This window comes from Arachis ipaensis, chromosome B02 (assembly GCF_000816755.2).
Source record: "Arachis ipaensis cultivar K30076 chromosome B02, Araip1.1, whole genome shotgun sequence".
Lineage (NCBI taxonomy): Eukaryota > Viridiplantae > Streptophyta > Magnoliopsida > Fabales > Fabaceae > Arachis > Arachis ipaensis.
The window spans coordinates 43,444,108-43,507,896 of NC_029786.2; the positions used below are offsets into that span (position 1 = coordinate 43,444,108).

Consider the following 63,789-nt stretch of genomic DNA (forward strand, 5'->3'; position numbering starts at 1 on the left):
ATTCCAGGTTCAATGAAGTAAAATAAAACTCAAAAACAAACAAAACTAAATAAAATTATAATTGGAAAAGGAGCCATCATACCATGGTGGGTTGTCTCCCACCTAGCACTTTTAGTTAAAGTCCTTAAGTTGGACATTTGATGAGCTTTCTGTTATGGTGGCTTGTGCTTGTACTGATCCTTGAATCCCCACCAATGTTTGTAATTCCAATGGCCTCTGGGATCCCAAACTAGGCGTAGAAAGCCTTCAAGCAGATTAAAGCAAGTGACAAGGCCCCAAGAGTGTTGATTGCTAGGCTGAATTCCGGGGTCCCAAACCTTGCTTTTGTACCCGTCTTCTTGTTGATCATGATGATTCCATCTGGGTGGCAGGTAATCGAAATTCTCACTAAGACATCCAAACAGCTTCCTAGACCCATTCAGTTTAGCTTTACACCAACCCTTGCATTTAAACGTTGAGCACACAACCATGTTGAACTTTGCTTAACAACTCCTACCACTAGCCATCTTCCTCTTACGCTTAATGCCACAAAGAGCTCTAAGCTGACCATCTGTTTCAAGTAAAGCATATTCAAGTGAGCTAATTAAGCTTAGAGATGAAAGATTTACCGACTTGAATGAAGGAATGGATGGTGATGGCTTCGGGGAAGAGGTCTCCAATAACTTGGGCAAGGTGATTTCCAGCTCAATTCCCCTGAGCTCTTCTTTGACAACTTCCGCCTCTTTGTAAGCTTCTTTAATATCAACCTCTTCCTCTTGGTAGCTTTCTTCCAATTCAATCTCTTCTTCATTGTTCACCAAGGGCATGGGAGGTTGTGCTTCTTCTTCTTTAATCTCCATGTCAAGTTCAATGGGAGAGGATTCAATTGTAGATAAAAATTCATCAATGATTGTATCCATCTCTTGATCATCCCCTTCAAATTCTTCCATCATGATATGCCTTGGAGGTTGTACACCCTCCTCAACATCAAATTTAAACTCCTTAGAAGGGGGTTTTATGACTGGGCTTTCCCATGGACGTTCTGCATCTCCTAAGTCTTCGACCACTTCTTCCTCTTTAACGATTACGGATTCCTCCAATTGTTCCAATACAAAGTCATACTGCTCACTGTCCACCGGAGTTTCTAGTGTCTCCTTCATGCTACATTCTTCATTAGATTCTCCACATGAAGCCATGGGGGTTCCTTGAGTGTCTGAACGTCGGGAAGCTAATTGATTTATTGCTTATTCCAGTTAATGAAGGGTTGCATGAAATTGATCAACTGTTTCCTTGAGGTGAGCCTGTGGTTCTTGGGTCGATGGAAATGGACATGGTGCATATGGAAGTGGTGGTTCTTGGGGGTAATTGGGTTGGAATTGGGGTGGATAAGGTTTAAGGTTATATGGAGGTGAATGGTTGTGGGTGGCTTGTGAGTATGGTGGTTCAAAGCTATGTTGAAGAGGTGGTTCATTGGCATATGATGGAGCTTGTTGGTAATTACAAAGGGGTCCACCATATCTATCATCTTGGTATGCACCTCGGAATGATTTCTGACTATAGTTTCCCCGGCAACGGCGCCATTTTGAAGAACTGAAGATTGATGGTTTAGAAGTTATAGTAAACTCTCGTTGCAAGTATAGTTACTAAACCAAGCAATCAACCTTTCTTACAAAAGTTTTGGTTGTCACGGAAGGGTCCACCATAACTGTTGTTTTGGCATGCATTCTGGAATGGTCTTTGTCTGTGGTACTGTGGAAGGTGTTGTTGCCGGAAGGGTTGATCAGATCCTCGTGGCTCCTTCCATCTCTGATTGTTTTGACCTTGATGCATGTTCCTATTATAATTTCCATTCCTTGCAACAACATTAGAACCAAACTCAAAGCGAGAGGGGTGAGAACTCATAAAAGTAATTAAAAACGAAAATAAAAACAAATTTTAAATTAAAAGGTTATTTAAATTTTTTAATTTGAAAATTAAATTTTGAAATTTGAAATTTATATTTTGAAATTTGAATTTTGAAATTTTGAATTTTAAATTTTTGAAATTTGAATTTTGAAATTTGAAATTTCAAATCTGAAATTTGAATTTTGAATATTAAATTTTGAAATTTTATTTTTTCGAAATAAGATAAGATAAGATTTTGAAAAAGATATGAATTTTGAAAAAAAGATTTGAATTTTGAAATTTCAGATTTTGAAATTTGAATTTAAAATTTTTTTTTTAATTTGAATTTTGGGAAATTGAAATTTGAAATTTGAAATTTTGAGTTTTAAATTTTGAATTTTTGAATTTAGTGAGGAATGAGAAAAACAATAAAATGACACAAAACTTAAAATTTTTAGATCAAAATGAAGAAAACAACTAAGAACAACTTGAAGATCAAGATAAACACGAAGAACAAATATTTGAAAAAAAAAATTTAATAACTAAATAAAAACCAATAACCTCTTAATTTATGAAAAAGCAAAAATAAAAACAAAAATAAAAACAAATAAACAAGCAAAAAGCAAATATTTACAATAACCAATAATAAGGCACGCGTTTGCAATTCCCCGGCAACGGCGCCATTTTGAAGAGAGAACTTTTGCGTGGTCTAGAAATTCGCAGATAAAGCCTCGTTGCAGGTATAGCTTCTAAACCAACAAAAGTCCTTTCATACAAACGTTTTGGTTGTCACAAGTAACAAACCCCTTTGAAATTGATAACCGAAGTATTTAACCTCGGGTCGTCTTCTCAAGGAATTGCAAGGAGGTGTGCTTATTATTGGTTGTGAGTCTTGTAAATTGGGGGTTTTGAAAGTAAGGAACAGGTAATTTAAATGACAAGTAAAATAAATTAACAATAATAAAATCTCTTGGCAAGGTATAAGAACTGGAAATCCTATCCTAGTTATCCTTATCAATTGTGATGAGAATTGGATTTTTTTCCCACTTTTTTAACCTCTAACTATGAAGGTAAGTTAAGTGGATGAATTAATTTTGATTCCTCAGGTCCTAGTATTTCCTTGGGAAAGGCTAGAGTTATTGGAACTCGAATTAATTCTTGAAGAATTCCAATTTTCAATCAACAATGAGTTTGATAACTCAAGTGTCTCCAATGACTCAACCAAAGCCAAAAGGAAAATTCTAAATTAAATTAAAAGCATTCATAAATCTGAAACACATCAAATTACGTCTAAACATAAATTCAACTCTAACATGGAAAGGTTCATAAGTCAATTGGGCAACATAAATCAAATACAAATAAAAGTATTAGAGTAAATAAAAGTAGAAAATAAATATTGAAGGTACATAGAACCTGGAATGAAGAGATCATAGCTTAAACATAATAAAAATCCTAAATCTTAATCCTAAGAGAGAGGAGAGAACCTCTCTCTCTAAAAACTACATCTAAAAACTAAAAATTATGAATTATGAGCTGATGTTTATTAATGAATAGATTCTCCCACTTTATAGTCTCTAATCTATGTTTTCTGGGCCGAAAACTGGGTTGAAAACAACCCAAAAATCGCTGGAGAAGAAATCTGCCACGCTGATTTTCGTCATTGCGATGCGTCCGCGTGGAGCACACGTTCGCGTCGCCTAGCGTCAGAGAAGCTATAGTGGTTTATCACTCATATATTGCTTAGTTATTTGGATTAGTTTCTTGCAATTTAAGATTACTTGTTTGTTAAGATTCCTCGTTTACATTCTTGCTCATGACTCACAACCCCGGGATTCTAACCAATGTTGAAGCACATGTTTTCCCATTTCTTGTGAGACGACCCGAGGTTTGAATACTTCGGTTATTTCTATTGGGGTTGAACTTGTTACAACCAATTCCCTCTTCTAAATTTGATACTCGAGGCTTGTTGTTGGTAGAGCTATACTTGCAACGCAATTTCATTGAGAAAAATCTTTACCGAGCATCCTCGGGATTCCATCAATTATCAATTGCAGGAGTTCACAGAGTTACAGAAGGATTTAGAGCATAAAGTAGAGAAAAGGAGCCCACTGGCACGAAAATGCCAGTAAGGGGTACTTTGGGCATTAAACGCTAGAATGGGTACCATTTTGGGCGTTTAACGCCAGTAAAGATACCATTCTGAGCGTTTAACGCCAGAATTACAGCATCCTAGGCGTTCAGAAAAATGCCCAGTGACAAAGGATACCCTGGCTGGGCGTTAAACGGCCACAATGGCCAACATATGGGCGTTAAACGCCAGAATGGATAGCATTCTGGGCGTTTAACGCCAGAAAAGGCAGGGAGAGGAGATTTTGTTTTCACTTCAAATTTTTTTCAAACTTTCATGTTTTAATTCATAATTTTCTGCATAAACATGTTACAAATTTTCATCATTCACACTCAATTTTAAAAAATTCAATAATATTCTAATTCCCTTTTCAATTTTCTTTCAAATCATTTTCAGATCTTTTTCAAAAACTCATTTATCTTTTCAATTCCTTTCCAAATCTTTTTCAACTCATCATATCTTCTCTTAATTCTTAGATGCATCAACAAATTTTCAGATTTAACTTCTTTATATCTTTTTCATATCTTTTGAATTTTAAAATCTCATCTTTTTCGTATCATGATTCATTTTTTTACCAATCATATCTTTCTATCATATCTTTTTCAAAATTTTCGAAACCCCACCCCTCCACTTTTAAATACACGTTCGGCCATCCCCTCTCCTCCACAACTCGAATTTGACTCTCCTCCTATTCCTCTCCTTTCCTTTCTTTTTCTTGAGGACAAACAAACCTCTAAGTTTGGTGTGTTTTTCCGTGATCACCGAGCTAAGACTCATTAAGATCATGGCTCCTAAGAGAAAACAAACCACTTCAAGAGGCAAGAAAGAGAATATTCCAAAGCCACTTTGGAATAAAGAGAGGTTCTTAACCAAAGAACATGTAGACCATTACCACAAAATAATGGATCTGAGGTCAGTGATCCCGGAAGTTAAATTCGATCTGAAAGAAGACGAATATCCGGACAACCAAGAGCAGATTCGAAATAGAGGCTAGGAAATTCAAGCTAATCCTGAGACAAAGGTTGGAAGAAACATGGTTCAGGAATTATACTCAAATCTGTGGCTGACAAATAAGCAGAGAATGACTGGAACCGCCTACCATACCTTTCGAACTATGGTCAGAGGGAGGATTATTTACTTCCACCTTGACAAAATAAGAAGGGATTTGGTTCTCACAAGTTCAACTCCAATAGAAATAACCGAAGTATTCAAACCTTGGGTCGTCTCACAAGGAATGGGCAAACATGTGCTTCAACATTGGTTAGAATTCTGGGGTTGTAAGTCATGAGCAAGAAAATAAATGGGAATCTTAACAAGCAAGCAAACTTACAATGCAAGAAACTAATTCAAATAACTAAACAAGACATGAGCAATTCCAAACTAACAAAGTAACATCCAATATGATTCTATTCTAACTAACAAGTAATTATAACTAAGTCAAGTGATTAAGAATTTGGGTTTTCAAATAGGAATGATAAAAGTAACTTTTGGCTAGGCATGGAAATTGGGGTCACCATCCTTGTCTAATAACCATATCTTGACAATTATGAGGAACCAAACTCATTAAGTCTACTTCTATACTTGAAGTATGTCAAATGGTTTGGTCAACATCAACCCATAAGTTCTAACCTCACTACTAATTGACTTAATAGAAGGTTAGCGTCAATGGCTATCAAATTGACCACTAAGGGCTCCCAAATCATCAAATCCATTAGACCCAATGACTCAAGTTTACCCAATTCCCCTAGTCTAGGCCAAGAGTAAAGAGAACTACTCCATAATCAAGTTAAAGAATTCATCGAACACATGGTAAGCATTAACAAAAGACATGTTCCAAATTGCAATTAAATTGAAATTAACAAGTACCCACTAACAATTATCAACATACAATCATCCAAACAACACAATTAATCATAGAAATCATCAATGTAACATCAACAAGTCAAGATTCACAACATTCATGAAATGGCTATAAAGTGACAATTAACAAGAATTCATGAAACTAACACAAGATCTAAGCAAAATTATACTAAGGAATTCAAATTAAACAATCAAAACTAGTAATTAACAAGATCCAATTCAGAATTCAACAAGGGAAGATCAAATTAAAACTAGATCTAAAGAGGAACAACGGTTTCTCTCTCTAAAAAAATAAAAAACCAAAAACTAGCTAAAATTGTGTCTTAGTGTAAAATGATTGATCCCCCATTTTTCCCCTAGCATCCTTGGGTCTTTTCCATGCAGAAACAGCTTCAATTTGGGCCTGATAAGCCTCAGAAATCGCCAGGCACGATTTTATTTAATGAGGTCACGTGCAGCTTCCCGCGCGTGCGCGCCATGCGTGCGTGCGCGCCGATTGCTTTTGTGATCCACGCGTGTGCGCCAAGTGCTCGTGCGCATCGATAAGAATCCTCTGATCCGCGTGGATGTGTCCATCCTTGCACGCCGCTTCCAGCTATCCTCATCCGCGCGTGCGCGTGGAGTGCGCGTGCGCACCAATGATGAATTTCCCAAAATTCAAATCTTCATGTTCCTTCCTCTTGTGTATACTTTCTTCCTCTCTTCTAGGTCATTCCTACCCTATAATTTCTGAAATCGCTCAACAAACACATCACGGTATCGAATGGCAATAGAAGAGGATTAAAATATGGCAATTTTTAAGGTAAAATAAGGATGTTTTTCATCATGGAGCAATATTAGGAAGGAAACACAAAACCATGCAATTCTTGTGAATAAGTGCGGAAAATATTGACAAAAACCCCTGAATTTTACACAATAAAAACCACAAAATTGGGGTTTATCAAATCTCTCCACACTTAAACCAAGCATGTCCTCATGATTAGAATAAAAAGACCAAAGATCATGGTGAGAAAGGGTTTATGAAATGCAAACTACCTAAGTGAATGTATGCAAGTAATGTAAAATCATTTACCTACTTGGTCAAGGGTAAATCTGTCCTCCAAAATCACATGTAAGCATATAGGGTGAAAATAGTATGTAGCTCATGAATCCTACCAAATTGAACATCACTAAGTAGTGCATATAACTTGCTAGATGAACGCTTGTAAAAGCCGGGAACAAAGAATTGAGCATCGAACCTTCACCGGAAGTGTATCCGCTCTATTCGCTCAAGTGTATAGAGTTCGTCACTCAATCCTCTCCTAATCATGATTTCCAAGATTTGTCTTTCATCTAACAATCAACAATTACTTAATGCATACTTACAAGTATCATGAGGTCTTATTCATGGGTTGTAATGGGACTAGGGTGAAGGTAAGGATGTATATGGCCAAGTGAGCTTAAAATTTGAGTCCTTGATTAACCTATGATACACATCCTAACTTACCTAAACTAATCAAAGATCCAAATTTAGGGACATTCATGGTTTTTCACTTAGGGTTGTTGATGTGCTCTATTTAAGAACAAAAAGGGTTTATCATAGGCTCAAAATTGGTTAGCAATGGTAGATAAAAGGGTTAAGGCCATTTGGAAAAAGTGACTATTGAAATGATGGCCTCAATCATGTAAATGCATTCATACACAAAGTAATGGACATATAGAATCAGACAAAACAAGGATCACAATCATAGAGAGAGATATGCACACAAGAATGGGAATTAATGGTTAGAAGATGTAACCATGCAATAGGCTCAAAACTTACATGCTTGTGTTCTTAGCTCAATTACTATATTCCAAAATACATTCTTAAAGCAAGTTTACTGCAAAAAAAAATTTCCAAAATTTGGTAGGGTACCCCCAAAACACAGTTTCTTGGCGAAAAAGTTATTATTTTGACCAAGCAACAATATAGAAACTAACTATCGTGCAAGCAGTATTTACAAGCAAAACTAACTACACATGCAATGTACTAACAATGTACTAACTTCTAAGCAAAAGATAAATCCATGGGTATTGAAAGGAAGAGATTGTTACCCATGGAGATTGGTCGAATGACCTCCCCACGCTTACAATTTAGCACGGTCCTCCGTGCTACGAACATTGCGCAAAGGGCAGTCGGGACCAGAACCGTCACTATCCTCTCCTTCAGAGCTCCCATCACTTGGTTTTGAGGTGGATGTGAATATTTTGGGTTCCTCCATGCTAGGGGTAACACAACGCAAAAGCTTCTTGATGTAAGTGTATTGGCATTGATTGCGCCGCTCATATCTATCAAGCTTCTGGTGTAGATCTTCTATCCTTTGAAGTGTGGATCTTTGCCGTGGTGGTGATGATGAGGTGGAAGGAATAGTAGATGGAAGGGCTATGTCAAGGCTTGGGTTGTTCATGGGAAGATGTAAGTATTTTCCGCTTCGGACCACATCGCCCTTGGCCGGAACTATAATCTTCCTGTCCTTGGCTTCCCAAGGAACACCCGCAGCAGCAACTAAATCAGATACCAATGCTGGAAATGGCAAATTACTCCGGGCATGGACTTGACTCATTGCTTGCTTGACAAGAAATGGAATGTTCACCGGCCTCTCCGTGAGAACACACCAAAAAAGCAAGGCGAGATCTGCCGTGAAGGACGACTTGTGGGTGCTAGGTAGCACATAGTGGGATAGGATCTGGGCCCAAGCTCTAGCTTCCACAGTGAGGAAGCAAGCGTCAATGCTCTTGGGCCTCATACGGAGTTGACCATGGATCCAAAATGCCTCTAGTTTAGCAATGACTCGGAGGATCGAGTCCCAATCAAATCCAAACTTCTCTCGCTGACGTAAGACTTCTTGGTAGCCATCCATTCATTTGGTACTGGTAGGACATTAAGCACTTGCTGAATAGCCTCTTCTGAAACCGCGACTTACTTCCGGCGCATGTATACCAATTGAAGAGAGGAGACATGGTAGTTAGTGTAGAATTCTTCCACCCAAGAGAGGTTGATCTCCCTTGGTTTTCTCAAAAGAAACTCCCATCCTCGCCGTTCAATGCGGGGTAGAATACAAGGAGCAACCTTGTCCGGCAGAGCAAGTAGATGCTCAGGATGATAGTTCCGTACAGCTATGGAGGGGAACATAAGTTCACAGAAGCGGTTGGGGAACCTTGAAGAATCTTTTGCCGGTTTGCTCTTTTCATTCTCATCAATAGGAGCGGGTGTCTTCGCTTTCTTAGTTAGGGGTCTGGCTCCGAATGAAGAGTGCGCCTTAGAAGTTGATCTTTGGGGTGCCCTCTTTGCGGCCGGTTTCCTTGGAGCTTTCCCCTTGCCTCTCTTGGTGGCCATCCTGAGAAAGGAAGGGAAATAAGAAAACATTAAACCCAAAGAATCATTTTAACAAAAACATGAAAGTGAAAGGTAGTGCCCAAAAGGAACATTGCAATAATCTAATCATAAAGACATGGGTCATTGATAAACCACTATTTTATGGTTTATATTGTGTTTATTTATGTGGTTTTATCATGATCTTTACCCACTTATTCATTAAATAAGCATGCATTTATAATTTCTTCCTAAAGTTATTGCATGATTGAAAACTTACTTCCTAGAGACTTTTAATTATGTATTTTATTTCTCCTTTATTCCATTCGATGCCGTGATCTCTGTGTTAAGTGTTTCAGGCTTTATAGGGCATGAATGAGTTGGCGATTGGAGAGGAAGCTTGCAAAAATGGGAGGAACACAAGGAATTGAGGAGATGACCAGCGAGAAGTGACGCGGCTGCATGGATGACGCGACCGCGCGGCATGGAATAGCACGAGTGATGCGGCCGCATGGATGACGTGACCGTGTGACATGCGCGATCTGCATAATCTGCAGAATCGCTGGGGGCGATTTCGGGCCTTATTTTGACCCAGTTTTCGGCCCAGAAAAGCAGACTAGAGCCAGAGAACATGTAGAAACCAACAACAACATTCATTCCACATAGTTTTAGTTTTTAGATCTAGTTTTCCTCTCCTCTAGGTTTTCTCTCTACACATTCATAGTTTTTAGGATTTGTTATGTTCATTGTTTTTGCATTGGGATATTGAGAAGAGTTATTACCTCATCAAGACTTCGACATTCTAGTTCGTTCTCTTTACTTGTCTCTTACTCTTCCATGTTCCTTAATTTACTTAATTTTACCATTGGATTATTTTAACATTTATCAATACAAGAATTACTTTTATTTTTAATTAATCTTTTCATCATTATTTATCATGTCTTTCTTTAATTCCCTCTTTTATGTTATGGATTTTGCATTTACAATGAGCGAATAGTTCCCTAACTTGATGGGGAGTTGATTGAAAGAAACCCTTGAGTTGGGATGCTCAAGAGAAAGATTGTAATTGGGTTTATTGTTGGATTGCTCTCTAGTCACTAACACCAATCCTCCCAAGAGCAGATTGGAACTTGTGGATAGAACAGCATTCCAACTTGTTTAACTTTCCCTTACTTAGTAAGGGACAACTAAACAGAATAACCCCCAATTATCAATTAATCTTGAGAGTATTGCAACAAGAATAGGGCTTCCAGCTAATCAACTCCCAGTCAAGGCTTTTATTTAAATTTATATAAATTCTCTAATTTAATTTTCTACCATTCAACTCAAACCTTTTTGAAAACATCTGATTAATAAAATAGCACACTTTTCTGCAACTCGTTGGGAGACGACCTGGGATTCATACTCCCAGTATTTTCATTTTAATTTCTGTGACACCCTTCTAAATTGATAAGCGGATTTCTGGTTCGTTGAGACTATACTTGCAACGCATATTTTTATAATCATTCTTAACTCGCCAATTTTCGCTCGCATCAATTTTTGGCGTCGTTGCCGGGGAGTTGCAATAGAGTGCTAAAGTTATTAATTGGAATTTATTTATTTGTATTTTATTTTATTTTGCTACTATGAGCTGCTTGTTTCTTTCGTTAGATGACACGTTCACTTCCTGACCCAAGCTTGCTAATATTCGATCCTGAGATTGAAAGAACTATTTCACGAATAAGGCAAGCTCGGCGTCGGTTAGTCTTCTCTGAGGGCGGATCTGAAACGTCACTTGAGAAAGAAACCAGTCCCCGTTCTACTGATTTGGTTGTTTCATGCGCAGGTAACATGGCAGCAGCCAGGAGAGTTACTATCCAGGAGGCTGGAGCCCCTGATTTTACAATGCAACCATTTCAAGCGCATCACCCAATGGTAGCTACAGACTTTGAAATAAAGACCGCACTGCTCAATTTGATGCCCAAGTTTCATGGCTTACCTGCTCAAGAGCCTATCAAGCACCTGAGAGATTTTCAGGCAGCCTGTTCTACTATTAAGCGTGATGGTGCAGATGAAACTTCAATTTTGCTGAAAGCTTTCCCGTTTTCTCTTGAGGGAAAGGTAAGAGAGTGGTACTACACTCAACCCGCAGCAACTGTATCCTTGCTATTGAATCAACAACAAGTTTAGCAAGCTCAACCTTCTCCACCACAGCAAAACCAACAGTTAGTCCCACAGAAAGTTTGTGGAATCTGCGCTGATTATAGCCACTATACTGATGAATGTCCGCAGCTCCAGCAGGAAGACAACATTGTGGCAGCCACACATAACTTCTATGACCGCCCCAACCAAGGGTACAATCAAGGTGGCAACTACAGCCATGGATGGCAGGACAATTCTAACCAGAATTGGAGGGATAACAACAACAACAACAGAGGAGGCAGAGATAATCAGGGAAATCAGAGGTGGAATAACAACAACAACAGGCAGCAGAATCAGAATCAGCCTTACAGAGCACCTCACCTAAGGCAATCCCAAGGACCACAGAATACCCAATAGCAGATCTCTCAATTTACCTATCCTTCTGCATCTGCCAATGATGACTTACTACAATCTATTGATCGGAGACAGCAGACCATGGAAAATAACATTAATGCCACTCTGAATGGTCTGACCGCTACTTTGCAGGCTCTTGTCTCCCAGATAGGATCAATAAATAACTCCAATAACCAACCTTTGAGCTCCAGTGGGATTCCCTCTCAACCATTACCCAATCCCAAGGGTGGTATTAATGCCATCACCCTGAGGTCCGGAACCACACTGCAGGAGAGGAACCAGGAGGAGCCAAACCCACCAGAACACGCCTCAGCTGAAGAGGTAGTGGAAATAGAAGATGTTGAAGAAGAAGAGGACATACAGGACGTGGCTGAAGAAGAAGAAGTGCAACCACAGGAGAAAGCACTAAAAGGCGCAGACACTGCAGAAAACGCCACTCCCATCCCATTTTCACAACTTGCAAGGAAGTCCAGGAAGCAGTTAGAACCTGATCTAAAAATGGTAGAGATATTCAAAAAGGTTGAGGTAATTGTTCCCCTTTTTGATGTTATTCAACAGGTACCTAAATATGCAAAGTTTCTAAAAGATTTATGTATACATAAGGATAAAATTAATGAATTAGAAACTATTCCTTTAGGAAGTCCCATATCTGCTTTAATGGGAAGTTTATCTGAAAAGTGTAGTGACCCAGGTCCTTGTATAGTTAATTGTACTATTGGTGGTGTGATAATTTCTGAATGCATGTGTGATTTAGGGGCATGTGTAAGTATAATGCCTTTGTCTATATATGATGTTTTGAGGCTCCCTCCCTTAAAAAGGTCGGCAGCTCGTTTTGTGTTAGCAGATAAAACCATTATTACAGTGGTTGGAGTTGCTGAAGATGTACTAGTAGGCATTAAGGGACTCACGTTCCCCACTGATTTTTATATCCTGGAAATGCCCCAAAATGACTCAGACAAGCCATCATCAATCCTACTCGGAAGACCTTTCCTGAAGACCTCAAAGTTTAAATTAGATGCTTTTTCAAGAACATACTCTTTTGAAATAGATGGCAGAGTAGTAATCTTCAATTTGAATGGAGTTATGAAGCATCCTCCAGAGGATCACTCTATCCTCAAGTGTGACATTATAGATGAAACCGTGGCTGAAGTTCACCAGGAGGAATTTGAAGAGAAGCACACAGGACAAAGTCCAAGTGTGGGGACATTTTCAGAGGACAATGACAGTGCCTTACCACTGTTACCAGCTCCAGACAACCCAGAGCCTGAACATGATCAGAAGTTAGAATTAAAACCCCTTCCTCCACACCTCAAATATGCTTACTTTGAAGACGGGCAGAAGTTTCCGATTATCATTGCAAAGGAACTCACTTCTCAATAGGAAGAGCAGCTACTTGGTGTGCTGAGGAGGCACAAGAAGGCAATTGGTTGGAGTTTGGTAGACATGGTAGGCATCAGCCCTCAAGTTTGTGAGCATAGAATATTTTTAGAAGAGGGAGCAAAACCTGTCCGTCAACCCCAAAGAAGAATGAACCCCACTATCCTAGAGGTTATCAAAAAGGAAGTGACCAGACTACTAGAGGCAGATATCATCTATCCCATCTCAGACAGTGAATGGGTAAGCCCAGTACAAGTGGTGCCAAAGAAGTCTAGAGTCACTACAGTGAGGAATGAGCATGGAGAGCTCCTGACAACCAGAGTTCAGAATGCCTGGAGGGTCTGCATTGATTACAGACGCCTCAGCCAAGCAACCCGTAAGGATCACTGTCCTCTTCCATTCATTGATCAAATGCTGGATCGCCTGTCAGGTAAATCGCATTATTGTTTTCTATATGGTTACACAGGTTATTTCCAGATTCATATAGCTCCTGAGGATTAGGAAAAGACCACTTTTACATGTCCTTTTGGGACTTATGCTTACAAGAGAATGCCCTTTGGCTTGTGCAATGCGCCAGCTACCTTCCAGAGGTGCATGATGAGTCTTTTCTCTGATCTTATTGAGGACTGTATGGAGGTTTTTATGGATGATTTCAGTGTTTATGGCAATTCCTTTAGCCTTTTCTTAGATGGATTATCTAGAGTATTAGATAGATGTGTTAGTACAAACCTGGTATTAAATTTTGAAAAATGTCACTTTATAGTTAAACAAGGGATTGTACTAGGACATGTTGTGTCTAACACTGGCATTTCTGTAGATCCCGCAAAGGTGGATGTTATTTCTAGTTTACCTTACCCCTCTTCTGTGAGGGAGGTCCGTTCTTTCCTTGGCCATGCAGGTTTTTACAGGAGGTTCATTAAGGACTTCAGTAAGGTAGCACTTCCCTTATCCAGACTACTGCAGAAAGATATTGAGTTCGAGTTCAGTGAAAATTGCAAACAATCGTTTGATAAGCTGAAAACTGCACTGACTCAAACCCCAATTATAAGAGGACCAGACTGGAGCCAACCATTTGAAATAATGTGTGATACTTCCAACCATGCAGTAGGAGCAGCACTGGCTCAGCGTGAAGGTAAGGATCCTTTTATTATTGCTTACGCGTCTAAAACTTTAGATGCCGCTCAGTCGAATTACACTACTACTGAGAAAGAGCTTCTTGCTATTGTTTTTGCTCTGGATAAATTCCGAGCCTATTTACTTGGTACTAAAGTAGTAGTGTATTCAGACCACGCAGCTCTAAAGTATTTATTATCAAAAAAGGAGTCCAAACCAAGGCTTATACGTTGGATACTGCTATTACAAGAATTTGATTTAGAAATTAAGGACAGGAGTGGTAACCAGAATTTAGTGGCAGACCACTTGAGTCGCCTTGAACATATTACAAATGACTCCACTCCTATAGCTGATAATTTCCCATTTGATCACCTACAAGCGGTATCTGAGATAGTCCCTTGGTATGCATCTGTAGCTAATTATCTAGTTAGCCGCACTTTTCCTCCAAACTTTTCTAAGCATCAAAGAGACAAGCTGAAAAGCGAGTCTAAATATTATATATGGGATGACCCATATTTATGGAGATGTGGCGCTGACCAGATAATTAGATGGTGTGTGCCTCAATCAGAATTCCAGTCCATCTTAGAGGCCTGTCACTCATCTGAGAGTGGAGGACATTTTGGCCCTCAAAGAACTGCTAGGAAAATCTTAGACTGTGGATTATGGTGGCCTACTCTTTTTAAGGACGCTGCTGAATTTTGTAGATCTTGTTTCCCATGCCAGAAATTCGGTAATATATCCAGGAGGGATGAGATGCCTCAACAGATTATGCTTTTTTGTGAAATTTTTTATGTTTGGGGCATTGACTTCATGGGTCCATTTCCAAATTCTAATGGTTATTTTTATATTTTGTTAGCTGTGGATTATGTTTCCAAATGGGTGGAAGCAATTCCTACCCGCAATGATGATGCTAACACTGTTGTTTCCTTTGTGAAAAACCATATTATTTGTCGCTTTGGATCACCACGAGCAATCGTGAGCGATCAAGGCACCCATTTTTGTAACAGGAGACTAACAGGATTAATGAAGAAACATGGGATAATTCATAAAGTTGCAACAGCCTACCATCCTCAGACTAATGGGCAAGCCGAGGTGTCAAATAGAGAGATAAAGTGTATCTTGTAGAAGATAGTCAAACCTCATAGAAGAGACTGGAGCACCAGGCTACAAGATGCACTCTGGGCGTACAGAACAGCATACAAAAACACCCATTGGGATGAGTCCTTTCCGCTTAGTTTATGGAAAAACTTGTCATGTCCCTGTTGAAATAGAGCATAAAGCCTTTTGGGCAGTAAAGGAATGCAACATGGAAATTGAGAGAGCCGGAGCTGAAAAGAAGTTGCAACTGCAAGAACTGGAAAGCCTTCGCCTAGAAGCTTATGAGAACTCAAGACTATACAAGGAGAAGATGAAGGCTGTACATGATCAACACATCAAGAGGAAAGAGTTCCAACCTGGGGACTTAGTCCTCCTTTATAAATCTCGACTAAGGCTCATGCCAGGCAAGTTGAGATCAAGATGGGAAGGTCCATACAGAGTAGAGAAGGCCGAACCATACAGAGTCTATCACCTAAGTCATCCTTCAAGCTCTGAACCTATCAAAGTTAATGGACATCGTTTAAAGCTGTACCATGGCGAGAAGCTGAAGAAAAACAAGGAGCTTAAGATCTTTCTCTTGGAAGATCCCCATATAGCCGAAGACTGAGCTAGTGGAGCGTCCAACTTACGGATGTTAAAGTAAAGTGCTAGGTGGGAGACTGATGAGCAGATAATTTATACGCTTTTTGGCATTTTTTTTAGTATGTTTTTAGTAGGATCTAGTTACTTTTAGGGATGTTTTCATTAGTTTTTATGTTAAATTCACATTTCTAGACTTTACTATGAGTTTGTGTGTTTTTCTGTGATTTCAGGTATTTTCTGGCTGAAATTGAGGGACTTGAGCAAAAATCAGATTCAGAGGTTGAAGAAGGACTGCTGATGCTGTTGGATTCTGACCTCCCTGCACTCAAAGTAGATTTTCTGGAGCTACAGAACTCAAAATGGCGCGCTTTCAATTGCGTTGGAAAGTAGACATCCAGGGCTTTCCAGAAATATATAATAGTCTATACTTTGGCCGAGTTTAGACGATGAAAAAGGGCGTTGAACGCCAGTTCTATGCTGTTGTCTGGAGTTAAACGCCAGAAACACGTCACGAGCCAGAGTTGAACGCCAAAAACACGTTACAACCTGGCGTTCAACTCCAGAAAGAGCCTCTGCACGTGTGACATTCAAGCTCAGCCCAAGCACACACCAAGTGGGCCCCAGAAGTGGATTTATGCATCAATTACTTACTTCTGTAAACCCTAGTAACTAGTTTAGTATAAATAGGACTTTTTACTATTGTATTAGACATCTTTGGATGATCTTTGGAATGTTTTTCCTTAGACATGGGGGCTGGCCTCTCGGCCATGCCTGAACCTTTCACTTATGTATTTTCAACGGTAGAGTTTCTACACTCCATAGATTAAGGTGTGGAGCTCTGCTGTTCCTCATGATTTAATGCAAAGTACTACTGTTTTTCTATTCAATTCAACTTATTCCGCTTCTAAGATATCCATTCGCATCCAAGAACATGATGAATGTGATGATTATGTGACGCTCATCATCATTCTCACTTATGAACGCGTGCTTGACAAACACTTTCGTTCTACATGCAAACAAGGCAGAATGAGTATCTCTTAGATATCTAATACAGAAGACCGAGTCCGAGTTATTAGTGTCTTCGTGGTATAAGTTAGAACCCATGGATGGCCATTCCTGAGATCCGGAAAGTCTAAACCTTGTCTGTGGTATTCCGAGTAGGATCTGGGAAGGGATGGCTGTAACGAACTTCAAACTCGCGAGTGCTGGGCGTAGTGACAGACGCAAAAGGAGGGTGAATCCTATTCCAGTATGATCGAGAACCTCAGATGATTAGCCGTGCCATGACAGAGCATTTGGACCATTTTCACAAGAGGATGGGATGTAGCCATTGACAACGGTGATGCCCTTACATAAAGCTTGCCATGGAAAGGAGTAAGACTGATTGGATGAAGACAGCGGGAAAGCAGAGATTAAGAGGAACGAAAGCATCTCTACAAGCTTATCTGAAATTCTCACCAATGAATTACATAAGTATTTCTATCCTTATATTCTATTTATTTATTATTTATTTTCGAAAACTCCACCACTATTTGATATCCGCCTGACTGAGATTTACAAGGTGACCATAGCTTGCTTCATACCAACAATCTCCGTGGGATCGACCCTTACTCACGTAAGGTTTATTACTTGGACGACCCAGTGCACTTGCTGGTTAGTTGTGCGAAGTTGTGAAGTTATGTTTGGACCATGGTATTGTGCACCAGTTATTGGCGCCATGCCAGGGAGAGAATGAACAACAAATTTTACAACCTCAGAGTAACAATTTCACGCATACCAAGTTTTTGGCGCCGTTGCCGGGGATTGTTCGAGTTTGGACAACTGATAGTTCATCTTGTTGCTCAGATTAGGTAATTTTCTTTTTGTTTTATTTTCAAAAATTTTTCAAAAAAATATTTCAAAAATTTCTCATCTGTTTTCGAAAATTATTCTAAAATTTTTTTAAGAATGAGTTCTAGTGTTTCATGAAGCATGTTGAAGCCTGACTAGCTATAAAGCCATGTCCAAATTCATTTGGACTAGGGCTTCCAACCCAGCATTATCAAGAGCAAGCTAGTTGTTGCTAATCCACCTGCTGCTGTTCCTGATCCACCTGATTTACATGCTAAAGCTTGACTGGCTATTAAGCCATGTCTAACCCTCAGATTGGAGCTTTAGACTAAGAATGCAAGATTCCTGGAATTCATATTAAAAATTTTTTAAATCCTTATTTTTCTTTTTCACAAATAATTTTCGAAAAATACAAAAAAAATTATAAAATCATAAAAATCAAAAATATTTTGTGTTTCTTGTTTGAGTCTTGAGTCAATTTTTAAGTTTGGTGTCAATTGCATTTTTTCTAAAAATCTATGCATTTTTTTCGAAAATTCATGCATTCATAGTGTTCTTCATGATCTTCAAGTTGTTCTTGGCCAGTCTTCTTGTTTGATCTTCATATTTTCTTGTTTTGTGTCTTTTCTTGTTTTTCATATGCATTCTTGCATTCATAGTGTCTATACATGAAAAATTTCTAAGTTTGGTGTCTTGCATGTTTTCTTTTCTTGAAATTTTTTCAAAAATAAGTTCTTGATGTTCATCTTGACATTCAAAGTGTTCTTGGTGCTCATCTTGACATTCATAGCATTCTTGCATGCATTCATTGTTTTGATCCATAACTTTCATGCATTGAGTCTTTTTCATGTTTTTCTCTTTCATCATTGAAAATTCAAAAAAAAAATATATCTTTCCTTTTTTTTCTCTCATAAATTTCGAAAATTTGGATTGACTTTTTCAAAAATTTTTAAAATTCAATTGTTTCTTATAAGTCAAATCAAATTTTCAATTCAAAAATCTTATCTTTTTCAAAATCTTTTTTTTAAAAATCATATCTTTTTCATTTTTCTTATTTATTTTCGAAAATTTTTAAAATATTTTTTCAAAAATCTTTTTCTTATCTTTATTTCATAATTTTCGAAAATAATATCATCAATTAATGTTTTGATTCAAAAATTTCAATTTTGTTACTTGCTTGTTAAGAAAGATTCAAACTTTAAGTTCTAGAATCACATCTTGTGATTTCTTGTGAATCAAGTCATTAATTGTGATTTTAAAAATCAAATCTTTTTCAAAACTAATTTCAATCATATCTTTTCAAAAATATCTTTTTATCTTATCTTTTTCAAAATCATATCTTTTTAATCATATCTTTTTTAAAACATATCTTTTTCAAAAAAATTTTTATTTTAAAATATATTTTCTAACTTCTTATCTTCTTATCTTTTCAAAATTGATTTTCAAATTTGTTTCAACTAACTAACTAATTAACTTTTTGTTTGTTTCTTATCTTTTTCAAAACTACCTAACTAACTATCCCTCTCTAATTTTCGAAAATCCCTCCCTCTTTTTCAAAAATTCTTTTTAATTAACTAATTATTTCAAATTTTAATTTTAATTTATTTCTTCTTTTAATTTTCGAAAATCACTGACCATTTTTCAAAAATAATTTTCGAAATTTTTCTCTCTCTCTCCTCTCCTTCTATTTATTTATTCATCTACTAACACTTCATCTCACCCAAATTCGAACCCCCTCTTCCATCTGTGTTCGAATTTTCTCTTCTTCCCTTCTTTACATTACATTCTTTTCTTCTTCTACTCACACAGGGGAACCTCTATACCTGAGTAAAAAGGATCTCTATTATTATTACTTTTCTGTTCCCTTTTTTTCACATGAGCAGGAGCAAGGACAAGAACATTCTTGTTGAAGCAGACCCTGAACCCGAAAGGACTCTGAAGAGGAAACTAAGAGAAGCTAAAATACAACAATCCAGAGATAACCTTACAGAAATTTTCGAACAGGAAGAGGAGATGGCAGCCAAAAATAATAATAATACAAGGAGGATGCTTGGTGACTTTACTGCACCAAATTCCAATTTACATGGAAGAAGCATCTCCATCCCTACCATTGGAGCAAATAATTTTGAGCTGAAACCTCAATTAGTTTCTCTGATGCAACAAAACTGCAAGTTTCATGGACTTCCCATTAAACCTCCTTACGCCCTTCATGAGTTCTGATGAGTATCCTTCTTCTGAAGAGAATGAGGATGTCACTGAAGAACAAGTTGCCAAGTTCCTTGGTGCAATCATGAAGCTGAATGCCAATTTATTTGGTAATGAGACTTGGGGAGATGAACCTCCCCTGTTCACCAATGTACTAAATGCATTGGATCAACTGAGATTGCCTCAGAAGAAACAGGATCCTGGAAAGTTCCTAATACCTTGTACCATAGGCACCATGACCTTTGAGAAGGCTCTATGTGACCTTGGGTCAGGAATAAACCTCATGCCACTCTCTGTAATGGAGAAACTAGGAATCTTTGAGGTACAAGCTGCTAAAATCTCATTAGCGATGGCAGACAATTCCAGAAAACAGGCTTATGGACAAGTAGAGGACATGTCAGTAAAGGTTGAAGGCCTTTACATCCCTGCTGATTTCATAATCCTAGATACTGGAAAGGATGAGGATGAATCCATCATCCTTGGAAGACCCTTCCTAGCCACAGCAAGAGCTGTGATTGATGATAACAGAGGTGAACTAGTCCTTCAATTGAATGAGGACTCCCTTGAGTTTAAAACTCAAGGACATCCTTCTGTAAACATGGAAAAGAGGCACAGTAAGCTTCTCTCAAAACAGAGTCAACCAGAGCCCCCACAGTCAAACTCTAAGTTTGGTGTTGGGAGGCCACAACCAAACTCTAAGTTTGGTGTTGAACTCCCATATCCAAACTCTAAGTTTGGTGTTGGGGAGTCTCAACAATGCTCTAAACATCTGTGAGGCTCCATGAGAGCCCACTGTCAAGTTATTGACATTAAAGAAGCGCTTGTTGGGAGGCAACCCAATTTTTATTTAATTATATTTTTTATTAGTTATATGTCTTCATAGGTTCATGATCATGTGGAGTCACAAAAACAACTGAAAAATAGAAGAAAAATCACACCCTGGAGGAAGGACTTACTGGCGTTTAAACGCCAGTAAGGAGCATCTGGCTGGCGTTCAACGCCAGAACAGAGCATGGATCTGGCGTTAAACGCCAGAAACAAGCAGCATCCTGGCGTTCAGACGCCAGAATGCACACTGAGGAAGAGCTGGCGCTGAACACCAGAAACAAGCATCTGGCTGGCGTTCAACGCCAGAAATATGCTGCATCTGGGCGCTGAACACCCAGAACAAGCATTAATTCGGCGTTTAAACGCCAGAATTGCCTGCAAAGGCATTTTACATGCCTAATGGGTGCAAGGATGCAAATCCTTGACACCTCAGGATCTGTGGACCCCACAGGATTAACTCAGCATCTGTGGACCCCACAGGATCCCCACCTACCACCACTCACTCTCTTCCCTCTTCTCAATGTTCATCCTCTCTTCCCAATAAACACTCTTCCCCAAAACTCTTCACCAATCACCTCAATCTCTCTTTCCTATCACTACTTCACCACTCATATCCATCCACTCTTCCCCATAAACCTACCTCATAAAGCCCACCTACCTTCAAAATTCAAAATCAATTTCCCACCCAAAACCCACCCTTATGGCCGAACCTTACCCCCCTCCCTTCCCTATATAAAGCCCTCCATTCTTCCTCATTTTCACACAACACAACCCTCTTTTCTCTTCTTGGCCGAATACACCTCTCCCTCCTCTCCTCCATATTTTCTTCTTCTTCTTCATCTATTCTTTCTTCTCTTGCTCAAAGGCGAGCAATATTCTAAGTTTGGTGTGGTAAAAGCATAAGCTTTTTGTTTTTCCATTACCATTGATGGCACCTAAGACCAGAGAATCCTCTAGAAAAGGGAAAGGGAAGACAAAAGCTTCCACCTCCGAGTCATGGGAGATGGAAAGATTCATCTCCGAAGCTCATCAAGACCACTTCTATGATGTTGTGGCCAAGAAGAAGGTCATCCCTGAGGTCCCTTTCAAGCTCAAGAAAAATGAGTATCCGGAGATCCGACATGAAATCCAAAGAAGAGGTTGGGAAGTTCTAACAAGAAAGGATGGAGCAAGCAAGAGAGCCCATTCATGGATCTCAAAAGACGCATGAAGCTCATCACCATGAGATCCCAGATATGCCTCAAATGCATTTTCCTCCATAAAACTATTGGGAGCAAATCAACACCTCCCTAGGAGAATTAAGTTCCAACATGGGAAAAGCTTGCAGAAAAAAAAAATAAAAAAATAAGAAAAAAGAAAAAAGCAAGCAGAAAAAGCCAAAAGCTCTTAAAACCAAGAGGCAAGAGCAAAAAAGCCAGTAGCCCTTAAAACCAAAAGGCAAGGGTAAATAAAAAGGATCCCAAGGCTTTGAGCATCAGTGGATAGGAGGGCCTAAAGGATTAAAATCCTGGCCTAAGCGGACCAAGCTGTCCCTAACCATGTGCTTGTTGCGTGAAGGTGTCAAGTGAAACTTGAGACTGAGCGGTTAAAGTCAAGGTCCAAAGCAAAAACAGAGTGCGCTTAAGAACCCTGGACACCTCTAATTGGGGACTTTAGCAAAGCTGAGTCACAATCTGAAAAGGTTCACCCAGTTATGTGTCTGTGGCATTTATGTATCCGGTGGTAATACTGGAAAACAAAGTGCTTAGGGCCACGGCCAAGACTCATAAAGTAGCTGTGTTCAAGAATCAACATACTGAACTAGGAGAATCACTAACACTATCTGAACTCTGAGTTCCTATAGATGCCAATCATTCTGAACTTCAATGGATAAAGTGAGATGCCAAAACTATTCAAGAGGCAAAAAGCTACAAGTCCCGCTCATCTGATTGGAGCTATGTTTCATTGATAGTTTGCAATTTTTAGTATATTCTCTTCTTTTTATCCTATTTGATTTTCAGTTGCTTGGGGACAAGAAATAATTTAAGTTTGGTGTTGTGATGAGCGGATAATTTATACGCTTTTTGGCATTTTTTTTAGTATGTTTTTAGTAGGATCTAGTTACTTTTAGGGATGTTTTCATTAGTTTTTCTGTTAAATTCACATTTCTGGACTTTACTATGAGTTTGTGTGTTTTTCTGTGATTTTAGGTATTTTCTGGCTGAAATTGAGGGACTTGAGCAAAAATCAGATTCAGAGGTTGAAGAAGGACTGATGATGCTGTTGGATTCTGACCTCCCTGCACTCAAAGTGGCTTTTCTAGAGCTACAGAACTCAAAATGGCGCGATTTCAATTGCGTTGGAAAGTAGACATCCAGGGCTTTCCAGCAATATATAATAGTCCATACTTTGGCCGTGTTTAGATGACGCAAAAGGGCGTTGAACGCCAGTTCTACGCTACTCTCTGGAGTTAAACGCCAGAAACACGTCACGAACCAGAGTTGAACGCCAGAAACACGTTACAACCTGGCGTTCAACTCCAGAAAGAGCCTCTGCATGTGTGACATTCAAGCTCAGTGCAAGAACACACCAAGTGGGCCCCGGAAGTGGATTTATGCATCAATTACTTACTTCTGTAAACCCTAGTAACTAGTTTAGTATAAATAGGACTTTTTACTATTGTATTAGACATCTTTGGATGATCTTTGGAATGTTTTTCCTTAGACATGGGGGCTGGCCTCTCGGTCATGCCTGAACCTTTCACTTATGTATTTTCAACGGTAGAGTTTCTACACTCCATAGATTAAGGTGTGGAGCTCTGCTGTTCCTCATGATTTAATGCAAAGTGCTACTGTTTTTCTATTCAATTCAACTTATTCCGCTTCTAAGATATCCATTCGCACCCAAGAACATGATGAATGTGATGATTATGTGACGCTCATCATCATTCTCACTTATGAACGCATGCCTGACAAACACTTCCGTTCTACATGCAAACAAGGCAAAATGAGTATCTCTTAGATATCTAATACAGAGGACCGAGTCCGAGTTATTAGTGTCTTCGTGGTATAAGTTAGAACCCATGGATGGCCATTCCTAAGATCCGGAAAGTCTAAACCTTGTCTGTGGTATTCCGAGTAGGTTCTGGGAAGGGATGGCTGTGACAAACTTCAAACTCGCGAGTGCTGGGCGTAGTGACAGACGCAAAAGGAGGGTGAATCCTATTCCAGTATGATCGAGAACCTCAGATGATTAGCCGTGCCGTGATAGAGCATTTGGACCATTTTCACAAGAGGATGGGATGTAGCCATTGACAACGGTGATGCCCTTACATAAAGCTTGCCATGGAAAGGAGTAAGACTGATTGGATGAAGACAGCGGGAAGGCAGAGATTAAGAGGAACGAAAGCATCTCTACAAGCTTATCTGAAATTCTCACCAATGAATTACATAAGTATTTCTATCCTTATTTTCTATTTATTTATTATTTATTTTCGAAAACTCCACCACTATTTGATATCCTCCTGACTGAGATTTACAAGGTGACCATAGCTTGCTTCATACCAACAATCTCCGTGGGATTGACCTTTACTCACGTAAGGTTTATTACTTGGATGACCCAGTGCACTTGCTGGTTAGTTGTGCGAAGTTGTGAAGTTATGTTTGGACCATGGTATTGTGCACCAGTTATTGGCGCCATGCCAGGGAGAGAATGAACAACAAATTTTACAACCTCAGAGTAACAATTTTGCGCCTACCAGAGACAACCCACCATAGTATGATCGTTCTTCTCTTTACTTTTAGTTTTCTTATTCAATAAGTCTTCTCTTCATCAGTACATTTCGTGCATCTGCATTTACATACCTTTATTTAGAAAGAAAAATCACGCGACGCGACCGCCTTATTGACGCGTCTGCGTCGCAGGGAGCTGGGAGACAATAATAATATGAACAGAGAGTTACGCAGGAGCAGGGCTGGAGGCGTGCCAATGGCACAAATCGTCCCACGCGACCGCGTCGCTGATGCGGGCGTCATATGGGAATGATGGCCTTCCATGCGACCGCGTGCCCCACGCGGCCGCATGACCTGGATTTCGAAGTAACAAGGGTGCACAGCCAAAAGTTGTGCTAGAGTAGTGCTGGACTGGCGCTGGACGCGCAGTCCATCTCACGCGATCGCGTGCCCCACGTGATCGCGTCATATCCCAATAATTGACCACTCACGCGATCGCATACCCCATGCGATCGCGTCACCCAAAATTTGGAACTATTATGATTTTGAACAGAGAGTTGTGCGAGTGCGAGGCTACCCTCGCGCCATTAGCCCAAAACTGGTCACGCGACCGCGTGACCGACGCGATCGCGTCATTGAGTTTATGTGCAAGTCATGCGACCGCGTGCCCACGCGACCGCGTCACTTTCGCCACACAGTTTTCCTGATTTGCCAAATTATCTTATCTTTTTCTCCCCAAATCCTATTTTCTCTTATCCCTCCTTATTTCTTCTCCTTCCCTTCTTCCTTCTTTCTCACTTTTTACTCTCTCTCACCCCCATTAACAAGGTTCTTCTTATTCTCCTTCCCTCCTTACTTTTCTATTATTTTTATATGTTATCTTCTTTTCTTTTCTTTTTACCTTCATTATTCATATTTTCTTTTTCTTTCTTTTCCCTTTTTACTTGGTTCTATCAATTTATGTGAGTCATTTTTTATTATTATATTCTTGTGGAGTGTTGTAAATTTGTTTGACAATTATATATTGCTTTTTAAGGGATTACTTGCATGTTCAAATTCTTATTTTCAAGAGCTTCTTCTACATGCATGCTATGTGTTTGTGAAAAAGCCCATATGGCATTATGAACTTCTCTTCATTTTTCTACTCTACTATTCAATGCTTGCTTTTCACAAATTCCCTTTACTATTTTATTCATTGAATTTAATTGTCCATACAAACGTGATAGTTAGTTATGAGTGATGATATATTTAAATTGGACATTGAATGCCTGATATATGCTACTCATGCCTTTGCCTGCATGCCAATAAACCCCTTGCATTTCCTTGTCCTTACATGCACTTGCTATATCTCCATTGATGAACTTTTCACATGTAATCCGGACCATGTGTTAACGTCATTCTTCTTTATTGTGTATTGATTATCACTTACACCACCCTCTTCCTTGCTCTATCCCTTTAAATTTAATTTACTTTCTCTTCCCTTTTTCAGGATGGCCACCAAGAAAGGAAAAGAGAAAGCCACTCCCAAACAACCAGCAAGAAGAGGTACAAAGAGAGCATTAGTGGCAAAACCCTCTTCAACTGCGGTAAAGCCCTCAACAAAGAAAATTAAGAGGATCATAAAGGTTGATGATAAAGAAAGAGCCTTCTCAGCAAAGGACACTGCGCGATTCCCCAATCGCTACTGTGAGCAGATGTTCCCCATCCTGGCTTAAAGGAGTTACAACAACGAATACCTTCTTCTCCTCCCGCCCAATATTGCTACCTTTGTTGAGCCGCAAATTGCCCGAAGGCAATGGGGTTTCCTACAGAGACAGCCAAGGCAGGTCAATCTTTCTTGGGTAGTCGAGTTCTACTCCAACTTCCACCTGCCGACCCTGCAGTCTGTCTATGTCCGTCAGAAGTAAGTCCCTATTACAGAAGAGGCCATTCAAAAAGTTCTAAGTCTTCCTCCTATTCCAGAAGGATTGGATGCCTTTCAAAAAGCCGCACTCAAGCGCCAGCTGTATCAATTTGACTGGGACGCCGTTCTCAGAGTTATCGCACTACCTGGCAGCAGATGGATCTACGGATACCATCGTACCCTCCCTAAGGGAATTTCGGCTTCAGCACTTACCTTGGAGGCTCGCGTCTGGGCACAAATTATGTCCCATTACGTCTTTCCGAGCACTCACGAGTCCTCCTTCACTGCGGACATGGCCGTTCTACCATGGTGCATCCTTACAGACCAACCTCTGAATCTACCAAGACATATCCGGAATGCCATGGGACACGTACAAATCGCGGGCAACCTACCTTTTCCCGCCCTGGTCTCAGATCTTGTCTCAGCAGCCGAAGTCTCCTACAGAGCTGGGGACACCAAAGCCAGGCTTCCACGGGATGATATGAAAAAGTAGGGAATTAAATTAAATAAGTTATTTAAAAATTTGGGAAGCATGCTCATGTGAAATCAAAATAATTAAATTACCATGCTCATGTGAAATCAAAATAATCAAAATAATCAAAATAATTGAAATATATATATATATATTAAGTAATTAAATAAGGGGATACAAAAAAAAAGAAAAAAAAAAGAGAAAAATAATATTATCCCAAATGCAAAATAAATAGAATCAATGCACATGGGACAAAATTCAAAAATATAAGTTTGATACTTAAGCATGTAATACAAAAGTGGAAAAAATTTGGGTAGCTAGGTAAAGTATTTTAAAATTATATAAAGTATGTATATGTTAGGTGGGATCTTAAACTAATCAAGGATTCACTTTATAAAGCTCACTTGGCCATACATATATCCTTACCTTTACCTCAGCCCCATTACAACCCTAAAAAGACCTCATGATGTTTGCATTGATATGCTAAATATTTGTTGATTAGTTAGATGAAGAACAAAGTTTTAGAAAGCATGACTAGAGAAGAGTAGAGTGATTAAACCCTAGACACTTGAGAGATTAGAGTGATATACACTACCAGTAAGGGTTCAATGCTTGATTCTATGTTCCCTGCTTTCATGAGCTGTCTTCTTACAAGTTTACTTGTCTTTTATTGTATAATTTGAATTAGTGAAATATGATTTATGTATATTCTTGGAGAATTTGATTTACTTTTAACCAAGTAGGTAGAAACATTTTGCATGTAGTTGCATTCATATAGATAGGTTGTATTTCATACATTCTACCACTCCTCTTCATTCTCTATAGTTTCTCTTGAGCTTAGCATGAGGACATGCTAATGTTTAAGTGTGGGGAGGTTGATAAACCACTATTTTATGGTTTATCTTGTGCTCAATTGAGTGGTTTTTATCAAACTCTTTACCCACTTATTCATAATATTTGCATGGTTTTATATTTCCTTCCTAATTCTGAAGGAACTGCTAAAGCTGTCCAGCCTGACCTCTCTGCACTCAAACGGCTAGAACTTTAGCTACAGAGCTCCAAATGACGAGATTTCAGTTGCGTTGGAAAGCTATCATCCGGGGCTTCGATTTGATATATAATATGCCATAGTTTCCCTGACGCTAGGTGACGCGGTTGCGTGATCCACGCGGACGCGTTGCAGTGGTGAAAAAACCAGCGTGGCAGATTTCTTCTCCAGCGATTTCTGGGCTGCTTTTGACCCAGTTTTCAGCCCAGAACACACAGATTAGAGGCTATAAAGTAGGGGAAGGCATCCATATATGATCAAACTTTCATATTCACAATTATTATGATTTAGATTTAGTTTTGAGAGGGAGATTCTCTCCTCTCTCTTTAGGATTAGGATTTAGATTTAGGATTTTATGCGCTTTCAGGATTATCTCTTTTTATCAGGTTCAATATCCCTTTTTATTATTTTCCCAATTTTATTTATGAATTCTTCTATGTTACAGATTACTCTTTGAATTAATGTTATTTGAGGTATTTCAGTTTATTATTGCTTTCTTTTATTTACATTATTGTTATTCCCATCTGAAGATATTTTTATTCCAGTAGATTTACTTTTCTTCTTTTGGTCTTGGTTAAGAAATCAGTAACTCAGGAGTTATCAAACTCAAACATGATTGATAATTGTTATCTTTGTTAATTAAATTGAACTTCAATAATCCCAATCTTTTCTTAGGAAATAAATAGGATCCGAAGATCAAACCAATTAATCCCTTGACCTTCCTTTGCCTTAGTAAAGGTTAACAAAGTGGAATTAAGATTCAATTTTCATCATCATTGATAAGGATAGCTAGGATAGGACCTCTAATTTCTCATACCTTGCCAAAAGTTTATTTTACAGTTATTTATTTACTTTACAGTCTTTTATTTATTTCAATTGCAAATTAAATTACTTGTTCCTCATCTTTCAAAACTCCCAATTTACAAGACTCATAACCAATAATAAGAACATACTTCCCTGCAATTTCTTGAGAAGACGACCCGAGGTTTAAATACTCGGTTATCAATTTTAAAGGGGTTTGTTACTTGTGACAACCAAAACGTTTGTATGAAAGGACTTTTGTTGGTTTAGAAACTATACTTGCAACGAGGATTTATCTGCAAATTTCTAGACCACGCAAAAGTTCTCTCATCAGTCATAACACTTGGCATGGGATGCAAGAGGAAGTGAAGCATGCAAAATGGCATGAGAAGTATAGTCTGAAGCATCCATAACAAAGGGCAAGTCATGTTCAACGAGTATCTAATTAGTAAGCAAAGTGGACTCAATGCGTATAGAAGACAACAAGTGAATGAGGAGAAGCACCCAATTGAAAGTACATTATTAAAAGAAACCAAAATGGCATTCATGCATTTCTTCGAACACTTGGCATTCAATTATCAAGCAAAGAGCAATTATAAGATACCCAATCAATTTAAAGCCCAAAATGAAACATCAATCATCACATAAACATCACATATTGGCAAAGATAAGGAAAAATGACAAAAGATCTATTAAAGCAATTTAAACTCAAATTCAACATCCATGGAAAAATAAGGAATAGGAAAAGTAAGCAACCAAAGTAAGGAATATCATCATGTAACTGAAAGAGAAACTAAGTAAAGCAACAAGAATAATCTAACTAGAAGAAGAAATAATGCAAAGAAAATCATAGATGAGATATGGAGGAAGTAGAACCTTGAGAAGTATAAAAGAATAAGGTTGAATTTTCTTTTGTGAATATGAGAAAGAAATAGGAGAGGTGTAGTGCCACCGGAAGAGGTGGTTGTCGCCGGTGAGTGGCCGGAGTCGGTAGTGGTGGATTGTGGAAGAAGAAGAAGAAAGGAGAAGTGATGGAAAGGGAGGAGGGAGAAAGAAGATATGAAAAAAAGGTGAGAAAGGGGAACAGAACAAGGTGCGAGGCTTTAAAACTGATTCGCGCAACCGGCGCGCGCGTGCACAGTGCGCTGGCACGTCGGTGAGATGTTGGCAAGGGACGCGTGCGCGTCAGTGGTGCGCACGCGCGAGGTCAGTTGTGCCCCTGGCATAAGACTAGCATAAAGTTGGCATGAGTCTCTGGGTTTTGTACCAGAGTTTGTGAGTGGCGCAAGCGCGCAGACGCGCACAGTGCGCAAGCGCGTGCTTGAGTCAGTTGGCAATCCGCGCGGACGCGCGTAGTGTGCGGACTCGTCGGTGTGGACACAAGTGTGGCATAACTCTCTGGTTTTTGTACCAGGGAGTCCACATATCACCATCGGCGCGCGTGCGCACAATGCGCTTGTGCATCGATGGGAGATTTGCAAAGGTGCGCGCATGCGGCAAGTACGCGGACGCGTGAGTGCCTGGCGCGAGATGGGCATGAAGTGGGCATGACTCTCGGGTTTTTGGCCCAAGAGTAGGAAGTGCACCACCGGCGCGCACGCGCACAGTGCGCTGGCGCGTCGGTGCTCATTTTTCCTTTTTTTTTTTCAACATAACAAGACCTATTCTAACACATTCTTGGTAGGTGCTTAAGCTAGTAGTCAAAGAGAATACTTCACAATTTCATGTATTATCCAAAACATAGCATTCTCCCTACTTCAACAATCCATCCATACCAAAATGATGAAAACTATATGAACATCCTATCAATTCAAAAGAAGAACAAAACTAGCATTCCTATGCAATCAATCAATCATCAAGAAAACACAAAATTCACAAGAATTTAGGGTTACAAACTAGATGGTATACACAAGAAAGATCTTACCACGGTGGGGTGCCTCCCACCAAGCACTTTTCTTTAACGTCCTTAAGTTGGACGGTCCTTTTCTTAAGCTTCCTCTCTCCTTGGTGCATCCTCCAATAGGAACACCTCTAGCTCTTCTGGGGACTTGTAGCCATGATACTTCTTCACTCTATGTCTATTCACTTTGAAAGTTGCTTCACTCTTGGGATCAAACAACTCCACCACTCCATAGGGCTTTATCTCCTTCACCTTGAAAGGTCCTTCCCATCCAGAATGGAGTTTGCCAGGCATGAATCGAAGCCTCGAGTTGTAGAGGAGAACCTCATCACCTTCTTAAAAGTCCTTCTTCCGGATGTGATGGTCATGAAATGCTTTAGTCTTTTCTTTGTAGATCCGGGCATTCTCATATGATTTGTTTCTCAAACACTCGAGCTCCTCTAGTTGTAACTTCCTGGCTTTACCCACCTTGGCTAAATCCATGTTGCACTGCTTTACCGCCCAATAGGCTCGATGCTCAATCTCCACCGGAAGGTGGCATGCCTTACCATAGACGATTCGGAAGGGACTCATCCCTATCGGAGTCTTGTAGGCCGTTCTATACGCCCATAGTGCATCTCCTAACCGGAGGTTCCAATCCTTTCTTTGTGGGTTGACCACTTTCTCCAAAATTCTCTTAATTTCCCAGTTGGACACTTCCACTTGTCTATTTGTTTGCTGATGATAAGCAGTAGCAACCTTATGTGACACTCCATAGCACTTGAGCAATGCCTCTACCTTCCTGTTACAAAAGTGGGATCCTTGGTCGCTCACGATTGCTCGTGGCGACCCATAACGGCATACAATGTTATTCCTAATAAAAGAAACAACGGTATTGGCATCGTCAAGGCAGGTAGATATGACCTCTACCCACTTTGACACGTAGTCAACCGCTAACAGAATATACAGATACCCATTAGAGTTGGGAAACGGTCCCATAAAGTCAATGCTCCATATATCAAATATCTCACAGAACAACATAGGTTGCCGAGGCATTTCATCCCGTTGGGATGTGTTTCCTGACTTCTGACACTGATGGCAAGACACACATAACCGGTTTGCATCCTTGAATATGGTTGGCCATTAGAATCCACAATCCAACACCTTTTTAGCGGTCCTTTGTGGGCCAAAGTGGCTACCACATTCGGACGAATGGCAAGCTTTAAGAATGGGTTGGATTTCAGACTCTGGGACACATCTTCGAATTTCTTGGTCCACACCCCTCTTCCACAAGTGTGGGTCATCCCAAATATAGCATTTGGAATCACTCCTCAACTTGTCCCTTTGGTTTTTCGAAAAGTTGGGAGAGAAGATTTTCGCAACTAAGTAGTTCGCCATTGGGGCAAACCAATAAAAGCTATCCGACACAGCATGCAAACTATCCAATGGGAATGAGTCATTGATCAGAAATGGATCAAATTTCAAATTCTCTATGCGGCTTAAATGATCTGTAACCAGGTTTTGAGATCTACTCCGGTCCCTAATCTCAATGTCGAATTCTTGTAAAAGTAAGATCCAACGTATGAGTCTAGGCTTTGACTCATTCTTTGTCATTAAGTACTTTAAAGCTGCATGATCCGTGCATACCACTATCTTTGATCCTAGCAAATAAGATCTGAATTTATCTAAAGTATGAACAATAGCTAGAAGTTATTTTTCAGTAGTGGTATAGTTGGATTGTTCTACATCCAGTGTTTTAGAAGAGTAAGCAATGACATAAGGGAGTTTACTATCGTGCTGTGCAAGCGTGATGCCTACAACATGGTTTGACGCATCGCACATTATCTCAAATGGCAACGTCCAGTTGGGGCCTCACACAATCGGTGCCGTGGTAAGAACTCTCCTTAGCTCTTCAAAAGCTTTCACACATTCGCTGTCAAACTCAAAATCCACATCTTTTTGGAGTAGGCGCGACAATGGCAAAGCAATCTTACTGAAATCTTTGATAAAGCACCTATAGAATCCTGCATGTCCCAAAAACGAGCAGACCTCCCTCACAGACAAGGGGTGAGGTAAAGTGGTGATAACATCGACCTTGGCCGGGTCTACAGAAATGCCTTCATGAGATACTACATGTCCTAACACTATACATTGTTGTACCATGAAGTGACATTTTTCAAAATTTAAGACAAGGTTAGTGTCAACACATCTAGCTAAGACCTTGGCCAAGTTCTCTAAGCAACAATCAAATGAAGTACCATAAATGCTAAAGTCATCCATAAATACTTCCAGACAATTCTCCATTAGATCGGAAAAGACACTCGTCATGCACCACTGAAAAGTGGCAAGTGCATTACATAGTCCAAATGGCATCCTTTTATAGGCAAAGGTGCCAAACGGACAAGTAAACGTGGTCTTCTCCTGATTTTCAGGAGCAATATGAATCTGGAAGTAGCCAGTAAATCCATCAAGAAAGCATTAGTGAGATTTACCCACCAAACGGTCCAACATCTAATCGATGAAGGGTAAGGGGTAGTGGTCCTTCCGTGTAGCGGCGTTCAATCTTCTATAATCAATACACACTCACCACGTATTTTGTACTCTTTTAGTGACCATTTCACCGTCGTCCTTTTTGACTGTCGTGATGCCCGACTTCTTGGGGACAACCTGGACCGGGCTCACCCACTCACTGTCAAAAATTGGGTATATGATACCCGCATCCAGTAATCTGGTGACCTCTTTCTTCACTACATCAAGGATGGTCGGGTTGAGCCTCCTTTGGGGCTGCCTAACCTGCCTAGCTCCATCTTGGAGAAATATCCTATGCATGCACTTGCGGGGGTCAATTCCCACAATATCCGCTAGGCTCCATCCTATTGCTTTCTTGTACTTTCTTAGAACATCTAGGAGCTTTTCTTCTTCTTCACTTGAAAGCTTACTAGCAATAATGACCGGAAACCTTTGGTTGTCCTCTAAGAAAGCATACTTCAAATGAGATAGAAGGGGCTTCAGTTCACTCTTTGCCTTAAGCTGAGGTTCCTTTTCATCAAGTCCATGGAGTTCATTCTTGACAAATTTCTCATGTTCATCCTCTTGGTCATCCGTCTCCTCAACAATAGGGTAGCACAACTTGTTGTGGTCTTCTTCTTGCACTTCCGCTACCACTTCATCAATTACATCACATCGGAGCACGGAGTGTTCTTCAGGAGGATGTTTCATGGCTTCTTCCAAATTGAACTTGATAGTCTTGTCTCCAACCTCAAAGGAATATGTGCCGGTGAAGGCATCTAACTTGAATTTAGAGGTCTTGAGGAAGGGTCTACCAAGTAGAACGGAGGATGAGTTTCTATTTTCTATTGGAGGCATTTCAAGGATGTAAAAGTCAACCGGAGAAACTAAATCCTTGATCGCCACAAGTACATCTTCCGCTATTCCCATCACCGTGATCACACTTTTATCGGCTAAGGCAAACCTCACCGCTGACTTCTTTAATGGAGCTAAATTCAACCGCACATAGATAGAAAGTGGCATGATGCTTACACAAGCTCCCAAGTCACACATACAATCATGAAAAGTGCGTCCACCAATACAACAAGATACCAAACAAGGTCCAGGGTCACCATATTTCTTTGGAATAGTTCCATCAAGGAAGAAATTGAACTACCTAAGGCTAATGTCTCCAATTCTCCTATCCTATCTTTGTGTGTACACAAGTCTTTCAAAAAGTTTGCATACTTTAGAATTTTTTGAATAGCATCAAGAAGTGGTATGGTTACCTCAACCTTCTTGAACACTTGAAGCATGTTTAAATCAAATTCCGGTGTTTTCTTTGCCTTCTTCACCATGGAAGGGAATGTAATAGGAATAGACTCATCCACTATAGCTTTCCTCTTGGGTTCCTTGAGGTTTACTCCTTCTTCCTCATGCCTTTTGTCTACCACCTCTTCTTCATTTGGAGCTTCAAAAATCACTTCTTCCTCATGAATGTCTCCCATGACCCTTGGAGGTATCTCCTCCAATGTAGTCCCCGACCGTAGAGTGATGGCGTTGAGACCGCCCTTTGGTTTGGTTGGGGTTGGGATGGAAGGTTAGAAGAACTTGAGGGTTGGTTGGTGTTGTTGTTGGGAGTTGACGGTTGGTTTGACATGGCCATCTTTGAAAGCATGTTGGTGAGGTTAGCCAATTGAGCGCCCAAGGCATCAAACTGAGCCTTGTTGCTCTCATCTCGTTTCTCCATGGCGGCTCTAAACTCATCAACTTGATTGTTGGAAGATGGAGGAGTTTGGTTGGATTGTTGTCTATGGTGTGGTGCTTGGTACTTGGTGTAGTTGTTTTGGTTTTGGTTGGAGTGGCCTTGGTTGGCTTGGTAGTTGGTGTTGTTATAGTGGTATTGGGATGAAAATTTGTTGTTGTTGTGGTGAGAAAAAGAGTTGTTCCATCTTTGGTTTTGATTGCTTCCTTATGCATTAACTCTCCACCCTTGATGTTGGTTACCACCTTGAGGGTAATTGTTTTGGCCTTGAGAATGATAGGGTGGACGGTTGTTGTAATTCACATTGGCTACTACAAGAGCATGTTCCTCTTGAATTTGATGGCATTGATCGGTGTAATGTGTGGTGCTAGAGCACAATCCACAAATCCTAGGAGGGCCTTCAAGTTGAGCAACTAGAGGTGGGGATTGGACGACTTGGATGGAGTAGTATTCCTTTTGATCTTTTTGTATTTGTGTAAGGATGGTGGTCATATCCCCAAGTGCTTTGGTTAGGCTTGATTCGGAAGGGGATGGTTCTACCACACCCTTGAGAGGATTACTTCTCACCCTTGTATGTTGTGTAGCCTCGGCAACATCCTTTATCAAATTCCAAGCTTCTCCCTCCATCTTGTTTTTCAAAAGGGAACCACCACTAGAAGCGGTGAGCAATCTTCTATCTTCTACACAAAGACCTCCGGTGAAGTAGCTAATAAGCAAGTGAGTGTTCATTCCATGGTGTGGGCAAGATTCTAATAGCCTGTTGAACCGAGACCAATACTCATACAAACTCTCTTGGTCTCTTTGCATTATGCCCGAAATCTCCTTCCGAATGTAGTCGGTCTTTTCCGGTGGGAAGAATTTATCTAGAAACTCTCTTCTCAAGAAATCCCAGTTAGTCACAATCTCATCCGGTAGCGAATAAAACCATGTCTTCGCTTGCCCTTCAAGAGAGAAAGGGAAGTCAAAAATCATGATAGCCACCTCATCGGCTCCATGCCTTCGAGCCGTAAAACAAGCAACTTGAAAATCTCTTAGATGTCGGATGGGGTCTTGACCTGGAAACCCATGATATTTAGGAAGTAGATGTATCAAGCTACTCTTCAATTCAAAGTTTGGATCAAGGTTAGGATACCTTGCTTGCAATGGTTGAAGTATGATATTCGGAGCTCCTTGCTCATGCAAAGTGATCCGTCGTGGCTCCGCCATGTGTGGCTCACCTGTAGGATGCAAAGATGTATTATTAGTGCCAACAGAAGAATAGGAAGTAGCGGACTCCAAGTCACTCTCGGGTTCAGGGTTTAGGGTTTAGCGGACTCCAACCGTCGTCTAGCTTACTAAGTGTGTAACAAAGTTCTTTCAATCTCGGGATCAAAATCAGCTAAGCTAGAATTCGGTTGAGACCGAGTCATCAAACTTGAGAGTCATAGCACAAATGTAAAAGAAATCTAAACTATAGCTATGTATTGAAAGCAATTAAACTATCTACAATATTCACATATTCACATAACCAATATCAAGGCATATGTTGCAACCATTCCCCAGCAACGGCGTGTGCAAGGATTATCGTCGGAATAGAATTTCTCAATGAAAACCGCATTGGTAGTATAGCTCTACCCAACAACAATCCCTGAGTATCAAATTTAGAAGGGATTTGGTTGTCACAAGTTCAACTCCAATAGAAATAACCGAAGTATTCAAACCTCGGGTCATCTCACAAGGAATGGGCAAACATGTGCTTCAACATTGGTTAGAATTCCGGGGTTGTAAGTCATGAGCAAGAAAATAAATGGGAATCTTAATAAGCAAGCAATCTTACAATGCAAGAAACTAATTCAAATAACTAAACAAGACATGAGCAATTCCAAACTAACAAAGTAACATCCAATATGATTCTATTCTAACTAACAAGTAACTATAACTAAGTCAAGTGATTAAGAATTTGGATTTTCAAATAGGAATGATAAAAGCAACTCTTGGCTAGGCATGGAAATTGGGGTCACCATCTTTGTCTCATAACCATATCTTGACAATTATGAGGAATCGAACTCATTAAGTCTACTTCTATGCTTGAAGTACGTCAAATGGTTTGGTCAACATCAACCCATAAGTTCTAACCTCACTACTAATTGACTTAATAGAAGGTTAGCATCAATGGCTATCAAATTGACCACTAAGGGCTCCCAAATCATCAAATCCATTAGACCCAATGACTCAAGTTTACCCAATTCCCTTAGTCTAGGCCAAGAGTAAAGAGAACTACTCCATAATCAAGGTAAACAATCCATCGAACACATGGTAAGCATTAACAAAAGACATGTTCCAAATTGCAATTAAATTGAAATTAACAAGTACACACTAACAATTTTCAACATACAATCATCCAAACAACACAATTAATCATAGAAATCATCAATGTAACATCAACAAGTCAAGATTCACAACATTCATGAAATGGGTATAAAGTGACATTAACAAAAATTCATGAAACTAACACAAGATCTAAGCAAAATTATACTAAGGAATTCAAATTAAACAATTAAAACTAGTAATTAACAAGATCCAATTCAGAATTCAACAAGGAAAGATCAAATTAAAACTAGATCTAGAGAGAAACAAGGGTTTCTCTCTCTAGAAGAACAAAGAACCAAAAGCTAGCTAAAATTGTGTCTTAGTGTAAAATGATTGATCCCCCCCCCTTTTCCCCCAGCATCCTTGGGTCTTTTCCATGCAGAAATAGTTTGAATTTGGGCCTGATGAGCCTCAGAAATCACCAGGCATGATTTCATTTAATGAGGTCACGTGCAGCTTCCCGCGCGTGCGCGCCATGTGTACGTGCGTGCCGATTGCTTTTGTGATCCACACATGGGCGCCAAGTGCGTGTGCGCGTCGATAGGAATCCTCTGATCCACGCGGATGTGTCCATCCTTGCACGCCGCTTCCAGCCATCCTCATCCACGCGTGCGAGTGGAGTGCGCGTTGTAAGACCCCGAATTTTGAAAAATTATTAAATAAATTATTTATGATCTATTATATTTATTTAAGAATATATTTTTAGTGATTTTTATATATAAGCTGAGTAAATTCTTATTTATTATTTAGAGTTCTTATAGTTGAAAAATAGTGAATATTTCATATGCCTTAATTTTAAATATTTAGATTTTTAATCTTATTTTATAAATAAAGAAGAATTAATTTACTTATCTCTAATTTTTATTAAAATAGTATTTAACTAAATATAATTTACCAATTTGGTAATTAAAAAGTATTTTAAGGATGAATACTTCAAATTTAATTTGATTTTTAATTATTATTCTATCTTTTATTTATTTTATAAAATCACACTACTATCCCCATTTTTAAAAAAAATACCTAAACTAACCCACACCACCCCAAACCCTAACACTACTACCCTCACTCACTCAACCTCACTCACGGTCACAAACTCACACACACTAAACACAACCTACCCAGCAGCTGAAACAGAAAGAGGAAAGAAAAGAAAGAAGGAAAGGAAAAGAGAGAAGAAGGGGGATCCGAGAGAGAGAAGGAGAGCGCTGGGGAAGGGAAAGTCGTCGTACCACCACCGCGCCGCTCAGGACTGCCGCCTCGCCACAACCGCCGTCACGTCGCCGTTTGTGCCAGCGCTGAGGAGACCGCGCAGGGAAGAGAGACACACGAAGGAGGAGGCCGCGGGTTGCTGGTTTGTCCACGAGCCGCCTCCAGAACCCTCAAAGAGAAGGAGAAGCTCACACCGCCCTAACCTGTCGCCGCCGTTTATCCTTGCCGCCGCCAGCTACGCCGTCGGGAAGAAGAGATGCGCGAAAGAGGGAAGGTCGATTCTGTCACCACCGCCGTGCCGCGCTCCATGCTGACGCTACCACTGTTCTGCCACGAGAGAAGGATATGTGAGGGAGGAAACAGAACCGCGTGGGAGCTCAGCCATGGAGAGAAGAGACGCGCATCGAATCTATCTTCACCAGTCCGCCCAGCCGACCCGTCGCCAAACCACGTCGCCGTCCGTGAAGCTATCTCCGTCGCCGCTGCTGGAGGTCGCCATCGGAGCCACCGCTCCACTTCTGTCATTCTTCTTTTTACAGTGAGTTGCCCGTGCCTTTAAGATCTTTCTGTAATCATTCTTACTATCTGTGGTTAAGGATTCTGATGTATAGATATTGTAGGGTTAATTTTATGAGTCTGCATGTCAAAAATTAAGATTGTTGCTGAGCCACTGAAGCTCCTGGCCGCTATCGGAGCTGCTGCCGGTTAAGTTTGGCGTGGCTGGCATGTCGTTCTTTTATTCCAGTAAGTGTCTATATCTCGGAATCCTCACCTTTGGTTTTTTGTTATGTGTTTTGAGGTTTCCATGATATTGATGTTTTAGGAGTTAATAACCGGGGTTGCATGTAACTTAAAGATGTTTATGCTGTTGCAAAAGTGTGCGGGGTATTAATTAAAGCTACTGTTGGTTTCGAGACGAGATGAAAGGAATTCGTTAACGCGTTTGGGTTATGGGTTCACTTATCGAGGTAGGGGTCTTTTCAAAGAACTTAATTTTATGATTTGGAGTTGTTATAAATGGATATTAATGTAATAAATGTACTTTTGGTGATTGTATAAGACTTATGTATTGCTGTGCTATTTTATGAATGAACGTATTTGTGGTTGGATTGGATTGTTGTTTGATTTGGTTATTTGGTTGGTTGCTGAAATATTTCATTACAATTTTGGAAAACGAGTTGGTTCTTTGAAAATGGATTGAGTTTGGATTTGATTTCTTGAATTATAAGAAGGATATGAAATTTTCAAAATTAGTCTGATTTTAAACTGATTTGGTTTTGAACCCATGGAAGGGATTGTATACTGGTTTGGTTGGGACCCGAAACGGGTGGCAAAGTCCAAGTTTTAGGGGAGATGCTGCTGAAATTTTATGAAATTCAAGATTTTATTTTCAAGTATGATTTAGAAAAGGATTGGATTCGAGAGGTTCTATTGTTTGGTTCTTGATTTATTAAGAAATAGGTGATTCAAGTTTAATCTTTTAAGGAAAGCTTATTTTTAAGTTTGATTTAAACATGAGGAGACCTATGTTTTGCGGTTTGGTCAAAGAAGTACCCTTGGAGGATTTTTTTGTAGATTTTAAAGAAAATTGAACTTTGATTACTTAATTTCGCATTGCTTTTGAAGTATTCTTTAAATCTTAACTAAACAAATCCGAGCCTTTGGGAAAGTTTCCGATTTAAGAATGAAAAGAAATTGGGTTTTTGGACTTAAATAATGTTGGTTTTGAAACTAGCTCAGAACTTTTGGCCTACATGCCTTGGTTTTGGTTTTAAGTCTCCATTTTAAATAATTTCAATTTGAGTAATTATGATTCCGAGGATTTCTAAAGAGTTTGAGAAGTGAGGCAGGTTATTCTTCCCTAAAGTCTTGTGTCTTCTCAAAGAAAGTTCCGTTTTAAGGTGATGATTGAAAGTCTCTTGAAAGTTTTGTAGAATGTTATATTAAGCAACTAAGATTTGAAAAGGAATTGATTTTGAGGAAAGTTGAATTATGAGTTTGAAGAGATTTGAGAAATAAAAACTGACTTATGGGTTGAATAATTATTGGTTTGATATGAATTGTTAATGAAATGTGGAAATGATGATGGATGAATGATTATGAATAAACGTATGTGGCTTTTGCACGTTTATCTGAGATACGAGTTCCTTGGGTAAAGAACCGTGGCTTGCCACTACGTGTTTTAGGTTAGATCTCGATACTCTGTTGACCCTACGTCGTAAGGGTGACCGGGCACGTATAAATTCCCGGGTATGGATAGCCCCCAGTGAGTGATTTGAATGATGTATGTGATCCGGGCGGAAATTGGCGAGTTAAGAATGATTATAAAATATGCGTTGCAAGTATAGTTCTCAACCAACCAGAAATCCGCTTTATCAATTTAAAAAGGGTGTCACAGAAACTAAAATCAAAATACTGGGAGTATGAGTCCTAGGTCATCTCCCAACGAGTTGCAGAAAAGTGTGCTATTTTATTAATCAGATGTTTTCAAAAAAGTTTGAGTTGAATGGCAGAAAATTAAATTAGAGAATTTATATACATTTAAATAAAAGCCTTGATTGGGAGTTGATTAGTTGGAAGCCCTATTCTTGTTGCAGTACTCTCAAGATTAATTGATAATTGGGGATTATTCTGTTTAGTTGTCCCTCACTAAGTAAGGGAAAGTTGAACAAGTTGGAATGCTATTTCTATCCACAAGTTCCAATCCGCTCTGGGGAGGATTGGTGTTACTGACTAGAGAGCAATCCAACAATAAACCCAACTACAATCTCTCTCTTGAGGATCCCAACTTCAAGGGTTTCTTTCAATCAACTCCCCATCAAGTTAGGGGACTACTCGCTCATTGTAAATGTAAAATTCATAACATAAGAAAAGGAATTAAAGAAAGACATCATAAATAATGATCAAAAGATTAATCAAAAATAAAAGTGATTCTTGTATTAATAAATGCTAAAATAATCCAACAGTAAAATTAAGTAAATTAAGGAACATGGAAGAGTAAGAGACAAGTAAAGAAAACGAACTAGAGTGTCGAAGTCTTGATGAGGCAATAACTCTTCTCAATATCCCAATGCAAAAACAATGAACATAACAAATCCTAAAAACTATGAATGTGTAGAGAGAAAACCTAGAGCAGAGGAAAACTAGATCTAAAAACTAAAACTATGCGGAATGAATGTTGTTGTTGGTTTCTGCATGTTCTCTGGCTCTAGTCTACTTTTTTGGGCCGAAAATTGGGTCAAAATAGGGCCCGAAATCGCCCCCAGCGATTCTGCAGATTATGCAGATCGCGCATGTCACGCGGTCGCGTCATCCATGCGGCCGCGTCACTGCGATTTCCTCTTCTTCGCGCGGTCGCGTCATCCATGCAACCGCGTCACTTCTCGCTGGTCATCTCCTCAATTTCTTTTGTTCCTTCCATTTTTGCAAGCTTCCTCTCCAATCTCCAACTCATTCATGCCTTGTAAAGCCTGAAACACTTAACACACAGATCACGGTATCGAATGGAATAAAGGAGAAATAAAATACATAATTAAAGTCCCTAGGAAGCAAGTTTTTAATCATACAATAACTTTAGGAAGGAATTATAAATGCATGCTTATTTAATGAATAAGTGGATAAAGATCATGATAAAACCATACAATTAAACACAATATAAACCATAAAATAGTGGTTTATCAACCTCCCCACACTTAAACATTAGCATGTCAGGGCCAAGGTAAGGGTAAGGATATACATATGGCTAAGTAAGCTTATAAATTGAATCTTTAATTAACCCAAGCTTTAACATAAGCTATATATATTCTATATAACTTTAGAATTCATACCTAGCTACCCAGAATTTTCCTTTCACATCCATACTCATGTATCAACCTTTTGTTTTGATTTTATCATACATGCATTGATCCTTAAATTCTTAATTCAACATTGGGGTAATTTTGTCCCCTTATTTATTTTATTTTATTTTATTTATTTTTTATTTTTTTTATTTTATTTTTTTTTCAACATAAACACAAACATAGCTTATCAATGCACATAGATTTTTTTAATTCTTATAGTTTCACATGAGTAGGTATCCAAATTCCCATTATATTATCATGACTCATTCCCTTTTTATCCTTTGTTCCCACAATTTCCCATACTTAAATAACACACACAATTCTATCTTAAGCTAACCAAAGATTCAATTTGGGATATATAATTGTTTTTCCGCTTAAGGCTAGTAATGTGGTAAAATATAGAACAAATGAGATTTAAAGGCTCAAAGTGGCTAACAAAGGTAATTGAAAGGGTATGCTTTATTATTTGGATAAGTGAGCTAAACAAATAATGGCCTCAATCATGTGCAAACATATAAATATAATAAACATTGGACATATAGGATGAAACAAAATGTAGATTACAATCATAGAGAAGTACACACACAAGAATAAAATAATTATGGTTAAATAATGTAACCATTCATAAAGGCTCAAATCTCACAGGTTGTGTTCTTTAGCTCAAAAATCATGTTCCAAATACAACTTCAAGCAAATTTAACATAAAATAATTAATTAAAATTAGTGAAATTTTGTTCCAAAGATAGAGTCTTAGAAGAAACTCATTGTCTTTTCAATCAAGCAGAACATGCATGCAACTAATCTATTACTATGCAATTTATCCTATTCTATAAAAGAAAAAATCTAACTAAATATCCTAATTTATTGGTGCTAGGGAAGAGAAATTACCTCTGGAAGTCAGGTACTGACCGACCTCCCCACACTTAAGGCTTTGCACCGTCCTCGGTGCCATCTGTCAAGAACAAAGGTGGGCTGGTAGCAGTATCTCCACAGTCGGGACCATCATGGCTCCCTGTAATGGTAAAGAAAATGGAGTCCGGGGTGTTTGAGTCTTTGAATTTTCCCATGATCAGCTCCTTGAGGTATGTGAATCGGCGCTTGTTACGGCGCTCTCTCATCTTAGCTTTGTGTTCTTGCCGATCCAACTTTTCAAGTATCTGCTGGAGCAGCTGATCAGTAGTGGGTGCTTGTGGTGTTGAAGAAGGAATATCTTCAACTGGTTCAGTAGGCTGGCTGGTAGTGGCTGCTGGAAGTCTAAGGTACTTCCCGTTAGGGACATACTGATCATCCCAGGGAAGCATGGTTTTGGTGTCCCCAGCTCTGTAGGAGACTTCGGCGGCTGAGACAAGATCTGAGACCAAGGCGGGAAAAGGTAAGTTACCTGCAATTTGGACATGTCCCATGGCATTCCGGATGTGTCTTGGTAGGTTCAGAGGCTGGTCTGTAAGGATGCACCATAGTAGAACGGCCATGTCCGCAGTGAAGGAGGATTTGTGAGTGCTCAAGAAGATGTAATGGGACATGATCTGTGCCCATACGCGAGCCTCCAACGTAAGTGCTGAAGCCGAAATTCCCTTAGGGCGGGTACGATGGTATCCGTAGATCCAACGGCTGCCAGGTAGTGCGATAACTCTGAGAACAGCGTCCCAGTCAAATTAGTACATCTGGCGCTTGAGTGCGGCTTCTTGAAAGGCATCCAGTCCTTCTGGAACAGGGGGAAGACTTAGAACTTTTTGAATGGCCTCTTCTGTAATAGGGACTTGCTTCTGACAGACGTAGACAGATTGCAGGGTTGGTAAGTGGTAGTTGGAGTAGAACTCGACTACCCAAGAAGGATTGACCTGCCTTGGCTGTCTTTGTAGGAAATCCCATTGTCTTCGGGCAATCTGCGGCTCAACAAATGTAGCAATGTGGTTTGGGAGGAGAAGAAGGTATTCGTTGTTGTAACTCCTTTCAGCCAGGAAGGGGAACATCTGCTCACAGTAGCGATTGGGAAATCGCGCAGTGTCCTTTGCTGGGAAGGCTCTTTCTTTATCATCAACCTTTATAATCCTCTTAATTTTCTTTGTTGAGGGCTTGACGGCGGTGGAAGAAGGCTCTGCCACTAATGCTCTCTTCGTTCCTCTCCTTGCTGTTGATTTGGGAATGGCTTTCTCTTTTCCTTTCTTGGTGGCCATCCTGAAAAAGGGGAGTGAAAGTAAATTAAGTTTACAGAGATAGAGCAAGGAAGAGAACGGAAAAGGATGGTTATAAATGCACATTAAAAGGTAAATGAAGTTAACACACGCTCACGAGTACATGTGAAAACTCATTAATGGAAAATAGCTAGTGCATATGATGACAAGTGAATGCAAGGTGTTTATTGGCATGCCAGCAAAGGGCGTGAGTAGCATAGATCAAACATCACTCGTAACAAACCATCACGTTTGTATTGACAATTAATTTCAATTAATAAAATAGTAAAGAAAAATTGTGAAAAGAAAGCATTGAATATTAGAGTTAATGCCATATGGGCTTTTTCAAAAACACACAGCATGCATGTAGAAGAGGCTCTTGAAAATAAGAATTGGAACATGCAAGTAATCCTTTAAAAAGCAATGTATAATTGTCAAATAAATTTACAACAATCCACAACCATATAATAATAAATAATGACTCACATAAATTGAGAACACCAAGTAAAAAGGAAAAAGAAAGAAAAAGAGAATAGGAATAAAATGGCGGAAGGGTAGCCTCGCCCTCGCACAACTCTCTGTTCAAAATCATATTAGTGCCAAATTTTGGGTGACGCGATCGCATGGGGCATGCGATCGCGTGAGTGGTCAATTAGTGGGATATGACGCAGTCGCGTGGGGCACGCGATCACGTGAGAGGGACTGCGCGTCCAGCGCCAGTCCAGCACCACTCTAGCACAACTTTCGGCTGTGCACCCTCGATACGTCAAAATTCAGGTCACGCGGCCGCGTGGGGCACGCGGTCGCGTGGGAGGCCATTATTCCCATATGACGCGGTCGCATCAGCAACGCGGTCGCGTGGGACGGTTTGTGCCATTGGCACGCCTCCAGCCCTGCTCCTGCGTAACTCTCTGTTCATATTATTATTGTCTCCCAGCTCCCTGCGACGCGGACGCGTCAACGAGGCGGTCGCGTCGCGTGGTGATTTTTTTTTAATTAAAAATATGTGAATGCAGATGCACGAAGTGTACTAATAAAGAGAAGAGTTATTGAATAAGAAAATTAAAAATAAGGAAAAGAACGATCATACCATGGTGTGTTGTCTCCCACCTAGCACTTTGCTTTAACGTCTGTAAGTTGGACGCTCCACTAGCTCAGTCTTCGGCTATGTGGGGATCTTCCAAGAAGAAGATCTCGAGCTGCTTGTTCTTCTTCAGTTTCTTGCCATGGTACAGCTTTAGATGATGTCCATTAACTTTGATAAGTTCAGAGCTTGAAGGATGGCTTAGGTGATAAACTCCATACGGTTCGGCCTTCTCTACTCTGTATGGACCTTCCCATCTCGATCTCAACTTGCCTGGCATGAGCCTCAGTCGAGACTTGTAAAGGAGGACTAAGTCCCCAGGTTGGAACTCTTTCCTCTTGATGTGCTGATCATGTACAGCCTTCATCTTCTCCTGGTATAGTCTTGAGTTCTCATAAGCTTCTAGGCGAAGGCTTTCCAGTTCCTGCAGTTGTAACTTCCTTTTAGCTCCGGCTCTCTCAATTCCCATGTTGCATTCTTTTACTGCCCAAAAGGCTTTATGCTCTATTTCAACAGGGAGATGACAAGCTTTTCCATAAACTAAGCGGAAAGGACTCATCCCAATGGGTGTTTTGTATGTTGTTCTGTATGCCCAGAGTGCATCTTGTAGCCTGGTGCTCCAGTCTCTTATATGAGGTTTGACTATCTTCTGCAAGATACGCTTTATCTCTCTATTTGACACCTCAGCTTGCCCATTAGTATGAGGATGGTAGGCTGTTGCAACTTTATAAATTATCCCATGCTTCCTCATTAGTCCTGTTAGTCTCCTGTTACAAAAATGGGTGCCTTGATCGCTCACGATTGCTCGTGGTGATCCAAAGCGACAAATAATATGGTTTCTCACAAAGTAAACAACAGTGTTAGCATCATCAGTTCGGGTAGGAATTGCTTCCACCCATTTTGAAACGTAATCCACAGCTAACAATATATAGAAATAACCATTAGAATTTGGAAATGGACCCATGAAGTCAATGTCCCAAACATCAAAAATTTCACAGAAAAGCATAATATGTTGAGGCATCTCATCCTTCCTGGATATATTACCAAATTTCTGGCATGGAAAACAAGATCTACAAAATTCAGCAGCGTCCTTAAAAAGAGTAGGCCACCAGAATCCACAGTCTAAGATTTTTCTAGCAGTTCTTTGAGGGCCAAAATGTCCTCCACTCTCAGATGAGTGGCAGGCCTCTAAGATGGACTGGAATTTTGATTGAGGCACACACCGTCTAATTACCTGGTCAGCTCCACATCTCCATAAATATGGGTCATCCCATATATAATATTTAGACTCGCTTTTCAGCTTGTCCCTTTGATGCTTAGAAAAATTTGGAGGAAAGGTGCGGCTAACTAGATAATTAGCTACAGGTGCATACCAAGGGACTATCTCAGATACTGCTTGCAGGTTATCAAATGGAAAATTATCAGCTATAGGAGTAGAGTCATCTGTAATGTGCTCAAGGCGACTCAAGTGGTCTGCCACTAGATTCTGGTTACCACTCCTATCCTTAATTTCTAAATCAAATTCTTGTAATAGCAGTATCCAATGTATAAGCCTTGGTTTGGACTCCTTTTTAGATAATAAATACTTTAGAGCTACGTGGTCTGAATACACTACTACTTTAGTACCAAGTAAGTAGGCTCAGAATTTATCCAGAGCAAAAACAATAGCAAGAATCTCTTTCTCAGTAGTAGTGTAATTCGACTGAGCGGCATCCAAAGTTTTAGACGCGTAAGCAATAACAAAAGGATCCTTACCTTCACGTTGAGCCAGTGCTACTCCTACTGCATGGTTGGAAGCATCACACATTATTTCAAATGGTTGGCTCCAGTCTGGTCCTCTCACAATTGGAGCTTGAGTCAGTGCAGCCTTCAGCTTATCAAACGCCTGTTTGCAATTTTCACTGAACTCGAACTCAATATCTTTCTACAGTAGCCTGGATAAGGGAAGTGCTACCTTACTGAAGTCCTTAATGAACTTCCTGTAAAAACCTGCATGGCCAAGGAAAGAACGGACCTCCCTCACAGAAGAGGGGTAAGGTAATCTAGAAATAACATCCACCTTTGCTGGATCTACAGAAATGCCAATATTAGACACAACATGTCCTAGTATAATCCCTTGTTTAACCATAAAGTGGCATTTTTCAAAATTTAATACCAGGTTTGTATTGACACATCTATCTAATACTCTAGATAATCCATCTAAGCAAAGGCTAAAGGAGTTGCCATAAACACTAAAATCATCCATAAAAATTTCCATACAGTCCTCAATAAGATCAGAGAAAAGACTCATCATGTACCTTTGGAAAGTATCGGGTGCATTGCACAAGCCAAAGGGCATTCTCTTGTAAGCATAAGTCCCAAAAGGACATGTAAAAGTGGTCTTTTCCTGATCCTCAGAAGCTATATGAATCTGGAAATAACCTGTGTAACCATCTAGAAAACAATAATGCGATTTGCCTGACAGGCGATCCAGCATTTGATCAATGAATGGGAGAGGATAGTTATCCTTACGGGTTGCTTGGTTGAGGTGTCTGTAGTCAATGCAGACCCTCCAGGCATTCTGAACTCTGGTTGTCAGGAGCTCTCCATGCTCATTCTTCACTGCAGTGACTCCAGACTTCTTTGGTACCACTTGTACTGGGCTTACCCATTCACTTTCAGAGATGGGATAGATGATATCTGCCTCTAGTAGTCTGGTCACTTCCTTTTTGACAACCTCTAGGATAGTGGGGTTCAGTCTTCTCTGGGGTTGATGGACAGGTCTTGCTCCCTCTTCTAAAAATATTCTATGCTCACAGACTTGAGGGTTTATGCCTACTATGTCTGCCAAACTCCAGCATTTCCAGGATATAAAAATCAGTGGGGAACGTGAGTCCCTTAATGCCTACTAGTACATCTTCAGCAACTCCAACCACTGTAATAATACTTTTATCTGCTAACACAAAACGAGCTGCCGACCTTTTTAAGGGAGGGAGCCTCAAAACATCATATATAGACAAAGGCATTATATTTACACATACCCCTAAATCACACATGCATTCAGAAATTATCACACCACCAATAGTACAATTAACTATACAAGGACCTGGGTCACTACACTTTTCAGATAAACTTCCCATTAAAGCAGATATGGGACTTCCTAAAGGAATAGTTTCTAATTCATTAATTTTATCCTTATGTATACATAAATCTTTTAGAAACTTTGCATATTTAGGTACCTGTTGAATAACATCAAAAAGGGGAACAATTACCTCAACCTTTTTGAATATCTCTACCATTTTTGGATCAGGTTCCAGCTGCTTCCTGGGCTTCCTTGCAAGTTGTGGAAATGGAATAAGAGTGATGTCTTCTGCAGTGTCTGCGCTTTTTAATGCCTCCTCCTGTGGTTGCACTTCTTCTTCAGCTATGTCCTGTATGTCTTCTTCCTCTTCAACATCTTCTATTTCCACTACCTCTTCAGCTGAGGCGTGTTCTGGTGGGCTTGGCTCCTTCTGGTTCCTCTCCTGCAGTGTGGTTCCAGACATTAGGGTGATGGCATTAATACCACCCTTGGGATTGGGTAATGGTTGAGAGGGAATTCCACTGAAGCTCGAAGGTTGGTTATTGGAGTTGGTCATTGATCCAATCTGGGAGACAAGAGCTTGTAAAGTAGCGTTGAAAGAGCAGAAGATTGATGGTTTAGAGGTTATAGTAAACTCTCGTTGTAAGTATAGTTACTAAACCAAACAATCAACCTTTCTTGCAAAAGTTTTGGTTGTCACAAGTAACAAACCCCTTTAAAATTGATAACCAAGTATTTAAACCTCGGGTCATCTTCTCAAGGAATTGCAGGGAGGTATTATTATTGGTTATGAGTTTTGTAAATTGGGGGTTTAGGAGTTTGGGCAATGGGCACAGATATATTTAAATGACAAATAAAATAAATAAATAACTGTAAAATAAACTTTTGGCAAGGTATGAGAAATTGGAAGTCCAGACTTAGTTATCCTTATCAATAATAATGAAAGTTGAATCTTAATTCCACTTAGTTGACCTTTACTAAAGCAAAGGAAAGTTAAGGGATAAATTGGTTTGATCTTCGAATCTTATTTATTTTCTAAGAAAAGATAGGGATTATTGAAGTTCAAATCAATTGGCAAGATAACAATTATCAATTATGCTGTTGAATTGGATAACTCATGAGTTACTGATTTCTTAACCAAAACCAAAAAGTGGAAAAGTAAATCTACTGGAATAAGAATGCCTTCAGATGGGAAGCAATAATCATGTAAATAAAAGAAAGCAATAATAACTGAAATACCTCAAATAATATTAATTCAAAGAAAACCATAACATGAATGAAGCATAAGCCAAATAGGCAACATAACTAATATAAGCATTAAAGTATCTAAAAATAAGAGATAAATATAAAGTAAAAGAACATTGAACCTGGGATTTAGAGGCACTTCTAAAACTAAGAGAAATCCTAAATCCTAATCCTAAGAGAGAGGAGAGAACCTCTCTCTCTAAAAACTACATCTACTCCTAAAATTGTGAATATGAAAGCTTGTTTATGAATGGATGCATTCCTCCACTTTATAGCCTCTAATCTGTGTTTTCTGGGCCGCAAACTGGGTCAGAAACAGCCCAGAATTCGCCGGTTGCGAATTAAAACACGCTGAATTTTCCGTCACTACGACGTGGCCGCATGGAAAATGCGGTCGCATCACCTATCGTCAGGGCAACTATAGCATATTATATATCAAATCGAAGCCCTGGACATTAGCTTTCCAACGCAACTAGAACCGCATCGTTTGGACTTCTGTAGCTAAAGTTATAGCCGTTTGAGTGCGAAGAGGTCAGGCTGGACAGTTTAGTAGTTTCTCCAACTTCTTGTATTCCTTCCACTTTTACATGCTTTCTTTCCATCCTCTAAGCCATTTCTGCCCTGTAATCTCTGAAAACACTTAACACACATGTCAAGGCATCTAATGGTAATAAGAGAGGATTAAACATAGGGAACTTAAGGCCAAAGAAGCATGTTTTCAATCAAAGCACATAATTAGGAAGGCAAATGTAAAACCATGCAAATCATATGAATAAGTGGGTGAAAAGCTGATAAAAACCAGTCAATTGAGCACAAGATAAACCATAAAATAGTGGTTTATCAACCTCCCCATACTTAAACAATAGCATATCCTCATGCTAAGCTCAAGAGAAGCTATAAAGATGAAGAGTATGAAATGCAACCTATCTATATAAATGCAACTACATGCAAAATGATTCTACCTACTTAGTTAAAAGTAAACAAATCCTTCAAGAAGAAATATGAACTGCATTTCACTAATTCAAATCATGAAAATGAAGTACAAATAGATTTTCAAGAAGAAAAATAGCTCATGAAAGCAGGGAATAAGGAATTGAGCATCGAACCCTCACTGGCAGTGTATACACTCTAATTACCCAAGTGTTTTAGGTTCGGTTCTCTCAATTCTCCACTAACCTTGCTTTCTAAGGCTTGCTCTTTATCTAACAATCAACATAAATTTAATGCACATATACACATATCAAGAGGTCTTTTAAGGGTTGTAATGGGGTTAGGGTCAAGGTAGGATTGTATTTGGTCGAGTGGACTAAAATCTGAATCCTCAATTAACTTAAACTTTCCACCTAACTTTAAACAATCCATGTAATCATAATACCACATCTAACTATCCATTAACTATGTTTTCCACATATTCATGCATTCTAATTTCAAGTACAGTACATATGCATTGCTTTCACCATTTACTTTGGGGCATTTTGTCCCCTTTTTGCTTAATTGCTCATTTTCTCTTCTTTTTCTCTTTTTCTTCTTTTTTTTTTCAATGCATATGATTAATTTATTGAATGCATGAATATATTCTCAACATTCTTTCACATTTTCATAAAGATATATAACACCCAATTCTCAAACCAAATGTTTTGAAATTCAACTTTCCCCATACTTAATTCATGAGCACTCTCACTAGTCTAAGCTAACTAAGGATTCAAATTAAGGACATTATTGTTTTCCACTAAGAGTTAATGATGTGCTAAAGTAAGGAACAAAGGGGTATAATAGGCTCAACATTGGTTTGCAAAGAATAATGAAAAGGTAAGGCCATATGGGTATGTATGCTCAGTGAAACAAAGGCCTTAATCATGTAAGTGTATGCATACATAAAACCATGGAAATATAGAATCAAGCAAGACAAAGATCACAATTTTAGAGAGAGAAACACACATCAAAAATAAAACATTGGTTGAAAAATGCACCCAATTCAAATAGGCTCAAAATCTCACAGGTTTTGTGTGTTCGAGCTCTAAACCATGTTCCAGTATAATATCTCTTCAAACAAGTGTAACATTAAATTTTATTCAAACTAGTGAAATACACTTAAAAGGTTTCTTGAAAAAGAAAATATTACTTCAACCAAGTGGTAAAGTATGTATAAAATCAAACAAACAAATATGCAATCAAACATGCAAATGTAACAACTAACAAAAATAAAACATTGGTGTTTGAGAAGGAAATACTAACCCATGGAGATCGGTATCGACCTCCCCACACTTAAAGATTGCACCGTCCTCAGTGCATGCTGAGATGTGCAGGTGGACGGGTTATTCCAACTGATGCTTTTCTCATCAAGGAATGTGCTGATGGACTTGTTTGTCTCCCCATGTAAACGTCTTCCGGTTCTCTTTCTGGTGGCCATCCTGAAAGAAAAAGGGAAGAAAGGTAACCCAATAATAGAGATAAGAAAATAAATGAAGTATGGTTGGATTAATGCCAAATGAAAAGGGTTCCAATTACATGGTAGCGACAACATGCAAGTGAGAAAATAGTAGAAGTACATGGCAAATCAAGAATGCAAAAAGTTGCAACAATAGGGAAGAGAGTGTGGGTAAGGAGAGATAATATAAATTCATATCAATGTAAAAGTAATACAGGTATAAAAGATTGGCATTGATATAAATAATATTACCTATCCAGAATAAAACAAGTCATAAGCACCAAGAAAATACCAGAAAAGATGTAACAGTTGAATAGGAAAATTTTAACATAAAAGGAAAAATATTTAATTTAGAAAATAAAATAAAAATATGCACAAAATTACGATGCAATGAATGAAATATGCAAATAAATTATGTAAAATAAAATGAAAGATAAGAAGAATGAGAAGGGAAAGAAATAAAGTAAGAAAGAAAGAAGAAAGAAGAAAAGATAGAAGAAATTAGGATTGGGGGAAGATAAGATAAGTGGCAAATCAGAAAAGCTGTGCGGCGCAATCGACGCGGTCGTGTGGGGCACGCGGTCGCGCGACTTGTGCTTATACTGATTGACGCGGTCGCGTCGGTCACGCAGTCGCATCGGTCACGCGGTCGCGTGACCCGTTTTATGCCTCTGGCGCAAGGGCAGCCTCGCACTCGCACAACTCTCTGTTCAAAATCATTAATTGCCAAAATCCAGGGTGACGCGGTCGCATGGTCGACGCGATCGCGTGAATGGCCATCATGGGGATATGACGTGGACACGTGAGCCATGCGTCCGCGTGGTAAGGCTGTGCGTTCAACACCGATCTAGCACCACTCCAGCTCATCTTTCGGCCATGCATCCTTTTGACGTCGATTTTCAGGTCACGCGGCCGTGTGGGTAACGCGGTCGCGTGGGAGGCAATTTTCCCACATGACGCAGATGCGTCAGCGACGCTGCCGCGTCGTGTGCGTGCTTCTTTTTTTTTTATGCTGTATGGAGAATGCAATGCTGATATGAATGTTATGCAAAACTCCAGGTTCAACAAAATAAAATAAAACTCGAAAACAAATAAAACTAAGTAAAAATGAAAAAGGAACGATCATACCATGGTGGGTTGTCTCCCACCTAGCACTTTTAGTTAAAGTCCTTAAGTTGGACATTTGATGAGCTTCCTGTTAGGGTGGCTTGTGCTTGAACTCATCCATGAATCTCCACCAATGTTTGGAATTCCAATGGCCTCCGGGATCCCAAACTAGGCACGTAAAGCCTTTGAGTAGCTTCAAACAGATTCTTAGGCTCCCGGGGTGTCGGATGTCAGAACAGATTCTAGGATCCCAAACCTTGCTATTGCACCCATCTTTGTGTTGATCATCATGATTCCATCCGGGTAGCAGGCAATCTGAATTCTCACTAAAGCGGTCAAACAACTTCCTAGACCCATTCAGTTGAGCTCTACACCAACCTTTGCGTTTAAACTTAAAGCTTCTAACCATAATGAACCTTGCAGGACAGTTCTTACCACTGACCATCTTCCTCTTACTCTTAATGCCACAAAGAGTTCTAAGTTGACCATCCGTCTCCAGTAGCCCATATTCAAGTGGAATTAGAAAGCTAAGGGATATGAATTTTACCCACTTGAATGTTGTGAAGGATGATGGCAACTTAGGGGGAAGTATTTTTAATGAAATTGCAAGCTCCACTCCCTTGTGCTCTTCTTTGATAATTACTACCTCTTTGCAAGCTTCTTCAATTTCAACCTCTTCCTCTTGGTAGCTTTCTTCCAATTCAATCTCCTCTTCATTGCTTTCCAAGGGTATGGGAGGTTGTGCTTCTTTTTCTTGAATCTCCATCTCTTGATCAACCTCTTCCAAATCTTCAACTGTGATATACCTTGGAGGTTGTACACCCTCCTTAGCATCAATTTCAAACGTCTTGGAAGGGGGTTCATGACTGGACTTTCCCATGGAGGTTCTGCATCTCCTAAGTCTTCAACCAATTCTTCTTCTTTGATAATTACAGCTTCCTCCATTTGTTCCAATACAAAGTCATGTTCCGTACTGTCCACCGGAGTTTCAAATGTCTCCTTCATGCTACGTTCGTCATTAGATTGTCCACATGAAGCCATGGGGGTTCCTTGAGTGTCCGAATGTCGGGAAGCTAATTGATTTATCGCTTGCTCCAATTGACGAATGGTTGCCTAAAATCGATCCACTGTTTCCTTGAAACAATCCTTTGTCTCTTGATGCACTCGGATTTCATAAATAGGATCATAGTGCTCTTGGAATGATGGATATGGAGATGGTGAATATTGAAGTGGTGGTTCTTGTGAGTAATTGGGTTGGAATTGGGGTGGTTCTATATATGGTTCATATGGCTCATAAGGTGGTTGGTATGGTGGTTGAGGGTTAGGGTCATATGGAGGTGAATGGCGGAAAGGGGCTTGTGAGTTTGGTGGTCCAAAGTCATGTTGAGGAGAGGATTCATAGGCATATGGTGGTGGTTGTTGCCATGAGGGTTGATCAAATCCTTGTGGCTCCTCCCATCTTTGATTGTTCCAACCTTGATGCCTGTTCTCATTGTAATTTCTTCTTCCTGCAACATTATTGTAACCAGACTCATAGCAAAAGGGGTGAGAGTTCATAGTAGCAAATAAAAATTAAAAACAAAAAATAAAAACAAATTGAAATTAAAAGGTTATTTAAATTTTGAATTTGAAAATTAAATTTTGAAATTTGAATTTTAAATTTTAAAATTTGAATTTTAAATTTTTGAAATTTGAATTTTTGAAATTTGAAATTTGAAAATTTTTAAATTTGAATTTTGAAAAAAGATTTTTAAATTTGAATTTTGAAATTTGATTTTTGAAATAAGATAAGATAAGATAAAAATTTTAAAATAAAAATCAATAACCTCTTAATTTACGAAAAAGTAAAAAAATAAAAATAAAAATAAAAACAGATCAAAAAGCAAATATTTACAATAACCAATAATAAGGCACACGTTTGCAACTCCCCAGCAACGGCGCCATTTTTGAAAGAGCGGAAGATTGATGGTTTAGAGGTTATAGTAAACTCTCGTTGTATATATAGTTACTAAACCAAACAATCAACCTTTCTTGCAAAAGTTTTGGTTGTCACAAGTAACAAACCCCTTTAAAATTGATAACCGAGTATTCAAACCTCGGGTCGTCTTCTCAAGGAATTACAGGGAGGTATGTTCTTATTATTGGTTATGAGTTTTGTAAATTGGGGGTTTAGGAGTTTGGGCAATGGGCACAGATATATTTAAATGACAAATAAAATAAATAAATAACTGTAAAATAAACTTTTGGCAAGGTATGAGAAATTGGAAGTCCAGACTTAGTTATCCTTATCAATAATAATGAAAGTTGAATCTTAATTCCACTTAGTTGACCTTTACTAAAGCAAAGGAAAGTCAAGGGATAAATTGGTTTGATCTTCGAATCCTATTTATTTCCTAAGAAAAGATTGGGATTATTGAAGTTTAACTCAATTGGCAAGATAACAATTTTCAATTATGCTGTTGAATTGGATAATTCCTGAGTTACTGATTTCTTAACCAAAACCAAAAGGGGAAAAGTAAATCTACTGGGATAAGAATGCCTTCAGATAGGAAGCAATAATCATGTAAATAAAAGAAAGCAATAATAACTGAAATACCTCAAATAATATTAATTCAAAGAAAACCATAACATGAATGTAACATAAGCCAAATAGGCAACATAACTAATATAAGCATTAAAGTATCTAAAAATAAGAGATAAATATAAAGTAAAAGAACATTGAACCTGGGATTTAGAGGCACTCCTAAAACTAAGAGAAATCCTAAATCCTAATCCTAAGAGAGAGGAGAGAACCTCTCTCTCTCTAAAAACTACATCTACTCCTAAATTTGTGAATATGAAAGCTTGTTTATGAATGGATGCATTCTCCCACTTTATAGCCTCTAATCTATGTTTTCTGGGCCTCAAATTGGGTCAGAAACAGCCCAGAATTCGCTGGTTGCGAATTAAAACACGCTGAATTTTCTGTCACTGCGACGCGGCCGCATGGAGCACGCGGTCGCGTTGCCTAGAGTCAGAGAAACTATGGCATATTATATATCAAATCAAAGCCCCAGACGTTAGCTTTCCAACGCAACTGGAACCCCGTCGTTTGGACCTCTGTAGCTAAAGTTATAGCCATTTGAGTGCGAAGAGGTCAAGGTGGACAGCTTAGCAGTTTCTCCAACTTCTTGTATTCCTTCCACTTTTGCATGCTTCCTTTCCATCCTCTAAGCCATTTCTGCCCTGTAATCTCTGAAAACACTTAACACACATGTCAAGGCATCTAATGGTAATAAGAGAGGATTAAACATAGGGAACTTAAGGCCAAAGAAGCATGTTTTCAATCAAAGCACATAATTAGGAAGGCAAATGTAAAACCATGCAAATCATATGAATAAGTGGGTGAAAAGCTGATAAAAACCACTCAATTGAGCACAAAATAAACCATAAAATAGTGGTTTATCAAGCGTTCAGACCATTTAGAGTGGCATTAATATTATTTTCCATGGTCTGCTATCTCCGATCCATAGATTGTAGTAAGTCATCATTAGCAGATGAAGAAGGATAGGTAAGTTGAGAGGTCTGCTGTAGGGTATTCTGTGGTTCTTGGGATTGCCTTAGGTGAGGTGCTCTGTAAGGCTGATTCTGATTCTGCTGCCTGTTGTTGTTGTTATTCCACCTCTGATTTCCCTGATTATCTCTGCCTTTTCTGTTGTTGTTGTCCCTCCAATTCTGGTTAGAATTGTCTTGCCATCCGTGGTTGTAATTGTCACCTTGATTGTACCCTTGGTTGGGGCGGTCATAGAAGTTATGTGTGGCTACCACGGTGTTGTCTTCATGCTGGAGCTGCGGACATTCATCAGTATAATGGCTATAATCAGCGCAGATTCCGCAAACTCTCTGTGGGACTAACTGTTGGTTTTGCTGTGGTGGAGAAGGTTGAGCTTGCTGAACTTGTTGTTGATTCAATTGCATATGCTTCAGCAAGTTGGTCATTTCACAGATACTCTGAGTTAAAGCAGCAGTCTCTCTGCTAGAAGATACTTCTACAACGGCTTTTGAACGGCCTTGTTTCTGCTTGTGATTCCTAGTAGATTCAGCTAAGTCACTGATTAATTGCCATGCCTCATCAGTGGTCTTGTACTTTTTCATAGACCCATTGCTAGAACTTTCCAATGTGGTCCTATCTTGGGGCCTCATTCCCTGTGTGACATAACCGAGTAACACCAGCTTGTCAATCATATGGTGGGGGCAAGCTTCCAGAAGATTATTGAAGCGCTCCCAGTACTCATAAAGAGTTTCGGATTCATCCTGAACAATCATGGAAATATCTTTCCTCAGTTTATCAGTAACTTCAGCTGGAAAGAACTTTTCCAAGAATTCTCTTCTCAGTGTATCCCAGTTGGATACAATTGCTGCTGGTTGAGTGTAGTACCACTCTCTTGCCTTCCCCTCAAGAGAAAACGGGAAAGCTTTCAGCAAAATTGAAGTTTCATCTGCACCATCACGCTTGGCAGTAGAACAGGCTGCCTGAAAATCTCTCAGGTGCTTGATAGGCTCTTGAGCAGATAAGCCATGAAACTTGGGCATCAAATTGAGCAGTGCGGTCCTTATTTCAAAGTCTGTAGCCACCACTGAGTGATGTGCTTGAAATGATTGCATTGTAAAATCAGGGGCTCCAGCCTCCTGGATAGTAACTCTCCTGGCTGCTGCCATGTTACCTACACGTAAAACAACCAAATCAGTAGAACGGGGGCTGGTTTCTTTCTCAGGTGACGTTTTAGATCCGCCCTCAGAGAGGACTAACCGACGCCGAGCTTGCCTTATTCGTGAAATAGTTCTTTCAATCTCAAGATCGAATATTAGCAAGCTTGGATCAGGAAGCGAACGTGTCATCTAACGAAAGAAACAAGCAGCTCATAGTAGCAAGATTAAATAAAATGCAAATAAATAAATTCCAATTAATAACTTTAGCACTCTATTGCAACTCCTCGGCAACGGCGCCAAAAATTGATGCGGGCGGAAATTGGCGAGTTAAGAATGATTATAAAATATGCGTTGCAAGTATAGTTCTTAACCAACCAGAAATCCGCTTTATCAATTTAAAAAGGGTGTCACAGAAACTAAAATCAAAATACTGGGAGTATGAGTCCCAGGTCATCTCCTAACGAGTTGCAGAAAAGTGTGCTATTTTATTAATCAGATGTTTTCAAAAAGGTTTGAGTTGAATGGCAGAAAATTAAATTAGAGAATTTATATAAATTTAAATAAAAGCCTTGATTGGGAGTTGATTAGTTGGAAGCCCTATTCTTGTTGCAGTACTCTCAAGATTAATTGATAATTGGGGATTATTCTGTTTAGTTGTCCCTCACTAAGTAAGGAAAAGTTAAACAAGTTGGAATGCTATTTCTATCCACAAGTTCTAATCCGCTCTGGGGAGGATTGGTGTTAGTGACTAGAGAACAATCCAACAATAAACCCAACTACAATCTCTCTCTTGAGCATCCCAACTTCAAGGGTTTCTTTCAATCAACTCCCCATCAAGTTAGGGGACTACTCGCTCATTGTAAATGTAAAATTCATAACATAAGAAACGGAATTAAAGAAAGACATCATAAATAATGATCAAAAGATTAATCAAAAATAAAAGTGATTCTTGTATTAATAAATGCTAAAATAATCCAACAGTAAAATTATGTAAATTAAGGAACATGGAAGAGTAAGAGACAAGTAAAGAAAACGAACTAGAGTGTCGAAGTCTTGATGAGGCAATAACTCTTCTCAATATCCCAATGCAAAAACAATGAACATAACAAATCCTAAAAACTATGAATGTGTAGAGAGAAAACCTAGAGGAGAGGAAAACTAGATCTAAAAACAAAAACTATGCGGAATGAATGTTGTTGTTGGTTTCTGCATGTTCTCTGGCCCTAGTCTGCTTTTCTGGGCTAAAAACCGGGTTAAAATAGGGCCCGAAATCGCCCCCAGCGATTCTGCAGATTATGCAGATCGCGCATGTCACGCGGTCGCGTCATCCATGCGGCCACATCATTCGGCTTTCTGCTTTGCCACGCGGTCGCGTCATCCATGCAGCCGCGTCACTGCGATTTCCTCTTCTTCGCATGGTCGCGTCATCCATGCAACCACGTCACTTCTCGCTGGTCATCTCCTCAATTTCTTGTGTTTCTTCCATTTTTGCAAGCTTCCTCTCCAATCTCCAACTCATTCATGCCCTGTAAAGCCTGAAACACTTAACACACAGATCACGGCATCGAATAGAATAAAGGAGAAATAAAATACATAATTAAAGTCCCTAGGAAGCAAGTTTTCAATCATACATTAACTTTAGGAAGGAATTATAAATGCATGCTTATTTAATGAATAAGTGGATAAAGATCATGATAAAACCACACTATTAAACACAATATAAACCATAAAATAGTGGTTTATTAATATGAATGTAAAATCTATGCATGCATAGACTCACGGGGATGCGCGACGGGGGATAGTCTAAGGACAATTCAGACTTGTCAGGTTGGCTGGATAACCGACAGATGAGCCTCATCAGCCATAGGACAGGCATGCATCATATGCATTTGTATGCTTTTTTTGGGTTTGAACTTGTTTGGGTTTGCCTAATTGCTAAACTGTTCTTAACTGCTACTTGAACTATTTGTTGTAATTGCTACCTACTTGTGCTTTCCTTGTCTGTCTTGCCTGTGTTTGTCCTGACGTGCTACATTTGAGAATGAACTTTGGTGTTGAATTAATGATTGTGTTGTTGATTCCGTGGTTGGTTTCTGATTGAGATTTTCTTTTAAGAAAGGAAAGGTTTCAGATTTCTGAAAGATTAAACATTGTTTCTTTGAAAAAGTTTTGAACGTTTACTTATTGGTTTTTAAAAGATTCATAAGGCAATGATAATCACTGAACTTGAAAATAGTTTTCTTATTAAATATCTTCTTATGACAACTTTGAAACTCTATGGTGAGACCGTGTGGTTAGGTTCTCACCCCCTACAGCTTTACCTTTTCAGGAACCGGAAGAAGAAGCATTAAGAAAAGTTATACTGCGTTTGGTTTATATGTTGTTGAATTAATTAGATTATTCTCTTCCCTCATCTTTGTTATTGCAATTTCGTAAGAGGGATAGGAGTTGTATGTTTTATATATATATTATATTATAAGTTATTATATAAGAAGTCTTGTATTTGAATCTATGTGTTTATTTTTTTTAAAAATAAGGTTTTTATTTCCGGTTTTCAAAGAAATCAACAATACAGTGTTGAGTCACAGGCTCCTATTTTAATATTAAGTATATAAAGTAGTCGTAATACTTCTTGCAATCAGAGTGGCGCAGCTGGAAGCGTGACTTTCTGGTAGTGAGGGTGTTACATTATGGTATCAGAGCGGTCCTTCCTGTAGAGCCTGAGGAATGGGCCGACTATGCTTCAATTGCATACTCTGAGCGTTTGTCATGTAGTAGATCTCGTTCAGATAATGAGAATTAGAGCTTTATGGATATGACAGTCTATTGATTAACGCCATTAGTCTTGCATTGCATAATTCCTGGTATTAAGTTTGGCCAGTTTAACACTAGTGGATTATGTACATGGAAACACCAATGGGTTAACATAGACAATATGTGAGTTATAGGTAACGTGAGTCGCGGGCTTTGGGGAACGTTAGAAACTATTTCTCGAAGTTACTCGGTTCGGTGTCTTGAACTCTGTGTATGTCATGTGACTTGTTCTTCCGTAAGTTTACCTTGGAATCCGCAATTGTTATTTCTTTTGGGAAGTAAATTGATGTTTCCTCAATCCTATTCTTCTGTTCATATGCTGCCTCGTTTGATTTTAATCGCATATGTCTGCTTAACGTCCTTAGGGTGTTTGTCTTTCTTTGTTTGAACTCTTTTCTTGATCCATGAATTATTTGGTACAACTTTGACTTATTTTGATGCAGTGTATTCCTTTAAGCTCATATTTCGAATTTTGTTTTTGTTATTTTAAAGGCGTGATTTAATTTTTCTTACTTGACTATTCTTGAAACCTTTATAAAATTGTTTTTTATTTGATATGATCTTCTCCATATAAAGCTTTAAAAAAAATCTTTTATGCTGTTTAAAAAACTATTTACCCGAATAACTCACCAGTTCTTTTACTGGTTTATAAAAATATACTTATTTTAAAATATATGTATGCAACTTGATTTTTCAACAACTATATTACAATTTTTATGAATATTTTTGCTTGATTATGTATTCAGATACTCTTCAAAGGAAGATTTTTGTCTCTTTCTAGTTGATTTTCGTTTAATAAACTTCACTTGATCTATTTTTAATTTGAATTTGGTTTAGCATAACACGTTAATTAAGCATTCTTTGCTCTTTTGAAGATGTTGGGTTCATATCTTCCCTTTCAAGAACGGACCAATTCCTTTTTTAGCCTTTCACTTCTACGGATGTCATATTTGACTCTGTATTTAATTACTCTCTTACTTTTGTGAACGTCGCCGTTAGTCTTAATTTTCCTTCTTTTATGAATCTCACACTCATCCGACTCAGCTTGACCTTGTTTCTATCTAATGCACCGTTTGTCCTCTTATTTGTCCTTCTCTAGTCAGGGGTTCCTTCTTGAGAATTTTTTTATTGATTGAGTTATCTCTCCTTGCACGTTTTGTATTCCTTTGAATCAATTGGAAACTCATTTGATAATCCATGCCTAGTAAATTCTTGTTTGAATTCCCTTGATTTAAAGATCCTTTCTTCCATTGGTTGATTTCCTTTACGCGCATCGTAATCTTCTTAATGATTTTTGCGAGGTGGTTATTCCAAGTATACTTTCAAAATTTTGTTTTGAACCATTTTGAAGAATTTTTGAATTCTTTTGAAGAAATTTAAGTTTTGAATCAACTTTTTAAGTTGCTGAGTTCCTTCTTAAGCTTTTCGTTTCTATAAGTGACACGCTTTATGAATCCTAATTGAAATCTTTTGATTTAAGTTCCTTTCTTGAAATGAGTTGGTTTCCTTCTTAGTGTATCTTAATATTATTGAACATCCTTATAAAGTTGTGATCAAGTATATTATTGGAGTTTTGTTTTAAACCTTTTAAAACAAGTTTTGATTTATTCTTATGCAAAGTTGTCCTTGACTTTGCATTCCTTTACTTGAGCGGTGCCTTTCTTTGATGTGATTTGAACTTGTTTTGGTGCGATGTAACCGTCTATTGAAGTTTTAATAAAATCACTTTCAATTCAGCCTACACTCCTTTACCTTATACTCTGAAAATTTCTGTATGTGATTTAAACCTGTTCGATTGTAATGTATCCCCTTTTCTTTTAAGAGTAAAACTTTATCTCAGGTTTCCTTCCAACAAGATTGCAGTTTTCATACATGCTTGACAAAGAAGAGGAAATACAATTTTGCTCTTAGCCAAATTAATCTTTCCATTTACAAAGTTTGTGTAATCTATTTCCACTTGAATTTATATTGAGATAATGCCACATTTACGCTTTTATTAATCTTTTGAAGGATGTTTGTTACTCATTTTCTCTTTTAGAACATGAAATAATTTTCCCTTAAGTTTTCTATTCTTTACGAACAATGTATTCGAAAGTATTTTTAAACCATACTTTTGAGTTCTATAAACTTTATCTTTGGTTTTACACACTCTTCTTCTGTAACCGTGACTCGACTTGGTTTTGTTTGAAACTATTGCATTACTTTTCTTTTTATTATTCCTATCGGACGTCATTGATTCGAGAGTCATTCTTAAGATTGCCGAACTAATTTTCCTTCTGGCACTCTTCATTCCTTGTGCATCCCTGATTACTTGTAATCTCAAGTAATCTCAACAATCTTTTCGAGCTCTTGCGAATTTTGTTCTTGTCGCTTGTCCTTTTCCAAGGTCTTGTATCCTTCTGAATAAACTCGAAAATTGCTTTAGAGTCACGTATGACCTTTAGATGTATCAAACGAAACTTTAAAATGCTATTTGTGAACGTGAAAGGTGGATCAGTAAGTATGCAATGTTATGAGGCGTGTGGCAGTTTGTTCCTCGTGAAAGTTTGCGAATGTTAAGCTTGCGACCGGTTATCGGGTTGTAAAGCGATTGATGGAGTTGGAAAGTTAAAATTCTGAAGTGGGTACAATGTATGTGTGCGAACGATACACCCGTCGTTTTAAGACCAGCCTGCCTTGTAACCTTTGGCCACTCTAACTACCGCCTTACTTTTGCCAATGCCCATCTTCAAAAGCTTGCACCTTATTATGTTTCTCTGAGTTTTGGCAATCTTAAAACTATATAACTGTTTTGCATTGAACATTCTGGTATCTTCTACTTTACACCATATCCTACATTTATATTTAAATCTTATGTTTATCCGCTATTTGAACATATATATATATATATATATATATGCTAAGATTTATTACTTTTCCAAAATGTATTTAAAAGTGGAATACTAAGACTATGTATTTCTTATGTATTATCTTAA

At 39.0% G+C, this 63,789-nt stretch overlaps 1 protein-coding gene and 1 long non-coding RNA gene across 2 annotated transcripts; both read left to right on the forward strand.

The window, feature by feature from the left end:
- On the forward strand, window positions 38,526-39,105 carry LOC110268827. Its single transcript, XM_021115800.1, has 2 exons — window positions 38,526-38,911; window positions 39,029-39,105. Exons 1-2 carry the CDS (start codon window positions 38,630-38,632, stop codon window positions 39,080-39,082), a joined length of 336 nt encoding a protein of 111 aa, XP_020971459.1. The 5' UTR covers window positions 38,526-38,629; the 3' UTR covers window positions 39,083-39,105.
- Window positions 39,224-60,508, forward strand: LOC110268828. Its single transcript, XR_002357384.1, has 2 exons — window positions 39,224-39,341; window positions 60,330-60,508. It is a non-coding gene; the product is annotated as an uncharacterized LOC110268828 (long non-coding RNA).

Coding starts and splice junctions, on each gene's coding strand:
- LOC110268827 (XM_021115800.1), top strand. CDS start 38,630: ATGCGCGAAAGAGGGAAGGTCGATTCTGTCACCACCGCCGTGCCGCGC. Junction 38,912..39,028: donor CTGTCATTCTTCTTTTTACA/GTGAGTTGCCCG, acceptor TCAAAAATTAAG/ATTGTTGCTGAGCCACTGAA.